The sequence below is a fragment of the Lactuca saligna genome, chromosome 9 (genome assembly GCF_052625555.1).
Source record: "Lactuca saligna cultivar CGN05327 chromosome 9, ASM5262555v1, whole genome shotgun sequence".
NCBI lineage: Eukaryota > Viridiplantae > Streptophyta > Magnoliopsida > Asterales > Asteraceae > Lactuca > Lactuca saligna.
Genome location: NC_136425.1, coordinates 147,497,424 through 147,565,681, shown reverse-complemented (window position 1 = coordinate 147,565,681; position 68,258 = coordinate 147,497,424). Strand labels below are relative to the sequence as shown.

The following is a 68,258-nucleotide window of genomic DNA, read 5'->3' as shown; positions in this document are numbered from 1 at the left end:
GTCACCGGGTGAGCTTCCTAGCAAAACCGAGAACAACCCACGAGGCGCACAAGTAAATATTATCACAACAAGAAGCGGGAAGATCATCACTCCCCTTGCCCCCATTCGAAATGAAGCAACCAAGGACTCACAGAAGGAAGGAACGGAAGAACAAGTAGAAAACCAAGATTCACAATCTGAGAGTCCTACTCGCCGAGTAGGGCCGATGGACTTGGCGAGTACCCCTGCTAAAACGAATGAACAACCTCCCTTGAAACCATACCAGCCTCCAATGCCATACCCAGCCCGAGCCAAGAAAGAGAAGCAGGAAGAGGAATATCAGAAGTTTCTAGACCATATTAAAACTCTTCAAATCAACATTCCTTTCATTGAAGCCATCATGCAAATGCCCAAGTATGCTAAGTTCCTTAAGGAACTCCTCACTAACAGAAGAAAGATAGAGGAAGTGCAGAAGGTAGTGCTTAATGAGAACTGCTCCGCCGCAATGCTAAACAAGTTACCAAAGAAGAAGGGTGATCCGGGGAGCTTAACTTTACCTTGCCAATTTGGCAACTTGGCTGCAATTCATGCCTTAGCTGATTCTGGAGCAAGTGTGAACCTTATGCCATACTCGTTCTTTAAGAAGCTAGACCTCCCGGAGCCAAGGCCAATTCGAATGGCAATTCATTTGGCAAACAAGACTGTTACTTTCCCAAGAGGCATTTGTGAAGATTTGCTAGTGAAAGTGGACAAATTTGTCTTCCCGGCTGATTTCATCATTCTCGACATGGAGGCGGATCCGCAAGTGCCAATTATCCTTGGAAGGCCCTTCCTCAACACAGCTAGCACTATCGTAGACATGAGAGATTCTAAGCTCACATTGCGAGTTGGGGACGATTCAGTGACATTCGGGGTAGACCAAGCCATGAAGTACTCAAGGAGTAGTGACGACACGACTTTCTCAATCGACATGCTTGACGAACTATTGGAAGAAGACATACCTGAAGATTCCAGTAAGTTTGCAGCTTTGGATGAAGCATTTGACCCAGAAAAGGACTTACTAGAGATTGAAAGACTGTTGGAAGAAGCGGAGTATGAAGAAATAAAGAAGCAATCTGAGAGCCCTACTTGCCGAGTAGACCCGATCTACTCGCCGAGTACATCTGAAGAAAAGCCAGAAGTCGTGAATGCAGTTACCAACTCGCCGAGTACCAAATCTGCACTCGGCGAGTCCGTCACTATGAACAACAAATTGGAGCTTAAAACACTACCTGACCATCTGGAGTATGCCTTTCTGGAAGAAGGAAATCAGAAGCCTGTGATCATAGCCTCGGACCTATCCAAGACGGAAAAGGAGGAGCTTGTACGCGTGTTGAAGAAAAGGAAAAGAGCCATCGCATGGAGCATCTCCGACATCAAGGGAATAAGCCCATCCTATTGCTCTCACAAAATCAATTTAGAAGAAGGAGCAAGGCCGGTGGTGCAACATCAAAGACGATTGAACCCGAACATGCAAGAAGTCGTCAAGAAGGAGGTGGTCATGTTTTTGGATGCAGGAATCATCTACTCCATTTCCGATAGTCCATGGGTGAGTCCGGTCCAAGTGGTTCCCAAGAAAGGAGGAATGACGGTCATCACCAACGAAAAGAACGAGTTAATTCCAACGCGAACGGTAACCGGTTGGCGAGTGTGCATCGATTATCGAAAGCTAAACGATGCCACTCGAAAAGACCATTTCCCCCTTCCTTTCATAGATCAAATGTTAGAGAGACTATCGGGCCATAGCTATTACTGCTTTCTAGATGGGTTTTCAGGGTATTTTCAAATACCCATAGACCCAATGGACCAAGAAAAGACCACCTTTACATGCCCAAGTGGGACTTTCGCCTATAGACGCATGCCATTTGGACTATGCAATGCACCTGCGACATTTCAAAGGTGCATGACCGCCATATTCCATGATATGGTGGAAAAGTTCATGGAGGTCTTTATGGATGACTTTTCTGTATTCGGATCTTCTTTCCATAACTGTCTCACAAATCTTGACTCAATGCTTGCTAGGTGTGAGAAAACCGACTTGGTCCTAAATTGGGAAAAGTGTCACTTCATTGTCAACGAGGGTATAGTATTGGGACACAAAGTGTCTAAAAAGGGAATTGAGGTGGATCGGGCAAAGATCGACACCATTGCCAAATTACCCCCACCAACTAATGTGAAGGGCATTAGAAGTTTTTTGGGACACGCAGGTTTTTACCGGCGATTTATAAAAGATTTTTCCAAAATCACGAAACCTCTAACACAATTATTACTAAAAGATGCACCCTTTAATTTTACTAAAGAGTTTTTAGAGGCATTTAACTTTCTAAAGGAAAATTTAACTAATGCCCCGATCATTATAGCACCAAATTGGAACTTACCCTTTGAGATCATGTGTGATGCTAGTGACTATGCACTAGGAGCGGTCCTTGGTCAAAGGGTTGATAAGCACTTTCAACCCATCTATTATGCAAGCAAGACCTTAAACCCCACCCAAGAGAATTATACTACTACTGAAAAAGAATTGTTAGCCGTGGTTTACGCTTTTGACAAGTTTCGCCCTTACTTGGTTTTATCTAAAACCACTGTTTTTACTGACCACTCGGCTATCAAGTATTTGTTTTCCAAACAGGATGCCAAGCCAAGACTAATACGATGGGTGCTGCTTCTTCAAGAATTTGATATAGAGATACGAGACAAGAAAGGAATGGAGAACATAGCGGCCGATCATTTATCTAGGCTCGAGAGCCCGCAATTGCAAGAAGATAAGGATGGAGATGACTTTCCGGATGAATACATTATGGTGTCCGTGGGAGAGGAGCCATGGTTCGCAGACATAGCTAACTATTTAGCTACAAATTACGTCCCGAAGGATTATAGTAGTCAACAAAAGAAGAAATTCTTTGCAGAGATCAAATATTACTTTTGGGACGATCCATACCTCTTTCGAAGTTGTGCGGATGGAATTATAAGAAGATGTGTGTTCGGGAAGGAAAGCCGAAGAATACTAGAACACTGCCATAGCGGGCCCACAGGAGGACATCATGGAGCACACTATACCGCAAAGAAGATCTTTGACATTGGGTTCTATTGGCCTACAATCTTCAAAGATGCAGCCCAATATGTCAAAGAATGTGATGCTTGTCAAAGGGTGGGAAACATTTCATCTCGAAATGAAATGCCACAACATAGCATTCAAGTGTGTGAGGTGTTCGACGTATGGGGCATTGACTTCATGGGACCTTTTCCCACATCCAAAGGAAACAAGTACATACTAGTAGCGGTAGATTATGTCTCGAAATGGGCGGAGGCGCAGGCTTTACCTACAAATGACGGACGGGTAGTGGTACGATTCTTAAAGAAACTATTCTCCCGGTTTGGTGTTCCAAAGGCCCTAATTAGTGACCGAGGCACACACTTTGCCAATGATCAATTGGAAAAAGTGCTCAAGAAATATGGGGTGACCCATAAGTTCTCCACGTCATACCATCCACAAACGAGTGGACAAACTGAAGTGACCAATCGAGCCTTGAAGCGTATTTTAGAGAAGTCGGTGGGAAGCAACCGCAAGGAATGGTCAGATAAATTGGATGACGTGCTATGGGCATTTCGTACCGCTTTCAAAACACCTACTGGTACTACACCATATAGGTTAGTTTATGGAAAGCAATTCCATTTACCGGTTGAGATCGAGCATAAGGCATATTGGGCGTTAAAGAGGTGCAACTTTGATATAGAAGAATTGAAGACCAACCGTTTAATGCAAATGAATGCCCTTGAAGAACTCCGAAATGAGGCTTATTCTAGTTCGTGGCTCTATAAAGAAAAGACCAAGAGATGGCATGACAAAAGAATCAAGAGCAAAGACATCCATGAAGGCCAAAAAGTACTACTTTTCAATTCCCGATTAAAACTTTTCTCGGGCAAACTTAAATCAAGGTGGGATGGTCCCTTTTTGGTCAAGACGGTGTTTCCTCATGGGGCTATAGAATTAATATCAAGAGACGGAACACCATTCAAAGTCAATGGTCATAGAGTGAAGAAATATGAAGAAGGTGTCCCCCGAAATGAAGGATTGGAGGAACTGCTACTGTGCGGAATTGCAAACACGTAGATGGGGCGGAGTCCAGCTAATGACTCCATCAAAAGAAGCGCTTCTCGGGAGGCAACCCGAGTTTCAAAGTTTGCATTTTCTTTCCTTCTCTTTATTTTGCATATTGTTTTTTTCATTCTTCTTCGTTTATTCTATGTCTCTAAGTGCTTGAGGTCAAGCTATGCTTTGAGTGTGGGGTGGAAGGGTTAAACAAATGAATTCATACAGTAAAATGGGCAAATTTAAAAAAAATTTCAACCTGTGACATCTACTCGGCGAGTATATCGACTATACTCGGCGAGTAAATGTCCACTTACAGCCAAAAGTCGATGACACGCGTGTCTACTCGGCGAGTAGACCCATTCTACTCGGCGAGTAGCCGGTTCAAACCCAGTAAAATAAAACCTGTAAAAATTTTTATTACTCACCAATTCATCCCAACACTCGCTGAGCACTTCCTCTCAGCCGCCTCTCTAAGCATTCTTCAAGATCTCTCCAACTTTCTTCTTCTTTCTCTTCATTCAAGCAACAAGGTAACATCTTTACCCTTTAATTTTATGAAAGGTTCAATCTTTATCACATATCTTCCCATATTTGTTATGATTTCGGATTTGGGGAGTTTTTCCCAATTTTTAGGGCTTTGATTTACTCATGAATTAGATGTTGTTAGGAGTAATTTCTTCAAGATCTATGGCTAGATAAGTAATTACAACAAAACCCTATGAACAATTTGGACTATTAAACAGATTACACAGATCCGATCTCGATCTGTCAAGAAGTTCATACTACTCGGCGAGTATGTTCGTGTACTCGGCGAGTAGGTCACAATAAGATCAAAAATTTTCCTGTTTTAATTATTGGGTGTTGTTTGTTGCTGTGTTTTTGGTATGTTTATGCAGATAGCATGGCAAGAAGAGGTCAATCATCACGTGGAGGAGGCCATGGTGATATGCTATGGTTAGCCTTTCAACAAATCACCTCTAAATCCTCCAAAACTCGAGCCCTAAACAGGTTGGAAGCACTGCGACAGAAAGAAATCCACTTACCAAATGCAGTAGATTGGGGATGGATGGGCAATGTTGGCTTGGAAGAGGAACTTACTCCATATTTGGTGAAAGATTGTAACTTGGGTTATGCCAACATCACTTGTGATGGTTGGTTGCAATTGTTCAAAATCCAAGAGCCAGTATACGCGGAGTTGTGCTGGGAATTCTTTGCTACCATTTCATTCCACGGTGGTAGTGAGTTTTACAATCCTAACACGATCTCGTTTTCTTTGGGTGGGGAGCTGCGACAATGCAGCATGGTTGAGTTCTCTTGGCGGTTGGGCATCTACGATCAAGACATGTCGATGACGGATTACTTTGAAGCCTTCTTGGAGAATACCTACAAAGAACTTCCCGAGGAGGTGGTGGCATCGACATGGTGGAGTACAATTGCTACCCGGGTCTACATACCTTCCACTGCTCAAGAAGGTCATATCCGTTCTCCAATCCACCGACTCATTCACCGGTTCGTTGCAAGCACGATCAACATGTGGAAGGATAGGGACAAGGTTCCCACCCTTGATATCTTTTACTTGTGGAGTATCATCACTCCCGACGTCTTCTGCAACCTCCCGTACTGCATTGCTAAATTTCTTGCGGAGGGGGAGGTCAAGGAGAAGATAAACTCGAAGATCAATGGGGGCATGTTCATTACTCGGCTTGCAAAATCATTTGGGATCTTGGATTTGCCGCAAGCTCAAGCGCTAACGATTATCCACCCTCCTCCGTTCAACACTGCACTTTATAGGAGGGCTCGGATAGTTGAAAATTTTGGTGATTCTTTTACTATCCCTAATGAGGATGAGCCGGCGGTCCCTGAGGAGTCGGGAAGGCGGGTTAGGCCAAGGAGCGAGCGGGTACAGGTAGACCCACCGGTTATTCCGGTGGAGGATAACGAGGGTTGGAACCAAGTGGAGTACCGACACTACTTGGATGATATTGGGCGAGGGGTTAATTACACCAATCAATCCTTCGAGTATCTTTTCCAACAAATGCATATTGCCCCACGACCTGGACCCGACTACCCTTATATTATGGATTGGGACGAGAGGATGCGAAGAAGGGGTGGAGAAGGAGGTAGTGGAGCTGGAGGAGCCGGAATGGAAGAGGAAGAATGAAGATTTTATTTTATTTTGTTTTGTTTTGGTTATGATGTTTGTTTTAAGACAATTGTGGACATGTTGAATTTGGCTATGTGGTTGACATATTAGTGTTACTTTTAGTTTTCTTTTCAGGTATTGAAGCTAGGAAGCATGCTAATTAGGAAGGGTCAAGAGAGGAATGAGAGTCTTTATGAGTGATTATGGAGTCTTGTTCCTAGGATTGAGTCCGTACGAATCGAGAGTTTTATGAAGTGTTGCTGCTTAGGAAGTTCACGGGAGAGTACATTTATATTTCCATGTCAACACCAACGTAAAGAGAGACAGCGGTTCATAGAATTCTGGAAATATAAGCTCTACTCGCCGAGTGCACTAACACTACTCGGCGAGTACATCTGCTTTTGCACGAACTGCTTTGCCATCGAGTTCTACTCGCTGAGTTTGCTCACCTACTCACCGAGTAGCCTGTTGCAGGAAGAGTTTCTGATTTGCTCTGGCTAGTTTTTCTGCACCATTCATATACTCTTTATGAATTACTACTGAAGATTGTGCAACAACCCTTTTCCTTGGAGTTTTTCAAGCTATCAACCACACAAGACGTATGACGCCCGTGCCATGGATGAGCTGTTCCCATGGTTAAAGTCACTAGAAGAAGGAGTTGAAGAAGAGAGTGTCAACCTAGCGACTGCTACCCCAGGGGAGTTTGTTCCAACTTTCTCTCTATTTGCATTTTTAGTTGGTATAATATGCAATGAGGGCATTGCATAAAATAAGTGTGGGATAGGGGGTTAGTCACATCTTAGAACACTTAGAATCTTAATTTAGGCTAATTTTTAAAAATTTGTTGCATACCAAAAATGCTTAGGTCTTAAATTAGAAAATTCTGGTAAAAAAATTAGGATTCCATATTAGAATTGTGTTAATAATTGCATGAAGACCCAAATGTTTAGTTGAGCCTATATACGTTCTAGTGCATTTGTGGCTTCCTTATTTCAGTGAAATCATGAGACAAAAACACGACCTTGCTCAGCCTGAGGGATGCAATATGTTTAGCAGCCTAAACCTGAAATGTATCCAGGAAAGTTTTTATCATTAGCCAATAAAGGTTGAGATTGAGCGCCCCTGCTTAAGCATGTAGGGATTTGAGTGAAAAAAATATATATATTGAGAAATACATGAAAAAAAAAGAGAAGAATTGCTAGAAAAAGTTATAGGAATTTTGGAGCAAATGAAGTGAAGATCTAAAGATCAAAATTCCAAGAAATCCAAAAAGTTGAAGATACCAAAGGTCAATACAAGTTGGTGAATTCAAAGATATCAAAGATCAAATGTCAAGAAAGTGGAGAATTCAAAGAGCTCCATAGTGGTATCGAAAAGCTGTAATTCTAGAATATGTGTGCTTGGGTTGCTCAATTAAAAATACCTTGAGGGTAAAGAGATTTTCTGAGGATGGATTCGGAGGGTTGAATAAAATGAGCATAGTTCGGGGTGAGTGGGCGAATGTTTATGAGGATTGTGAGTATTTGAAGTATGGGGGGTTTTTAGGAAATTTTAGACACAAATGCATGCGTTGCGGTCTTGGCATAATGGCTGGGTTGGATTGGAGTTATTACATGTGATTTTAATATGTTTAAAATTTAATTTTGCTTGGGGGCAAGCAAAAGTCAAGTGTGGGGTATTTTGATATGTGCATAATTAGTTAATTATTTATCATATATTCTTAGTTATTTTTGATTAATTATGTGTATAATGTGGACAAAAGGTACTTAAAATGTTGTGAATTGTGTTTTCAGTCCAAAAGATATGCTTGGAAGCAAAAAGGAGAAAAGGAAAGCAATTGAAGATTAAAGAGTGAAAGAAGGAGATATACTCGGCGAGTAGATCGACCCTACTCGGCTGTTGATTCAAGACGGATAAGTATGGATCTACTCGGCGAGTTGATTCTGCTACTCGCTGAGTACACCCTGTTTTGGGATATCTATAAAAGACGAATCCTTATCTCATGGGAAGGGACCCCTGGCGATTTTTGAACAATTAGCTGCGACTAAGAGATTCAGAAGGCGCTAAGGAACCCTAGGCTTCAAGAGTTGGAAGAATTCAAGCAATTAGGTTAATTCTACCACTTAGACTTAGGAATTGAACATGTTTGCTTTAGTAAACTTTGTTTTTATGTTTGCTTCTACTGAAATTATGAGCTAAATTCGTTTTTGTTTCTGTTTGGGGAATACCAAAGAACTCCTATGGTTTAATTATTGATTTTTGCTTGATTGTCTATTGGTGATTTATTAAATTAAGTTTGTTAAAGAACCTTATGTATTAATCACTACTATTTTCTGTTAATTGGAAGGCAATTAGGTTGCATGAACATCACTTAATTGTTAACCTCATATGTCTATGTGAATGCTAAACCATATGTTTAGAAGTAATGATTATGAAACTAAGATTAATAAGAAAATAGGAAGATTAATGTGTGAGCTTGTTTGAGAAACCATCAACAAGAGGTTAATTGAATTAATAACTTAATTAACCATTACAAATCTTATTTAATCCAAATAATTAATCTAGGGAATTAATTAGTTTAAACACTTGATCAACGCTTAAATTAGTTAATTGTCTAAAGGTTAGGAGTAGTGAATATGAACCTAACTATTATAATTGGTAACCAATAGCAATTAATCCACCTTAACTTAAATAACCATAGGAGTGAATTGGTTGAACCTAAATAGAAACATCTTTATCAAATTTGGTGAATAGTTGTTGCTTTAGTTAATTAGTTAATTTAGTTTGTCTAAGTTTCTAGTCTTGCAAAACTAGAGAAAAACCCTTTACTTTTATTATTTGTTTTAGTTAAAATTAGCTATTAGTTTAATTTTCCGTTCCCTGAGTTCGATACCTCACTTATCAATCTATACCACTTAAAGACAGGTTCACTGCCTTTGTGTGCTCAAATTATTAATAAAAAGTAGGGATAAAACTAGTTGAATTTACACACATCAGCCCCCAACTCCAAATCATGGGTAGGATAACTCGTCTCATGAGGCTTTCGCTGCCTCGATGTGTATGTTATCACATGCCCTCTCTGCATAACCACCGCACCCAACCCTGATATCGACACATCACAATATACCACGAAATCCTCCATTCCCTCTGGAAGGGCTAACACCAGGGCTTCGCATAATCTCTGGTGAAGAGTCTCAAACGAGTTTTGCTGCTCGGGACCCCAAATAAAAACAATGCCTTTTCGGGTCAACTAGGTGAGGGGAACGACAATCTTGGAGAAATCCCTGATCAATCTCCGATAGTAGCCGACCAATCCCAGAAAACTCCTGATCTCGGTGGGGGATCTCAGCACCTCCCAACTCATAACAGCCTCAATCTTGGCCGGATCGACCAATATCCCATTCTGATTAACGGGATGTCCCAAAAACCGGACCTCTCGTAACCAAAAATCACACTTGGAGAATTTGTCATAAAGCCTCTCTGATCTCAATACCCCAAGAATCTCTCTCAGGTACTCAGGAAACTCACCAAGTCCATGGAATGACTCGACGAGTTGGATCGGGTTGTGTGACATCCCCATTTTCACGGCCAGAAAAGGCCGATTTTGTTTATGCTTTATGAAAATCAGAGTACCTCTTTTAATAAAAATGTTGTGGAATTTATTCCCAGAAAAACACAATAAATACGTTATCAAAGAATTTCTGAAGAAACGTATTTTATTCATTTTAAAACATTTGGGATGTCATCATTAATACAGAAACATAAGCATAAACAAAACTTACATTCATTTACACTAGTGATATATATCTCCTTAATCTCTTAGTGAAATGTCACTTCATATCGACACATGTGATATAAATAAACTGAGTGGGTCAGGTTGGGAAACCTGGTGAGTACATAGGGTTTTCAACCTACAATAATATAATTATTATGTTTAAACAATCAAATAATCAACCCAATTACCCATCCCCATTATCTTCTTTAGTCTTAAGGATCTACCCTAAGAATCAGCTATTCCTCGTTCATTCATTCCTAAGGAATTGGCACGAAGTCCATCATTGACACGGTTTACACAATGGGCACTAAGTATGTATAGTCGCCAGGGCTTAGGCACTAAGTCTGCATAGTCGCCAGGGTTTAGGCACTAAGTCTGCATAGTCGCCAGGGTTTAGGCACCAAGTCTGCATGATCACCAAGGTTTAGGTATCAAGTCTGCATGATCACCAAGGTTTAGGCATCAAGTCTGCATGATCACCAAGGTTTAGAGTACACCGGGTGAACACATCATTCACAACACCTACAGGTTGCGAGCCTGCTAGTGTTCCACTGGACTGTCTAGAATAGTCTGTGGTTGTCATCCATACTCTGCTGAATGACGGAGCCATCATTTGGGAAAGACTTCTTACATCGTCCACCTCTCACCCTCACCTCGTGGTCTATAACACCTCTCAACTCATCATCCAACTCATATTCCATCTATTACATCTACCCATGTTTTACCCCAACATTATCGTAGATATAAAATACATATATAGTTTAAATCATTTAAAACATGTATAAAATCGTTCATCTAGCATAGGCAGCAAGTACACAGATAATATGCACACATAGCACGTAATTTATATAAAATATTTCATATCTATGCGTAAGATGAAAGTAACTATGCACTCACAACACGTAATTCATATTAAATACTTCATATCTATGTGTAAGATGAAAGTAACTATGCACTCACAACACGTCATCTATATTAAATACTTCATATCTATGTGTAAGATGAAAGTAACTATGCACTCACCTGAGAAGGTGGTGACTCGGTACTCAGACAACGCTTCGTTTACTTTAAAATAATTTCCTTTGATGAAACCTAGTATTATTACCACTAGATTTAAGTCTAATATTTACCGTGACTAATTATTAGTCTTATTATTATTATATAAGCGTTTAAACAATACTTTCCAACCACTATGTACAGACAGGAGCCAGACATAAAACACCAGAGGGCAGGACCATTTTGGCATATAGCACTTCAGAAATCCAACAACCCTATGTGACCCTTTAAACCAGATTCCCCGTACCGCGAGTAGTTAAAAAGATATTATAACGATACTTATATAATAATAGCTCAAATATTTATTATAAGTTCATAATAACAATACTAATTTTAAATATAAGTTATATTAAAATAGGGTAAGCATAACTTACGTAATGGGGGTTTTAGCTAGGAGTCGGGCTCTCCAGGAGCAGAACTTCGTCGTTGAATCTTTCTAAGAAAGATTTGTGTAGCGCTACGACGCTCACCTTACTATACTAAAACTACAGAAAGAGAAGTCGAATCACGAGGGACCGAAATGCTCGGGGGATAAGAAGAGAAAGACTCTTGAATCAAGAGAATGGTGCAAGAAATATGAGAGCTAGAGACCCTTATTTATACTAATTGAATTTTCAAAAACTACCCTCCATAGTTACTTAATGACCTTATAGTTATATAAACAACTAAACACCCCTTTATAATATTATTTTAAATAGATTTAATGATATTTGTAGTAACCTAATGTCGAAAGAACTCAACATTAGTCTTATAATGACCGCATCGTCGATACCTTTCTAATGATATATACATATGTATATATATGTGTATGTATATATGATTTATACTTTATATTAATACGAAATACGCTATTATAATTTTTAACTCGTTCATACGAACTCCGTTTTTGACGTTATTTATATCCACATGTAGGTGGAGACATACTCTACAACTTTCGTTTAGACTCCGTCGGCTAATTTTGATTTTATTTTTAAAGTTATATTTTTAACAGGCCGGGACATGATTGGTCCATTAAAATCTCATAACTTCTTCATCCGATATCCATTTTCTTCTGTCTTTTTATCGTTACACTCTTAATAACGAGATCTTCGATTCTTGTTTAGGTTGTGTCGACTAAAAACTGCTTGATCTAATACTAGAACTTCGGGTTGTACACCGCTAAGCCGAAACTTCGAAAAATCATATCTTCCTCATACGAAGTCAGATTTGGGTGTTCTTTTTATGGACGGTCTCAGGTTAACATATTCTATGACTTTCATTTAGATTACTAAGGCTAAAATTCGCTCTATCATAAATTCACTATTTACGTCTTCCTGGTGTCGTGTCGGTTCCGTCACGAAACTTCAATGGGTCATAACTTCTTCGTTATAACTCGGAGTTCGGTGCTCTTTATATGTACGGAAACCTTGAGACATATTCTACAACTTATTTAACATTATTTTGTTCTAAATAATCTTTTTTTGAAAAGTCGTTTTCGGCCCCTATTATCTCTAAATTGACTAGCCCGGATCTACGGACGTTAAAGGTTGCTCTGCGTTTCGTGATCAGTAGTAACCCGTCGAGTGAAAGGCCAACTTGACAAGTCGAGTGAGGCCTTAGGAGGATTCAGAGGACATGCATGGACTCGCCGAGTCACCCGAGTGCACTCGACAAGTTTGGTCAAAGTTGGGCCGTTGACTGGAGTTGACTTTCGTTAACTTTTAGGGTTTAGTCAACATTTGGACATTTGGACCATTAGAGGGGTAAAATGGTCTTTTCTCCTTCTGTGAGATTATAGTAAGGGTTTAGTCCAGCTTCTTGAGGGCTAATATTAATTAGGGATAATTATTATGTGTATGTAGGAGCTAGACCCGGGAGTAGAGATCACCATACTGATTTCGAGATTTTCATTCATTAGCTTACGAGGTGAGTCTTCTCACTATACTTACCTTGTGTGGTAAACCCTATATGTGACCAGAGGGTCTTATGTGCAGGAACTGTGTAATGAGATATCCTGCTATTTACTTGTGTTATGCTTTATGAGTATTATATTGTGATGCTGAGTTGAGGGACTAGAGGGTCCATATGAGTTGTGGGACCAGAGGGTCCCACTGAGACACATCGACCAGAGGTCTAACTGAGTTATAGTCTAGAGTGACTATTGTGCTGTGGGTGGTATTTTGGGGAACTCACTAAGCTTTTATCCTTACCGTGTTATGTGTTATGTGTTTCAGGTAGTTCCGAGGATCGCGCCAAGGCACCGACATGATTGTACACACTGGCAGAATATTGTTTTTATGATCCTGGGATTGTGTTTTCCTTTTGTTGACATTTGAGAAATAAGTGTTTTGAGAATTATGATACAACTTTTATTGTGTTAAAAATGAAAATTTTGGTTGCAAAAATTACGTTGTTAAAAGTTAGTCTCAGAGCCTTGGTTTGAGGGATTCGGATACACCCTCGGGTGTGTTTGGACTCAAACTAGGGATTTGAGAAGGATTTACAAAAAAAGAGATAAATTTTCTAAAAATGAGCAAGAGTCCAAGAGAAGTCGAGCCGGAGCAGTGTGTACAATCAGCCAGAGTCGAGCGGTGATTTCCCAAAATACCCTCACTTTGTGTTATCAGATATTTTATGTGATATGATGCATTCTAGATAGTAGGCTAGGTGATTCATATATTAGGACTAGGGTGGCCTGATTTGTGATGCCTTAGCCTAGGGATTTCTGCTGTTAGTGTTTAGCTTGAGTATGAGTACCTAGCAGGTACGAGCCAATGAGAGAACTTCTGTGAAAGTAGATTGTGAGGCATAGAGTACTTGTAAATTGGGATCCGAGGAGGAGGACTTGGGGTGAACACTAATGTGATGTGGAAGGAAGTATTGGGCCCATACTACTGGAAGCACCGGATCAGTGAGCAGCCCAAGTGAGAATCCTAGGGATGCTAAGGAACAAGTAGGGTCAGGTGATCGAGTGTAAGTATGCTCGAGCAAGTCTCTGATGATATTGTGTTGTGTTTCAGAGACATCATGGTGGGGACTCGCCACAACCCTGGGAGGAGTGGGAGTACCGATGAGGAGATACGGAGGATGATCCATGAGGAGGTGGTTGCAGCTGTCACACCCCAAAACCAGAATGGCGGAAACGTTTTGGGTTGGAGGACGTCATGTATAGCATCACAACCAATGTATAATAGCAATCATAGAAATGCAACCATTACATCGAATACTTAAATAAAAATGTTTACATCAATTTAGAAATTGTTTGAAACTTGTTTGGATTTCATCATACAGAATATATATATAGAATATAAACATTAAACTCTTATTGCTCCAACTCCTCAAAAACCCAGCAAGGGCCTGTCTACTGATTTCCTTAGAATACAAGCAGTTTAAAATATCAGCATAAAGCTGGTGAGTTCATAAGCAGTAGTTTGTAATGAAACTTGTTGATGAGCTAGCAGAAATGTTTGTATAGTTTTAAGAAAATCCGATATTTTCTTTAATGAAAATGTAGTGTTATCAGTTCTGTAGTAAACCATGAATATCTGTATGTTTCCACAAAAATCCGATATTTTCTGTAATGAAAATGTAGTGTTATCAGTTCTGTAGTAAATCATGAATATTTGTATGTTTTTAAGAAAATATGATATTTTCCTTAGTGAAAATGTAGCGTTATCGATTCCGTATAAAACCATGAATGTTCGTTACTGAAAACTGTAGTGATATGCGCAAATACTACCTCATGTGACTAGCTAAAGCTAATCATGAAATATAAGTATTTTGTATGTGAAGCCATTGCATAATTGGTTCTGTTTGAAAACCCTGGCTTTGGCCAGTATACGTAGTGTGTTTTAGTTCTATTTAGTATAAATAAAACCGTTGAAGAGTGTCAAATTGTAAACTAAAGGTGATTTATACATAATGTGAGTCGTATAACCATACTTGATATGACTAGAGACCTTTCCAACGTTCTTCAGGCGTCGAGTTAAATGACATTTGTCACCCTGGGCATGCCTGCCCAACTGTAGCTAGCAGTTCGGGTGTGGGATTGTCAGTCCCGAATAGATCTATTCAAAAATCTTACACTCTCCCTCCAGGAGACTATGGTTATACTATGATAGGATTTATCCCTGTACACCTAAGGGTATAGTAGTTAAGTAGCGCCTCACAGTATCGTACAATCTAGTTTACATGTAGTGTAGTAGCGTTCTACCATAGTGAAAATCCGAATGTATATCGTTCGTAGAGATAATTATAGTTATGAAAAACGTGATAGAGTAGTGATGCAAACTGTAAACTATTCATGTTGTTAGTGCATACGTTTAGTAGTGAAAGTTTTTTATGCTTGTTATGTTTAGAAAATCCCAAACTATACTGATTGTAGTTTGCATGAGTAACGTAGTGAATAGCGAATCCGGAAAACTATGAAATTTCAGTGAAAAACGACCTTTATGCTCAACACAGTACAAAAGGGTTAAAGTATGAGAATTTCATGAGTTTTGAAAACATTTATGTTTAGCTTGTATCCCCCCCCCTGAAAACATTAAAAATACGAAAAAATGTAGGGGTATGAACTCACCTCGGGTGATTTGAATGAAGGATCGATACGGAATGCGAGATGTTCAAGTGAAGCCTTGAACAAGATTTGATCGTTTTTGAAGCTTTGGAAGGTTCAAAGTTGGAGAAACTTGAGAGGAAATTATGTTGTGTGCTGCCAAGGTGTTAAAATAATGAAAGGAAGGGGGTTACCCTTTATATAGGGGTAAAGGTGCTGCCCAAAAGTGAGTGTGCTTCCAAGGGAGTGGGTGTGTGGCCGCACACCCATGTGTACGGCCGTACACTCCTCCAAGAGGTGTGTATGGCCCAATTTTTCACTATTCAACACTCCGACTCATTCCTAAACTCAACCTTGGTTATATATACAAGCTTAGAACACTTAAATGACCCCTTGAATAGCACTAGAAATCGAGGAAACAAGTTGAATATTGATTGATTTGATTAATTGTACAAGATTGAAATTTCGGGTTATCACATCATCCCCTCGTTAAAGGGAATTTCGTCCCGAAATTCAAGGATAAAGTACAATCATGAACTTGGAAAGAGATGGGGGTACTTATGCTTCATTGAATCCTCACGCTCCCAAGTAAATTTAGGACCCCGCTTGGCATTCCAGCGGACCTTTACTATCGGGATGCGACTCTGTTTTGTACGCTTGACTTCCCGATCCATGATTTCGACAGGTTCTTCCACAAAGTGTAGACCCTCGTCGAGAGGAATCACAAGTGTCTCATCAGACAGGCACTTCTTTAGGTTCGACACGTGGAAGACATGATGGATGTTGTTGAGCTCTCGAGGTAACTAGAGTTTGTATGCTACGGGACCGATCCTAGCAAGGATATCGAATGGTCCAACGTGCCTTGGGTTTAGCTTTCCACGTTTTCCAAAACGTATCATGCCTTTCTAGGGCGAGACCTTCAGAAGGACGCAGTCACCGACCTGGAATTCCAAGGGTTTTCGTCTCTTATCGGCGTAGCCCTTTTGTCTATCCCGAGATGCTTTCAGTCGCTCTCTGATTGATACAATCTTTTCTATTGTCTCTCGGATGATTTCAGGACCCATGAGAGTGTTGTCAGGGACTTGACCCTTGACTAACTGTGTGTCACCTACTTCAGCCCTGCACAGAGAGGATCTGCACTTGCGGTCGTAGAGGGATTCAAACGGCACAGTCTTGATGCTATTATGGTAGTTGTTGTTGTAGGAAAATTCGACCAAAGGAAGATGAGTGTCCCACGATGCGCCGAAGTAGATGATGCAGGCTCTCAACATATCTTCCAATGTCTGAATTGTTCTCTCACTTTGTCCATCAGTATGAGGATGATAAGCAGTGTTCATATCCAATTTAGTTCCAAGTGCCTTCTGAAGCGATTGTCAGAACCTTGAGGTGAAACTGCTATCTCGGTCAGAGATAATGGATACAGGTAACCCATGAAGACGAACTATTTCTTGCATGTAGATCCATTAAAGTCTCTCCATCTTGAAGTTTTCTTTGATTGGCAGGAAGTGGGCGGATTTAGTCAACCGATCGACAATCACCAAGATGGCGTCGTGCCCACTCGGGGATCTAGGTAACTTGGTGATAAAATCCATCGCTATCATTTCCCACTTCCACTCAGGTATTTCTGGCTACTGAAGTAAACCTGAGGGCTTCTGATATTCCACCTTCACCTTGGTGCAAGTCAAGCACTTGCCCACAAAGGTTGCAATCTATGCTTTCATGTTTGGCCACCAATAGAGCTGTTTGAGATCCAGATACATCTTATCTGAATTGGGGTGAACGGAGTATTTCGTCTTGTGAGCCTCATTCATGAAAACCTCTTTATACCCACCAAACTTTAGGGTCCAGATCCAATTCATGAAATAGTACACTCCGTCTCCCTTAACCTTTAAATTCTTGTGTATTCCCCTCAATGCTTCATCCATCACTTTTTATGGTTTCAAGGCTTCCTGTTGAGCCTCCTTGATTTGTGCGGATAGATGGGAATGAACGGTCATTGTCAATGCCTTCACCTTTCACCCGGAGTATTCCTTTCAGCTGAGGGCATCTGCTACCACATTGGCCTTGCCGGGATGGTAGCGAATTTCGCACTCATAGTCACTGAGTAGCTCTACCCATCGTCACTATCTCATGTTTAACTCTTTCTGATCAAGGATGTGTTGCAAGCTCTTATGGTCGGTGAAGATAGTGCACTTGGTTCCATAGAGATAGTGTCTCCAGATTTTCAATGCAAAGACAATTGCTCCCAACTCTAGATCATGAGTTGTGTAATTGACCTCGTGTGTCTTCAACTGCCTCGAGGCATAGGCGATGACCTTTCCTCGCTGCATGAGCACACAGCCTAGGCCCTGATTGGATGCATCGCAATAGACCACGAAGTCTTCCGTCCCTTTGGGCAGGGACAAGGTAGGTGTGATACACAGGGCCTGCTTCAATGTTTGAAATGCATTGTCTTTCTTGACTCCCCAACTAAAGGTTACACCTTTATGTGTCAGGGTAGTTAAGGGCTTAGAGATTCTGGAGAAGTTCTGGATAAACCTGCGATAATAGCCCGCGAAGCCCAAGAATTGTCGGATTTCTGTGGGTGTTTTAGGTGCAGACCAATTCTCTATCTTTTTTTATCTTAGAAGGGTCTACGTGAATACCTTCCTTGCTAACCACGTGCCCAAGGAAATTTACCTTCCTGATCCAAAACTCACACTTCGAAAACTTCGCGTATAGCTTTTCCGCCCTTAATGTTTCCAACACCTGTCTCAAAATGGTGTTTATGATCACTCTCACACCGTGAATAGACAAGTATGTCATCAATGAACACAATCACGAACTTGTCTAGGAAAGGGCGGAACACTCGATTCATCAGGTCCATGAATACGGTCGGTGCATTGGTCAGACCAAAGGGCATTACTACAAATTCGTAGTGTCCATAGCGAGTTCGGAATGTTGTCTTAGGCACATCATTCTCGTGGACTCACAACTGATGGTAACCTGATATTAGATCTATCTTTGATAAATAACTGGCTCCCTGAATTTGGTCAAAGAGATCGTCGATTATGGGTAAGGGATATCGGTTCTTGATGGTCAGCTTATTCAGCTCTCGGTAGTCAATGCACATCCGAAGGGATCCATCTTTCTTTTTCACAAATAAGATCGGAGCTCCCCAGGGTGAGGAACTCGGCCTTATGAATCCTTTGTTGATCAGCTCATTGAGTTGGCTGGATAATTCTTGCATCTCTGCTGGCACTAAACGGTAGGGATACTTAGCTACAGGAGTAGCTCCGGGGATTAAGTCGATACGAAACTCGACTTGACGTTCGGGAGGAATTCCTGGGAGATCTTCAGGAAAAACATCAGGAAAGTTGCAAACTTCGGGGATGCTCTCAAGGTTTTTAACTTTGTGCATCCCATCAATAACATGATCTAGAAACGCATAGCATTCCTTCCATAGGTACTTCTGAGATTTGATGCACGAGATGATACGAAGGTTCGAACTGAGTTTGTCACCATAAATCATGAGGGCTTCGCCAGAGGGAAGGTTGAGGCAAATAGCTTTTTCGAAACAAAGGATATCAGCATGATTGGGGATCAACCAATCCATAAGATCGATAGGGAAGGAATGATCACCTAAGGTAAGAGTACATCCTAGGAATATGTCATTCGCGCTCTTTTTCTCTCTATTAGCCATCTCGACAGTGAACGTTTCGGTTAAAGGTTGGGATTTACATTTGATTAAATGTTTGAATGCATGACTAACAAAACTCCTTTCCGCACCAGAATCGAAAAGAATGCATGCATGAGAGTTGTCAATGAGGAACATACCTGTAACAACGGTAGGATCAGTGGCCGCTTCATTCTGGCCCATTCCCAAAACTCTCCCTGTATTGCCACCAGTTTTTGCCTTGGGGCAATTTCTCCTGAAATGCCTAACCTCTCCACATCTATAACAAGCTTGACCAACACCTGCTCCCGCAGTCTGGTTGGTGGGTTGGGCTGGAACCTTGCAGTATCGAGCTGTGTGACCCTTCTTCCCACAGCTGTTGCAACTCAACTCACGGCAGGGTCCGTGATGATGGAAGTTGCACTTGTTGCACAAAGGTAATTTCCCAGCATAAACACCGGTAGGAGTTTGGGTGGTTGGAACAATAGCTGGGGCAACAGTAGGAGCAGTAACAGCATGAATTGCCACTGTTTGTTGTTTCTTGGAGGGATCCTGCGAAGACTGACCCTTGCGTTTGTTCCATGATTTCTTCTTCTTCCCACAACATTCCTTCTGTGGCTCAGAAACAGTTGCCACTTCATCTATATCAATCCCATTATCGATCAGAATTTGTGTCAGATCCTTGGAGCTCTCAAATGTAGTCGGTCTAGTAGCCAAGACATTTCCCTTGGTGGGTTGTGTCAGCCCCCAGATGTACCTCTCGATTTTCTTGCTTTCCAGGGTGACCATTCCCGGACAAAGAAGTGCCAGATCACAAAATCTAGCAGTGTAAGCAGCAATGTCAGAATCCTTCAGCTTCAAGTTCCAAAGTTCGTGCTCTAACTTTTGCACCTCGCCCCTCGGGCAGTATTCAGTCAGCATGAGATCCTTCAGTCTTTCCCAACCCATGACATTAGCTACTGGCAGGGTTAGGGTTTTGACTTGACCATTCCACCAGGTCAAAGCTCTGTCAGTGAAGGTATAGGCAGCGAACTTCACTTTGTTGGCTTTGGAACAAGCGCAAATTTCGAAGATAGATTCGATCTTCTCGAACCATCGAGTTAGAGTGATGACTCCTCCTTTTCCGTCGAAAGGACTTGGGTTTCACGGTCATGAAGTCCTTGTAGGAACATTCTTTTTGTTGTCCCTGACTTCCGTCTTGTCTTTGTGGGTCGGTTCCACCTCTAGCCCCACCAGAGTTCACTTGTGCCATTGCTGCCGTCACGGTGGCTGTAACTGCTGCCTAAAACATGACGACGTCGAATTGAGGGGGTGGTGGTGGTGGCAGAGTGTTGTCATTTCTTCTGATGGGTCATGGTCGAGGAGGCATCTTTATGTAGAAACAATCAGGAAGAAGAGGATGGTAAGTCCTCAAGATATATCAAAATAATATATATCTCATCCTGATAATGATAGTGTTCTACCCCGCGATAAGCACAAAAAGTTTACAAATGTAACTAGGTTATCGCTACAAAATAGATAGGTAGTAACACTAAGAATGACTCTCCTCACTGAATTTGGCTCTAGCGAAATACTCCTATAGTATTTTCTAGTGAATGTTATTGGTAAGTTTTAGGCATGCTGTAACACCACCGTCACTCCCAAGCACATGTTGGTCATGTTTTGACTGAATATAGTTGATCAGGATATATTCACCCGATACCTGATTACATAACTGCCCAGGTTTGACCGCAGTGTCCCAACATCCAAATACTTTTTGTGTTGTTCCACTAATGACACGAATTCTGTTAGGTATGCATGCTCGTATACTTTTATAAAAATACTTATATTTTTGAAAGTATATTTTTAGTGTAGAGCACTTAGGCCCCTTTAGTGTTTATAGTTGTATACCATGAAAGGTTCGATATACTAGTTCGCTATAAACAAGGGCTCAGATACCAATCTGTCACACCCCAAAACCAGAATGGTGGAAATGTTCTGGGGTGGAGGACGTCATGTATAGCATCACAACCACAGTATAATAACAATCATAGCAACACAACCATTACATTGAATACTTAAATAAAAATGTTTACATCAATTTGGAAATTGTCTGAAACTTGTTTGGATTTCATCATACATAATACATATAGAACATAAACATTAAACTCTTATTGCTCCAACTCCTCAAAAACCCAGCAGGGGCCTGTCTACTGATTTTCTTAGAATACAAGCAGTTTAAAATATCAGCATAAAGCTGGTGAGTTCATAAGCAGTAGTTTGCAATGAAACTTGTTGATGAGCTAGCAGAAATGTTTGTATAGTTTTAAGAAAATCCGATATTTTCTTTAATGAAAATGTAGTGTTATCAGTTCTGTAGTAAACCATGAATATCTGTATGTTTCCACAAAAATCCGATATTTTCTGTAGTGAAAATGTAGTGTTATCAGTTCTGTAGTAAACCATGAATATCTGTATGTTTCCAACAAAATCCGATATTTTCTTTAGTGAAAATGTAGCGTTATCGATTCCGTATAAAACCATGAATGTTCGTTACTGAAAACTGTAGTGATATGCGCAAATACTACCACATGTGACTAGCTAAAGCTAATCATGAAGTATAAGTATTTTGTATGTGAAGCCATTGCATAATTGGTTCTGTTTGAAAACCCTAGCTTTGGCCAGTATACGTAGTGTGTTTTAGTTCTATTTAGTATAAATAAAACCATTGAAGAGTGTCAGATTGTAAACTAAAGGTGATATATACATAATGTGAGTCGTATAACCATACTAGATATGGCTAGAGACTTTCCAACGTTCTTCAGGTGTCGAGTTAAATGACATTTGTCACCCTGGGCATGCCTTCCCAACTATAGCTAGCACTTCGGGTGTGGGATTATCAGTCCAAAATAGATCTATTCACAAATCTTATGCTCTCCCTCCAGGAGACTATGGTTATACTATGATACGATTTATCCATGTACACCTAAGGGTACAGTAGTGAAGTAGCACCTCACAGTATCTTACAATCTAGTTTACATGTAGTGTAGTAGCGTTCTACCATAGTGAAAATCCGAATGTATATCGTTCGTAGAGATAATTATAGTTATGAAAAACGTGATAGAGTAGTGGTGCAAACTGTAAACTATTCATGTTCTTAGTGCATACGTTTAGTAGTGAAAGTTTTTTATGCTTGTTATGTTTAGAAAATCCCAAACTATACCGATTATAGTTTGCATGAGTAACGTAGTGAATAGCGAATCCGGAAAACTATGAAATTTCAGTGAAAATCGACCTTTATGCTCAACACAGTACAAAAGGGTTAAAGTATGAGAATTTCATGAGTTTTGAAAACATTTATGTTTAGCTTGTATCCCCCCCCCCTAAAAACATTAAAAATACGGAAAAATGTAGGGGTATGAACTCACCTTGGGTGATTTGAATGAAGGATCGGTACGGAATGCGGGATGTTCAAGTGAAGCCTTGAACAAGATTTGATCGTTTTTGAAGCTTTGGAAGGTTCAAAGTTGGAGAAACTTGAGAGGAAATGATGTTGTGTGCTGCCAAGGTGTTAAAATAATGAAAGAAAGGGGGATACCCTTTATATAGGGGTAAAGGTGTTGCCCAAAAGTGAGTGTGCTGCCAAGGGAGTGGGTGTGCGGCCGCACACCCGTGTATACGACCGTACACTCCTCCAATAGGTGTGTATGGCCCAATTTTTCACTATTCAACACTCCGACTCATTCCTAAACTCAACCTTGGTTATATATACAAGCTTAGAACACTTAAATGACCCCTTGAATAGCACTAGAAATCGACGAAACAAGTTGAATATTGATTGATTTGATTAATTGTACAAGATTGAAATTCAGGGTTATCACATCATCCCCTCGTTAAAGGGAATTTCGTCTCGAAATTCCATGCGGGCTATTTATCAGTAGTTTGGTTACCAATGTTGAGCATCGATTTTGGAATCTCGAGTCATGAAGTTCATTGAAAATTTCTCGAGTGATTTTTCAGGTGGAGGTACACCTGAGTTGATAAGGGATTTGGATGCAATGTGAGAATTCTTGGAATGACGATCCTTATGCTCATGGGATAAATGGGTTTTGTTATGTGTAACATCCGGATTTCCAAGTATCATAATTCAAGTATTTCTTTTGAGTTAAGAAGAGGGACTCAACGAGTTGGCGCCTAAACTCGTCGAGTATGATCGTGACTGATGACTTGGATTAATGAATGGACTCGACGAGCCGGTGAGGCGACTCGATGAGTCCGCGCAGTTGGAAAAACCCTAAATCTTTGGGCCTGAGCCCTATTTGAAGGCATTTATGGCCTTCATTAACTTCCTAGAAGAGAGAATCCTAGCGAGCTTGAGTGTGTTGAGTGAGAGGAAGAGCAATCTTGAGCTTTTGGTGTCATTTTGCAAGGAAGGAGGAGAGTTCCAGCAAGAGGGATCAAGGAGGGTTGTTGATCTGAGTCATTCAAGCAAGGAGCTTCATTCTGAGGTACAAATCGACCCCCTTTCCTTCCTTATTGTGTAGGGGGTTAGGGCTTGAATCACTTCCTCTTTGGGGTTAGGGCTTGAATCACTTCCTCTTTGGGGTTTTGAATGCCTCAAACCCCTCTTGCTAGTTTGTGTTATAGATCTGGACCCTTCTAGGTCCAGAGAGCCAAGAATATGAAGCTTTAGTTGAGTAAACCTTTGCGTTTGAAGCCAAGAGGCATTTATGGGGATTTTATGGTATATTATGCAAAATACACCATGCATGAATGCCAAGTTCAAACCTTTACATGACTTTTGTGTGTTAGAAGGTTAGATCTATAAGTTAGAGAAACAGATTTGACCTCAGAAGGTCATTTGAGCATTTCCATGGAGGAAACTCACCGAGTCCATAGAAGGACTCGACGAGTCGGATCGGGTTGCTCCATGTTTCGTGATCAGTGGTAACCTGTCGAGTGAAAGGTCAACTCGACGAGTCGAGTGAGGCCTTAGGAGGATTCAGAGGACACACATGGACTCGCCGAGTCACCCAAGTGCACTCGACGAGTTTGGTCAAAGTTGGGTCGTTGACTAGAGTTGACTTTCGTTGACTTTTAGGGTTTGCTCAACATTTGGACATTTGGACCATTGGAGGGGTAAAATGGACTTCTTCCCTTCTGTGAGATTATAGTAAGGGTTTAGTCTAGCTTCTTGAGGGATAATTATTATGTGATAGGCCGGAGCTAGACCCGGGAGTAGAGATCACGATCCCGATTTCGAGATTTTCATTCATTACCTTACGAGGTGAGTCTTCTCACTATACTTACCTTGTGTGGTAAACCTTATGTGTGATCGAGTGTAAGTATGCTCGAGCAAGTCTCTGATGATATTGTGTTGTGTTTCAGAGACATCATGGTGGGGACTCGCCACAACCATGGGAGGAGTGGGAGTAGCGATGAGGAGATACGAAGGATGATCCACGAGGAGGTGGCTTTAGTTATCCGACCAGAGATTCTGGAGATGTTTGGGTCTATCAAGACCACCTTGATTAATACATTTGACGAGCGTTATGTCGCTATTACTGAGGCTGCTACTGCCGTGGCCACTGCAGCCGTCGTCGCTGCCAGGCCACAGGGAGGTGACTCGTTGCTATTCCGAGAGTTCTGCAACACGAAGCCACCAAATTTTGATGGGATACAAGATCTGATTGCAGCTATGAGGTGGATATCCGATATTGAGGGGTGTTTTTACATGTGCTCCTGTCCCGACCATTTGAGAATTTTGTTTGCGTTGAACCAGCTTCGCTTGGGAGCGAAGGACTGGGGGAAGTTCTCGACAGCTGGATTTACCACTGCAGATCATGTCGCAGTGACATGGGAGAGATTTGTTCAGCTGTTTCGAGATGAGTATTTTCCCCCGGTGGAGAGGGAACGTTTGGCGCAGGAGTTTGTCTCTCAGGCAGAAGACAGAGTCAGTGACTGAGATCTCGAGGATGTTCCATGAGAGGGCGATGTTTTGCCCTGAACACGTGTCCACTCAGCAGGCACGTGTGAGCCGATATCTTAGCATACTGAGGAGGGATATACGAGAGTTTGTGGAAAACTCGTCATAACGTACATTAGCCGAGCTTCAGGCCAATTCCAGGAGGAGGGAGATCGATCTTGAGTTACAGACCAGGGAGGATGAGGAGGAGTCCCGGGGGAGGGACCGGAGGCCAGTGCAGTCGCAGCCAGCGACGAAGTGGGCTAAGCCTGCTGATTCCAGAGTTGGGGGCCAGAAGGGCCGCACTTGTGGCAAGTGCGGCAAGAGTCACGAGGGTTCTTGACGTGCGGGGATCTGCTACACATGCGGCAAGGAGGGGCACATGGCGAAGGATTGCCCCAAGGGATTTTTGGTTTGCTTTCATTGCAACCAGACCGGCCACCAGAAGGATGAGTTTCCCCAGCTAGTGCAGGGACCAACGCAGGGATCTGCACCTACCTCTGTGCGTGCTTCTGAGAGCCGGGCAGTGAAGGCCGAGATGCCAAGGGCTCGCGGGAGAGCCTTTCAGTTGACAGCGGAGGAGGTCCGCGCAGCGCCCGATGTCGTGGCTGGTATGTATTCTTTTTTTTACGTATGCTGAGTTTTAAATGCTATGCTTATATTGTAACGTGTCTAGGTACTTTCCTTGTGAATTCTATACCTGCTTTGGTGTTATCTGACTCGGGTGCGAGTCGATCTTGTTGGATTAGTGTCTAAGTCCATAACTATTTTGGTATATACTTGACCCGATGGTGCATGGTCCTTTTAGGTTGCCTTCACCAAAGCAACTTGATAGGATGAATAATGAAGAGAAAGGATTAAATATGATTTGTTAATATATTATGTGAATAATATATTAAAGGATAAATCATATTGTTTAATTAATATTAGTCAAGAATTAATTGATAATTTATTTTGTGACTAAAAGAGATTAATTAAACTTAAGGACTGGAATTGTAATTATAAGATAATTGCAATTGGGCTATGGATTGCCTTATAATATAAGGTTGGACGAATTCTATGGGGAAATCCATAAGAAATCGTCCAAGGCCTTAAATAAAGGAGTCCATGGGTTGCTTAGGGCTTAAGCATCCAAATTAGGGTTTCCTTGTTAGATAACCCTAATAGCCTCACTATATATAGAACCCTTATGCCTCAAAAACGTGGACAAGCTTCCTTCTAGGGTTTCCACACGTTTTGGGCAACCTCCTTCTCTTCTCTTCTTCATCCTCTTGCTCTTGGTGTTTGTGAACCATTAGAGGACTCTAAGCTTTCTAAAGTCATTACGAGGAGGATTTGAGATTGTTATTGCTACATAACAATCAAGGTATGATCTAAACCCTATTCATATGTTATATTGATTATTAGATGCTAGATCTAGGGTTTATAGTCTTGGATAACTTGCATGTACAATAGAGAAACCTAGATCCAAGCATTAGGGTTTGTATGAGCACATAGGATGTTCTTATGACCAAAACCCATTAGTGGTATCAGAGCTTATATTGGTTTCTATTGTATTGATGCTTTATGTTGCTGAAAATCGTTTTCTGGCCTTCTGTTCGACCTGACTCGGCGAGTCACTACCTGGACTCGGCGAGTCAGCCCTACTCGGCGAGTTCCAGAGTGTGACTCGGTGAGTCGGTGCGTCAGACAGAGGAAATTTTAGATTTTGTTGCTGTTTTGCTTAAAGATTATTGCCATGTTCGTTTGAAATCTATAAAATACAAATTTTATTGTTTCTTAATGAATATCCTTGCCAAAACACAAGATAATTACCAATTGATTAGATAATAACTTCCTTATATGATAAAGATTGGATTATTTGTATTAGTTGGGTAACTTATTTTGCAAGAAATTGAAATTAGGTCAAATATAGATGATGATGAAATTAATTGTTTAATTTATATTATTTGTTATTTGATCCTTGTGTTATGAAAAGTTTCAAATTTTCCCTTTTAGGTTTTATAGTTTAAATTTGAACTCAAAAGTTTAGTTTTGAAATTTAAATAGTTGAAACCCTAATGTTTTGAAAAAGGTTTCAAAACTTGCCTTCAAGTTTTGAATTTAAATTTTGATTAAAAGTTTAATTTTGATATATATTTAAATTCTAAACCTAATGTTTTGAAATGTTTCAAAACTTGCCCTCAAGTTTTGGAATTTAAGGTTTAATTAGGAATGTTAAATTCTAAAACCCTAGTATTGTTTTTGAAAAGTTCAAATCACACCCTTATGGTTTTATTAATTAATTAAGGTGATTAATTAAAAGAGGTTTAATAAATCCATAAAAGTTTAGGTTTACAATTTAATTGAATTAAAAGTATAATTGTTAAATTTGACCACCTAGTATTTTAAAAGTGTAAAATACACCATATACTATATATAACATTAAAAGTCTAACATTATATGTATGAGTAAAAGTCAGTCTTACCGTTAGTAGGCCTCATTCACGAAGCTGGTCTATAAGGGTGTTTAAGGAAATCGCCTATAATATGGCGATTGAATGGGTATCCACTCTTACCCACCGCACTCTTGACTAGTGGAGGGTCGTTAGCCGAACGGTTAGGATAGGACGAAACCTTCCATTATAAGTATAATGAAGTAGAAAAGTAACTAAATGTTTTACAAATTCCCAATCTTAGTTACTTAGGCAAAAGTGAATTGATGCAATTCCATGAAATTACACTTTGTGCCCTTGCGAAGACGTTAGTGGAGCGTGTGTGGTTTACCGGCACACTAAATGGTTCTAAGCAAAGGTAGCAAAGGGTGACTTAATGTTTGTCATAGTTCGGTGGAGCGTGTGTGGTTTACCGGCACATCGAATAGGTGACTGTAACATGTGAGGGCACCATGTACATTTGCATGGTTATTCACACCTGCTTTGTGATCCTCGGCATCCCAGTCACAAACTAGAGGGGCATATCAAGATTTAAACATGCCATTGAAATGTTCAATGAATCTCAAAGGATCTAGGAGTTTTCATAGATTTAAAACTTAAATTTCTTTTTCGTTTTTCATGGTGGAAATTAGTGAATCGTCATTCACTTACCTTCAAATGTTCTGCAATTTGGGTTACGGCATCCCTCTCCCAAGTTGTGGAATATTGTGTTGGGTCCTAGCCTTAACATCTCATTTGGGTGATTTATTAAGGACTCAATCGATCAACTAACTTGAATTTGTTTTCTTCTGTTTTGTAGATGTCAAAGTACGACAACTGTGGTCTTCCGAAATCCCGTGGAACAAGTTTTCCACATGAAGATGATATTCCACGATTCGATCGAGGAACAAGAAATCATGCTTCACTTCCTCCACCTCCTCCAATTATTCTACCTAACCCACAAGTTCGAAGTCTTGAAAAGTTCAAGCTCACTCAAGCCCTTTTGGCAAGTAAACATGAAGAAGGAAAGTTGGTGTGTGGACACGTCTTAGGGATGAAGTCACACATTGATAGGTTAAGAATGTTGGGATCAGTTGTCTGTGAGGAGATGGCTGTTGATTGGGTTCTTCAGTCAGTTCCTAACTCGTATAGTGAGTTCGTAAGAGAGTACTATATGATGAACTGCGACGTGACCCTTATAGATCTCACCTATATGCTTATTGTTGTTGAATCAGCAATGGTTTGGCGCAATAGAAAAGCAAAGTTGATTGGTGAATCTGCCTTCAAGACCTCTATGGATATAGACAATGGCAACTAAAGACATGTTATGATCGAAAAGTTTGATCATAAGAGAAAGGCAATGTCTGAAGTAGTTCCATGTCATGTTCCAAAAGAGTCAATTTGCTTTTATTGCTAAGAGAAGGGGCATTGGAGACGAGTCTGCCCTATTTACCTAAGAGATCTACGAGATGGGAGAGTCAAAATGTATGGCTCTACTTTAGGTAAAATCCATTGACTAACTCTTTTAAGCTCCTATTCTAGATTCTTAATACATAATGTGATAAGATTACAATTGATGTTTTGTAGGATCGAAGAAAGGAGAGGAAGCTTAAGGGAAGAAGTGAGCAGAATCTAACCGTGAAGAAATGGATTTCGATCGCATTACTTGAAGATTAGATTCTTGAGCTACTACTTAGAGTTAGAATTAGATTGCTAAGAAATATGTATTAGCATAGTTTTTCAATAAATTGCATTGTAAGGACAAAAATTTTCCGCAATAAAATAAATTTTGACTTTATATTATTTATTTATCCTTGCAATAGCGTGTATGAAAAATTGATGTTTGAATGTTTCTATTATTAGCAATAATGGATTTGATTCTTAATTATGGAAATGTCGAAAATTTACCAAATAAGGAGAGTTTCGCATCGCCCAAGTTTCAATTGGACAGAAACTTGGAATCATGCAACTTGGTTACACGATGAATGAGAAATTTCATATTTGGAAATTAGACTAATTCATTGACAAAGTGTCAAGTGAAGGACTAGGAGATCAAGTACACAAAGTTGCGTATTGATCAGTCCACCATAAGAGTAACCAAGATATTCGTCATGATTTACTAAAAGTCTAGTAAATATGATTATACTTATAAGATTAAGTGTAATTCTGAATTGATTGAAAATGTTTAAATCAATAGCAGAACGAATAAGAATAATCAAGTAAGCAGAAAGATAAAAGTTTCTCTATTCTAAGAAGAAGGGAGAGTACCTTTTATGTTTTATGATAGGTCTTAATGATTAAGAACCATATCTCAATTGATTCTCTAAGTGAGTCTTAGTACAATTATATGTTTGAGAAAAGGAATCAAGAATTGAAGAAATGGTTAAATCACAAAGTCAATCATACTTCGTTCCAAAAACAAGTCTTAAAGTTAAGAGTGTGACATTGAGTGACAAGTCTTAAGAAGGTTTATGACATTCATCAAATGTGGAAAGTTGTGATGCCTTGGATAAGACAAAGACCAGCTAGGACCAATTTATGAAGTGTTTTGATAAAAACTACACTAACTCTTGAATATTTGTTTGTCAAGAAATGTTTATTGACAAGAGAATCTTATATGTCAAGGAGTCAGTAGGAGTCTTAATGGTCTTGAAAGGTTTCAAGAACAAATCAAAATAAACCTTATCGATCATCACTAGCACACAAGTTGAGGTTTACAACCTATCGTGTTGACACTATTTTGTTTCTATGCCATTCCAATTAAGTTAATTATGTATATGAGTTCTATGAGTTCTCATTTGAACGCATAAAAGGCAAGCACCTTGATCAATGAAAAGTACATTGATAGGAAAAGGTGAGCTGCTTAACTACTTGGAAGACATGGTGGGCAGCTGTGTTACCATAAGGCAAGAAATCAAGATTAAGAAAGTTCGGTCCATATGAGTTTGAATTTGTCGTAAACCTTGGTTTTGACAAATTCACATGGATAGGAACACATACACCATTAAAATTTAAGTATCATAAGATTTTTTCTTCATGAAAATGACTATGAGAAAATTCTTTCACTAAGAGAGATTTTAAGATAGCAATTGTAAAATTGCATTCTCAAATTTCATTATGGTTACGGTATCCCTCTCCATGATTCGAATTGTGAGATTTGGCAATTAGTCTTAATTGTTTAGGACACATATGAGCTATTTTGGATAAAGGTGTATGAGATTAAGAAGCCTTGATAAAGGATTATCAAAGCATTAAGTATTAGAAACATGAACTTAAGAAATTCAATAGGTATTGTTTTTCTGTAAGTTAAGTTGTTTTCTGAATACATGTCAAAGCTAGTGGGAGCATAAGTGTTATGTTTATAATAATCATCATGATAGTGGGAGCATAAATGTTATGATTGTATGATTATTAAGGCTAGTATTGCAGATTAGCAATATTAATTATAGTAAACAAGAGTTATACTTTGCGAAAAGTTAAGGGATGAGTAGTTTTGCTATAATTAAGGGAGAGAATATTATGCTTCATTTCAAATCTAAAGGCTTAGGTTGTGGAATGTTAATAAATTTAGTCAAGAGTACATAGTGCATTCTCAAAATTTCGATTATGATTACGGCATTCCTCTTCATATTTCGAATTATGAGAACGTAGCATGTAAAATATTATGGCAAAAGATTGATAAAGTATTAAATCTTCATGTAAGACATTGTGCATCGTGTCCCATACGCTTCGGGTATAGGATCGATGGCAAATGCTATAATATTTGATCATTCTAAAATTTTCCAAATGTCTAGCGCATTTAGAGGGAAAAAGGACAAGAATCGATTTTGACTAAGATAATTAAACAACTATCAAAGGACAATCCAAAGTTCGCTAAGGATTGGTCGCTTGTGAGTAGTTGGAAGTATGATATTGGATGGAGCATATCGAATTTATTATGAATAGATAAGATTCTATTAAGAATGAGTTGTCATATGGAAAATATGGAAACGTGTCCATATTGGGAATTGAATATTGAAAATCTATGTCTAGATTATAAACTTTTATGCAAAGGATGTTCAAAGGAATGTAATTTGAGTGAGAGACATCATATCTAAGGAATTGTATTGTAACAATCTCCGATAGAGGACTTTGTAATATCGTTGGCAATAGTCTTTGTGAATTTTTGTGCTATGAAATTACGAAAAGGATCATTGCATAAAATGTTAGAATCTAACATATTCTATAAGTGGCAAGAATTTGATATTCTTTAACTTATGAAAAAGGATTTTGAGTCGTGAAATGAGTATGATTGGAAATGTGTTCGTTTGATCTATTTCACAACGTAAGAACCATAAGTAAACATTGTGTGCATGATAAGATCATGGGACAAGTGTAATAATTCAAGTAAGAAGTTGATTACCTGAAACAACAAATAATGAGTAATCGATATGGTGATAAATAAAAGGTGTTTTATTTATACTCAAAGGTTTGAGGCCATATGGGATTAGTATTATCCTTGTGTTTCACTTTGCATGTTTTGACTTCCTGAATAATTTAATTGGTTTAGAACAGTCAAATTATTCAAACGGGCTACAGTCGTTCATATGTTGGAAGTAGGTATGAATGAAGACTGTCATGAATTGGTGTGTGGATTGATTAAAGAGCATTAGACATAAGCAAATGTTTGCTGCAACGTTCATGAGTGCTTATGAATATGATTTGAGCATTGGATTAAACCCACGCTCACTTGGATCACTTCATGGATTCTATCACGAGTGATTATGAGACAATAACATCTTATATTCTTGAAACCGAGATGTGTGAGTTGTATCTTGCAAATCGGTTGCACATTAATAATATGTAAACGCACCAGTAACTCGGTGTCATAAAACATATTGTTATGTGTAATTCGGTGAGTGAGTGCAAGCGAGCATTGAATCAAAGTTTATCCGTTCCTTTTATTCAAAGTAGGATAAAAGCAATATCTTTGGGCCCCTCGATGATTTAGTGATGACAAACGTAAATGCTCGGCCGGGTTAGGGCTAATTTGATTTGTTCAATTAGTCATTCATCATAAATCGGAAGTCGAGAAATAGTACAGAAAGAATGATTTGAAATCATGTCTTATACGATATCTAGAATGGAGGAATATATGATCCCTTATCTAAAGGACACGCGTATCTGATAGGATCAGAGTTGACAGCAGCTTTGGAAAGCTACGATTGCAGATCAGGATCTGAAGTCATCCGCAGAATATTTATTAGACTTATCCAAGTGGGAGACTGTTGGATTAGTGTCTAAGTCCATAACTATTTTGGTATGTACTTGACCCGATGGTGCATGGTCCTTTTGGGTTGCCTTCACCAAAGCAACTTGATAGGATGAATTATGAAGAGAAAGGATTAAATATGATTTGTTAATATATTATGTGAATAATATATTAAAGGAGAAATCATATTGTTTAATTAATATTAGTCAAGAATTAATTTATAATTAATTTTGTGACTAAAGGAGATTAATTAAACTTAAGGGATTGGAATTGTAATTATACGATAATTGCAATTGGGCTATGGATTGCCTTATTATATAGGGTTGGACGAATTCTATGGGGAAATCCATAAGAAATCGTCCAAGGCCTTAAATAAAGGAGTCCATGGGTTGCTTAGGGCTTAGGCATCCAAATTAGGGTTTCCTTATTAGATAACCCTAATAGCCTCACTATATATAGAACCCTTATGCCTCAAAAACGTGGACAAGCTTCCTTCTAGGGTTTCCACATGTTTTGGGCAGCCTCCTTCTCTTCTCTTCTTCATCCTCTTGCTCTTGGTGTTTGTGAACCATTAGAGGAGTGACACTTGTGACTTTAAGCTTTCTAAAGTCATTACAAGGAGGATTTGAGATTGTTATTGCTACATAACAATCAAGGTATGATCTAAACCCTATTCATATGTTATATTGATTATTATATGCTAGATCTAGGGTTTATAGTCTTGGATAACTTGCATGTACAATAGAGAAACCTAGATCCAAGCATTAGGGATTATATGAGCACATAGGATATTCTTATGACCAAAACCCATCAGATCTTTCGTGTCATTAGCCTTTAGTAAGCACATCAGTATCCGACGAGAGGCGTTGAGTCACCCTTTACGAGTTTCCATAGTTGACGAGCAAGCGGTTGATGCTACTAGTGTGATTCGAGGATGTGTACTCGAGATTTTCGGTGTTGATTTCCCGATAGATCTGGTACTGATTGCGATGGGGGATGTCTGTGTCATCATAGGCATGGACTGGTTTTCGGTGTTAGAAGGTCAGATCTACAAGTCAGCTCAGACCCTCTCTGATGTATCCACTGGACCTGAACTAGGGGCACCTGTTTGTTCCTCAGAACCTTGATCTTATAATCCAAGATCACGATCGACTTTCCAATGTAATTCAGGCTCGCATCCACCAGAATATCCTCTAGTGGTACCACTGCCGTCTCATCGGCCACACACTTCCTCAACTGGGATACATGGAAGGTGTTTTGGATCTAACGTAACTCCTCAGGTGGCTCCAAACGGTATGCTACCTTTCCCACTCTCGCGGTCACCCTGAATGGACCAATGTATCGGGGCCCCAGCTTGCACCTCTTCCTGAATCGGATCACTCCTTTCCAAGGAGATACTTTCAGGAGCACAAAGTCTCCAACCTGGAACTCGAGTTCGGACTGCCGCCTATCTGCGTAACTCTTATGGCGCCTCTGGGCTGTCAGTAACCTCTGTCTGACCTGTTGTATCTGCTCAGTTGTCTTCAGCACTATATCCGTGCTTCCCATCACTCAATGCTCTACCTCTCCCCAACAAATGGGGGTCCGACACCTCCTCCCATATAAAAGTTCAAAGGGAGGCATCCCAATATTCGAATGGTGGCTGTTGTTCTACGAAAATTCAGCCAAAGGTAGGTATGTGTCCCAACTTCCACCGAAGTCCATAACACATGCTCGAAGCATGTCCTCGAGTGTCTGAATCGTCCGCTCACTATGTCCATCTGTCTGGGGGTGGTATGCGGTGTTGAAGTGCACTCTCGTACCCAAATCCTCATGGAACTTCTTCCAGAACCTAGAAGTGAAACGTACATCTCGGTCTAACACAATCGAGATCAGCACTCCATGTCGCAACACCACCTTTCTCACATATACCTCTGCCAGTCTCTCCGTAGAAGAACTATCACTGATTGCAATGAAGTGATCGCTCTTCGTCAACCGATCCACAATCACCCAAATTGCATCGACACCCCTCACGGTCCTCGACAATTTGGTGATGAAATCCATAGAAATCTGTTCCCACTTCCACTGGGGAACCTCTAATGGCTTCAACTTGTCATACAGATGCTGGTGTTCGGCCTTGACCCAGCGGAAGGTCAAGGACCTTTCTACAACCCACGCAACATCCCTCTTCATACAGGGCCACCGGTAATCTCTCTTCAGATCCAAATACATCTTAGTGGCTCCGGGATGGATCGAGAATCTCAACATGTGCGCCTCCTCCATCAATATGCTAAGTGCCCCACCCATAAACGACACCTAAACCCGACCTTGAAAGGTCATAAGCCCTTGGTTATCAGTAACAAACTTGGACACCTGCCCAATCACCCGCTCTCTCTTGCGGTTCTACAGCCTCATAGCCTCTGCCTGGGCCTCTCAGATGGTATCCAATATCAGAGTCATCACCGTCATCCTCATGCATATATCCCAAATTAGGGCACTCTCCGCCCTGCAGCTCAGAGCATCGGCTCCCACGTTAGCCTTGCCCGGGTGGTATAGGATCTCACAGTTATAGTCCTTTACCAGATCCAACCATCTCCTCTGGCGTATATTCAGGTTGGGTTGATCCATCAGATACTTCAAACTCTTGTGGTATGATGTACACGAAAGTACCCACTAATTTTAATATTTATAACCTAACAAACTTAAACTAACTATGCACTTATAGGCAGTGTACCTAGTCGGATTACAATATAGCTTGGGTAAGTCGGGTGTCGATCATAGGTAACGTTGTTACTAATTAATCTACTTGCTATCAAATTAACCTAATTATTAACAAGTTTAGGAAGGGTTTTATCTGATTTTACAAGATCAGACGAACTTAACTCAAATTCAACCAATAAGTAAAAACACTATTGTCTACAATCCCTCGGGGCTGTGTCACTGAAGGGTTCGCCATGTGAATAGACATTCTTGTAGCCTTCATATTCTGAATTTCCAACTTCTGATAAAATGAATAAGGCATCAAATTAATGCTAGCCCCAGAATCGGCTAAAGCATTAACCTTCATTTTGTTACCAAATTCACATGGAAGAGTGAGGTGTCCAGGACCCCCCGTCTTCTCATGTATCTCTCCCAACACAGCTTTTGAGCTTTGCTCACTTAGAATCATCTTAGAATGCTTCTTTAATTGGTTACAGGTGTCTATTAAGGCTTGCAGTAATCTTTGATACTCGGGAATTTTGGATAAGGACTCGATAAAGGGAGTATTAATCGGGATTCCCTTCACGTGTTTAACAAAATCTAGATGCTCTCTTTCCAGTGGACTAAGGGCAACTCGGGATGGAAACGGAAAAGGCAGCTGATACATTGGAATGAGATTAAGCACTTTTTGTTCAGACAGGGGCGACATCGTGGCCAGATAAGCGCCACGTCATGGTGCAGTTGTTTCAGCAACCCCTTCACTTTCGGACTTTGGCTTCCTTGGTTTTGGATCGGGCTACTGTGGTTCTTCTTCTAATGCCTCCAGGAACTCAGAGATGGCCTCTTCTTCAGTATCTATGTCCATTACATGAGATTGGGTCTTCATTTCAGGATTCTTCAGGGATAGCTTCTCATGAACTAGAGTGGCTAGTTGACCAAGTTGTACTTTAAGGTTATTGATGGAGGCTTGCTGATTCTTTATTAAAGTTTGTTGTTCATTAATAGCAGAATCAGTAGCATCGTGTCTCTTTTCCGAAGCTTCCATAAACTTCATCAACATGGTCTCTAGATCGGGTTTCTTCTCAGCTGGTGGCTGCTCCTTTTGGTAGAAGCCTCGACCTGTCTGCCTATACTTCTCTTCTTTTTGCTTCTTATACTCTTCATATGGCAGCCACTCATTCTTTGGTTTCCTCCAGTCTTCATCAAACTTATCCCCACTCAAGTAGCACACTTGAGCTTTTCTGTTCCCAAACTCATCTAAATGGTAGTCCTTGGTCAAGTGTGGATCACTACACCTCTCGCAACCCACTCTTAAGGCATGAATTGAGTGGTCCATTTGTGTCAACCTACGGTCCATATTATTTAGCATAGCCATCATGGCTGCTATTTCTTTAGTTTGGGCCCCTCCACCGCCTTTGATTCCATCTTGCCTAGGGTTGTGGTATTCGCGAGAGTGCTTTGAGAATTCTTCAATCAGCTCCTTGACCTCCCTTGGTTTTTTCTTTGTTAAAGCTCCTTGAGAGTCAAGGAGTTGTCCTGTCATAACGTTGACCCCATCATAGAAGACTGACATATCTTGTTGCAGATTTAGATCATGCTGAGGGCAATTTCTGAGCAAGCCCTTGTACTGCTCCCATGCTTCGTATAATGACTCCCCCGGTTGTTGCTCAAAGTTGGCTATTGCCTTCTTGAGTTTAGCTATCTTGGATGGTGGGCAAAACTGGTCCAGGAATTGCTCATGCATTTGAGCCCAAGTGGTGATTGTACCCGGTTGAAGTGATTTTAACCACTCTTTAGCAGCTCCCTTGAAAGTAATGGGAAGCATCCTAAGCAAGACGGTGTTTTTGTTGACGTTTGGGACATTGAAGTAATCCGCAATGTCATTGACTTCATCTAGATGCTTAAAAGCATCCTCATGATCTTTCCCAAAAAGTGGGATATCCTTCAGTGAATTCAAGATGTGTCCCTTCAGCTCAAATGTGATAGTGGCAGGTATTGCGGGTTGGACTAAACCGGGACCCACATCTTCTCGGATCCACTACTTGTAGGCTCCCATGGACATCTCTTCAATTGCTGCCATCTTGTTCCTTGGCTCGTTCTCGGGTTCGCTTGTATGTTCTTCAAATTCGGGCTCGGTATCGTATTCGGATTTGGTTTGGACGGGTATTTGATCCAAGTTTTCAAAATTGCTCTTGTGCCTTGAGGATGAACTTGACTCTCCTGTCTTCTTTCCCGACGTTCTTGAAAATGTTGACTTTAATTCTTGCAGTGACGTCTTCTTATCTGTCTTCTTGTGAAGTGCAGCTTCGGGATCTTCAATTGGTGGCACCAAAGGTTTGGTAGATCCTCTGGTCATGAACTCCTGTAACTCGATAAAATAAAAACGTGAAACTGAACTAAAATAAGAAAATACTTAAAAACTAAAAATTACAGCTTTCACGTCGTGAGTTTATACAGCTCACATCGTGAATTCTGTGACAAAAACAAAAATCAAAAATTTTGCTAAAATAATATGCTACTAAGCTAATAAACAAAAATAAATAACTAATTAACTTTTTGCAGATTTTATCCCACAAAAAGGGTCGATTAATCTAATGCAACTAAATAAACTAATAAACGCGCCGCTCCCCGGCAACGGCGCCAAAAACTTGATGTGCACGAAAGTACCCACTAATTTTAATATTTATAACCTAACAAACTTAAACTAACTATGCACTTATAGGCAGTGTACCTAGTCAGATTACAGTATAGCTTAGGTAAGTCGGGTGTCGATCAGAGGGAACGGTGTTACTAATTAATCTATTTGCTATCAAATTAACCTAATTATTAACAAGTTTATAAAGGGTTTATCTGATTTTACAAGATCAGACGAACTTAACTCAAATTCAATCAATAAGTAAAAACACTCTTGTCTAGTTTGAATCCACTTCGTCCTTATGGCTAGCTAATGATTATGGATTATCAAGTTGGTGATATGTGCATAATTAGTTAATTATTTAGCATATATTCTTAATCATTTTTAATTAATTATGTGAATAATGTGGACAAAAGGTACTTAAAATGGTTTGAATTTTGTTTTCAGTCTAGAAGATATGCTTGGAAGTAAAAGGGAGCAAGGGGAAGCAATTGAAGACCAAAGAGTGAAAATAATAGACAAAAGACCATCTACTCGGCGAGTAGACGACTCTACTCGGCGAGTACACGAGGATGTTCCAGAAGATAGCTACGATTCCTGATTCAAGACGGATAACTATGCACCTACTCGGTGAGTTGGTCCTGCTACTCGCCGAGTACACCCTGTTTTGGGATATCTATAAAAACCGAATCCTTATCTAATGGGACAACATTCCTGGCGATTTTTGAAGGTCAAGCTGCGACTAAGAGCCCTAGAAGACGCTAAGGAACCCTAAGCTTCAATCTTTTGAAGAATTTAAGCGATTAGGTTAATCCTACCACTTAGATTTAGGAATTGAATATGTTTGATTTAGTAAACCTTGTTTTTATGTTTGTTTCTACTGCAACTATGAACTAAATTCGTTTTTGTTTTTGTTTGGGGAATACCAAGGAACTCCTATGGTTTAATTATTAGTTTTTGTTTGATTTTTTATTGGTGATTTATTAAATTAAGTTTGTTAAAGAACCTTATGCATTAATCACTACCATTTTCTGTTAATTGGAAGACAATTAGGTTGCATGAACATCTCTTAGTTGTTAACCTCATATGTCTATGTGAACACTAAACCATATGCTTAGAAATAATGATTATGAAACTAAGATTAATAAGACAATAGGAAGATTAATGTGTGAGCTTGTTTGAGAAACCATCAAACAAGAGGTTAATTGAATTAATAACTTAATTAACCATTACAAATCTTATTTAATCCAAATCATTAATCTAGGGAATTAATTAGTTTAAACATTTGATCAACGCTTAAATTAGTTAATTGTCTAAGGGTTAGGAGTAATGAACATGAACCTAACCATTATAATTGGTAACCAATAGCAATTAATCTACCATAAATACAAATAACCATAGGAGTGAATTGGTTGAACCTAAATAGAAACATCTTTATCAAATTTGGTGAATAGTTGTTGCTTTAGTTATTTAGTTAATTTAGTGTGCCTAAGTTTCTAGTCTTGCAAAACTAGAGAAACCCCTTTTACTTTTATTAGTTGTTTTAGTTAAAATTAGTTATTAGTTTAATTTTCCGTTCCCTGAGTTCGACACCTTACTTACTAATCTATACCACTAAAAGACAGGTTCACTGCCTTTGTGTGTTCAATTTATTAATTAAAAGTATGGATAAAACAAGTGCATTTTACACACATCAGTTGGTTTTAATTGTATTAGTAATTTAAGTCTAACTTTACCAATGATTAACAAACTCATGTCAAATTATGTATGGTCACACACAATTAAACACAGAACCAATTATGAATATGAATATGCTATGTAAGATTTATTATGTAAACGCAATTATAGTCACAATCCACGTTCTCTAGCACGGCTAAGTTTATTTACTCTAATTACTAACTAAGATTGGTCAATCCTAGCTCTAACAGTTTAATGTTCACTAAATCATTAGGTAAACAAGTTCATCCAGTTAATGGTCACTAAGCTACACAGAACATGAAATTAAGCAACTAAAGAAACAAACACAAGCATGCTAGGTAACTAAAAATCAAACACAAGCAATTTACCAACTAAATAAATCCATAAAAATTAAGCTATTCATAAGTTGGAAGCTTCATCTAGCTAAACAAGAGTAGCTAAATTCAGCTGCTCATAATAGCAACTAACACACTAACACAAATCAAAGTATAATGAAACATGTTCCTAAGTAATAAGTAAACTAAATTATGGACCTTCACTCTTTTGGTGTTGAAACCTCTTTCCAGGACTTTTCTTCTGCTAACAATCGCCTTATGGAGTCCCTTTTTCTAGCCAAAAGTCTCTCTAATTCGTAATGACCAAGAGTGCTTAAATATCCTTAAAAATCCCGCGCCACGTCATGGCTATCTCTACCACGGCGTGATCCTCAAGTTATCCGTATCGGGCAAGGACTCTTTCTTTACGCGATCTTTATCTTCTAGAATACTCATGCCACGTCGTGGGTATCCATGCCACGTCGTGGTTTTAGTAATTTCCGTGGATTTCTTCATCTCTTGTGTTTCAAGTCTCCCATGTTCTATAAATTGTCGCTTTTGGTCCCTCTCTTCGAAAATACTTCTAATTGACTGAAAATAATAATTTAAAGTCATAAGTATCATTATTATCAACTTATTAATAAAAATGTACTTAAATATTGCCTAAAAATAAGTATAAATATGGCAATATCATGGTCAATGTATATGGTACACCGAATCCCATACAAATAATGGCGCCACATCTTGAGGGCGAACACCACTACCCCCAACTCCAAATCATGGGTAGGATACCTCGTCTCATGAGGCTTTAGCTGCCTCAATGTGTATGTTATCACGTGCCCTCTCTGCATAACCACCGCACCCAACCCTGATATCGACACATCACAATATACCACGAAATCCTCCATTCCCTCTGGAAGGGCTAACACCAGGGCTTCACATAATCTCTTGCGAAGAGTCTCAAACGAGTTCTGCTGCTCGAGACCCCAAATAAAAACAACGCCTTTTCGGGTCAACCAGGTGAGTGGAACGACAATCTTGGAGAAATTCGTGATCAATCTCTGATAGTAGCTGACCAATCCCAGAAAACTCCTGATCTCGGTGGGGTATCTCAGCACCTCCCAACTCATAACAGCCTTAATCTTTGCCGGATCGACCAATATCCCATTCTGATTAACGAGATGTCCCAAAAACTGGACCTCTCGTAACCAGAAATCACACTTGGAGAATTTGGCATAAAGCCTCTCCGATCTCAATACCCCAAGAATCTCTCTCAGGTACTCAGGAAACTCACCAAGTCCATAGAAGGACTCGACGAGTCGGATCGATTTGCTCTGCGTTTCGTGATCAGTGGTAACCCATCGAGTGAAAGGCCAACTCAACAAGTCGAGTGAGGCATTAGGAGGATTCAGAGGACATGCATGGACTCACTGAGTCTGGTCAAAATTGGGCCATTGACTGGATTTGACTTTCGTTGACTTTTAGGGTTTGGTCAACATTTGGACATTTGGACCATTGGTGGGGTAAATTGGTATTTTCCCCTTCTGTGAGATTATAGTAAGGGTTTAAATTAGGGATAATTATTATGTGATATGCAGGAGCTAGACCTGGGAGTAGAGATCACGATCCCGATTTCGAGATTTCCATTCATTAGCTTACGAGGTGAGTCTTCTCATGATACTTACCTTATGTGGTAAACCTTAGGTGTGACCAGGGTCTTATGTGTATGAATTGTGTAATGAGATATCTTGCTATTTACTTGTGTTATGCTTTATGAGTAGTATATTTTGATGCTGAGTTGAGGGACTGGAGGGTCCATATGAGTTGTGGGACCAAAGGTTCCCACTGAGACACATCGACCAGAGGGTCTAACTGAGTTATAGTCTAAAGTGACTATTGTGCTCTGAGTGGTATTTTGGGGAACTCACTAAGCTTTTATGCTTACCGTGTTATGTGTTATGTTTTTCAGGTAGTTCCGAGGATCGCGACAAGGCACCGGCATGATTGTACACATCGGTAGAAGATTGTTTTTATGATTCTGGGATTGTGTTTTCCTTTTGTTGACATTTGAGAAATAAGTGTTTTGAGAATTATGATACATGTTTTATTGTGTTAAAAATGAAAATTTTGGTTGAAAAATTACGTTGTTACATTATGTTAGGAAGCTAAAGTTGGTGTTGGGCTCTATTAAGTCATGTTAGGTCATAAAGTCAGGAACTTTACGACTCTAGACGTCTATTAGGCTTGAACTTGAAGATTTAGACATTTGGTCTTAAAGGAATAAGACCTAAAAATGCAGTTTTGGGTTTTAGCACCGTACGTTGGGTGTATTGGGGTAGTATGCGGGGCGTACATACAAAAGTGCCATAATGGGCCATATTTGGGCCTTGGGTCTTTGGGGTTTTGGGTCATGAGTTGTTGGGTCAGATGTAGGAAGGGTAAAATAGAGTTTTACTCATTGATATGATAGAGTATGAAATGGACCTTGGACTATGGGAGATTGCCTTAATTATTGATTAGGAATAATTTGGATGTGTTCAATGTGAAGAGCCCGGTAGTAGCAGCGTGTGTGGTTTGGTTATCTCTAGACTAAGATGAGTTTGATCACTATACTGTAGGATACTAGGGTTGTATGTGCTTGTTGTCTGTGTGACTCTTGATGTATGCTTGTATACCTATATGATGTATGTATGTGGGGTGAAATAGACCCGTACAGATGAAATATACCGATTGAGTGGAAAATAGACTCGGGGGGTTAAATAGACTCAGTACAGCCTTGAGTTGTCATGTAAGTTGAAATAGACTCGGGGTGAAATAGACGCGAAGGTGAAACAGACCTGGTTCAGCCTTGAGATGACATATATGTATGGTATGCAATATTTTGGGGAACTCACTAAGCTTTGTGCTTACGGTTTCATAGTTATGGTTTCAGGTACTTCCAGTTCGAAATGTAAGGGCCCGACGTGACTTCACATCATCCTCCAAGTTTATTCTGCATTTGATTAATCTTGATTTTTACTTTGATGTTTAAATACTATTTTTCCACATCAAATGATTTTGGAATGGAATGTTATATGAATTAGTGTTATTAAAATGAAAGTTTTACTCTAAATTTTTGGGACATTACACCTTTATACCTGAAATCACCCATTTCTACAAGCTTATTGCAAGAAAGAACATGATTTAATGGCATATGTAATAAATTATAACTTTGATTACTTCCAACATTGAAAGAACCATTAGCACAAGAATGATTTCTTCTGGAAATCGATTAATACCACTTTCAACAACATGATTAACAACAAGCAATTATACTATGTTAGGATGCATACAATAACAAAACTAAGAAAATATTTGACATCACTATCATCAAGAATCTACATAATTATGTTTGATTTAAGACATTAAAAAGATAAACGTATTTGATTACTGTATAACTTGGACTTCGAATCAACTAACGTAATCTACCCACAAAAATTGATATCATAGATTATATCTACACCAAAACATATGTAGTTTGGAGCAATTATTGCATAAATCCCTCGATTCATTCCCGTTCTTTTCCATTAGAAACAGATACTCTAAAAATTCTTTATAAGTACTCATCTTTTTAGTATCCAAGGGCTTTATTAGTTTATGCAACAAAAATGGCAATACAAATGCCCTTATATAAACAGCCTCAAACATAACTGTGATCCATAGGTACTCCATGATATACTTTTTCAATGAAAAAAATACGAGTGTCAGATTTCGGATAAGATTTTTGCAAATCAAGATCAACTCCAAAATAATCATAAATATTTGAGAATGCGGGGTACTTTGAAAAGGATATTTATTATTAAAAAAAATTTAATATATATATATATATATATATATATATATATATATATATATATATATATATATATATTAAATATTTTATTTATAAAAAGGATATTTATTATTAAAAAAATTTAAATATATATATTAAATATTTTATTTATAATGGTTAGATTACTTGATTTTTATTATTTAATTTAAAAAGAAAATGAGAAAACCCATATTAAGTATTAACTATTAGTATCCTATCCATTGGGTGCCTATTGCTATCTTCAACAGAGCTTAAAATAACTAGGCAGCAATGGAGCTCTGCATTTCGGCTCCTCCAACGTTATCCTATGTGAAGTCTTGTGTTGTTTCTCCACCAATCTCTTCAATTTCTCTCTGCAACTTCTTGAGACCCACCAAACAATTCACTTCTCTTAGAATATCTCGTTCTTCTCCTCACTTCCTCCATTTCCCGAGAAAGATATCAATCTGCGCGAGGGCTGTCGCGCCACCGGCCGTTACCGACACCGTCAAAGACCCTCTGCCCGCTGATCTCATCGTTCAAGAAATCCAGGAACCGAATTGCAGGGTGAGCTCCTCTAGTTTCTTGTAATGTTCAATGTACTTACAATTTCCATTCTTAACTGCCTGGATCCTATTTTATCTTCTTTGTTTCCTTCCTTTAATCAAGTTAAGGTTTTTCTGTATTGCATAAGAATTTCTTTGTTTTATTAAATTGGATAAAACCCACCATTCTTTCGCTTTCATTAGCAACCCTATATATGCACTTAAAATGTTTGTTAAAAGTCCTCACCGACATTACATTATATTACTACTTCTGCTATTTTGAAACAAACGCTGCAACTATACTAATCTTCAAAATCTGCAGATTCTGTTGAAAGTAGAAGTTCCACCTATCGTATGTGATGATTGTTACAAAAGGGTGATAAATGAGTTTATGAAGAAGGCCAAGGTGCAATTAGATTTCATCATCTTGACCTCAACCATTCTTTCATTCAAATTTTATTTTGCATTCTAAAATTTTCTTGTTTTCTTCCCATTTTGTTCAGGTTCCTGGATTTCGCCCTGGAAAGAAAGTTCCAGAAAGCATTCTCATAAGTTATATTGGAAAAGATGGTGTCAGAAAAGCAACCGTTGAATCTATTCTCAAAAGAACTCTTCCACATGCCATGTCATCAGTATGTAATCTCTACCTAAAAATAGCAATATATTTTCATTAACTTAAAACCACAAAGCAGTCAACTTTGAAGTTTGACCATATTGATTCACACAGGTAGATGGACGAGCTTTGAAGGACTCAATCCGCATTACATCCACATTTCCTGAAATGGAAAAGACGTATTCTTCTTTAAACATCCTAAAGTATGTCAAAGATTTTACCTTTTTAAGTAAATTCATTATATATTTACATGGGTTTTTGATCTTGATATGTTTTCTGTGCATAGATACGATATTATTGTGGATATAGCACCTGAAGTGAAATGGGTTCCAGAAAATGGTTACAAGAATTTGAAGATAGTGGTTGAGCTTGACAATGAAATAGATGCTAAAACAGCTTGTGAAAGAGAATTAAAAAGGCGTTACAAATCTTTAAGTACAATGAGAATAGTCACAAATAGAGGACTACAGGTTATTTTGTAGTAATTTTCAACTAATCTTTTTCTAATTATCCAAGATTTTGTTATATAATAAATTGGGTATATACAAATGGCTTCCATAGATTGGTGATGTTGCTGTTTTGGATATATCTGCAACAACAGTGGAACAAGAAGGATCAGAAGTGAAAAATGTTCCAGCTGCAGAGAGTAAAGGTATGATGGAATGGAATCACAAGGGAATGGAATTAAATTGAATGGAATGGAATGGGTCATTACATTCCATTATAATGTTTGGTTGGATTTGCACTTTTGCAGGTTTCCAATTTGATACAGAAGATGGAGATAGAGTTATTCCAGGTTTTCTTGATGCAATAATTGGAGTTCAAGGAGGTGAAACAAAATCTTTCCCACTTACATTTCCAGATTCATGGAAACAAGAAGATCTACGTGGCCTTCCTTGTCAATTTACAGTAAGCCCCCTCCTGTTACAAATTTTGTTAATAATCTACACAAATATTAATTTTCTTGCAAATGTATCAATAGGTTGAATGTAAAGAACTCTTCTATAGAGAATTACCAGAGATGAATGACTCCATTGCTGATAAGCTTCTTCCTGGAAGCACTACTATCGATCAGGTTATTAACTTTGTCTATTCATCATGTTTTGACTTTTTACACAATTTGATTCGTGTTTTTGACTAAATGTTGTTTAATTATGTTTTTTTAGGTTAGGGAGTCATTGTTGGAGAGGTGTGTGGAACTTGAGCAAACAGCTAAAGATCAAGCAACAGATAATGCTATACTTGATCAGCTTCGAAAGGTACTTAGACAGGGGTAAAATGGTAATTTTCCATGGATTTAATGGATGCTCAGTTAAGCTATGCAATAAAGAATCGCTTTAGAGTTTAGAGACCGTTTTTGCAACAAATGAAACATCTAGATGAAAATCGTACCTTTTGACAAACCCCAGGGACTAAAGTTGTAATTTACTTTTTCTTTTTTCTTTTTTATTTAATCAGATTAAGTTATTGAAATTTGATTCCAGATGATTCAAGTTGAAATCCCACAATCTTTGTTTGAAGAGCAAGGAAGACAGCTTTATGGAGCTAGACTATTACAAATACAGGTTTTGTAACAAATATATGTTAATGTTACACATTTGATTAAATTTGAGATTTTTATTTTTTATAAAGTTTTTAATTAAATATTGAATTTTTTAGGCAAACATGAAATTAAATGAAGAACAGTTGGCAATGCTTTCAAGCCCAAAAGCTGTGAGAGAGTATTTGGAAAATCAAAGGGAGAATATAGAAAATGTAATCAAGCAGAATCTTGCTGTTGGAGACATTTTTAAACGCGAAAATCTAGAGGTACATTTAAAAAAAAAAAAAAAAAAAAAAAAAAAACAATTGTGAAATCATATTATTTTTACATTTACTAAAAAAATATTATTTTTTACAGTTTTCAACGGATGAGCTTGTGAAAGAGGTTGAGAACTCTGTTGCTGAGTTCAAAAAACACGCGCAAGAGTATGATGAAGAGAGCATTCAAGAGCAGGTATATTCAGAGGTTACCTCTGAATGGTTTCATTCAGAGGTTATCAAACAAGCTCTTAATATCTTCTATTTTACCTTTTTTTTGTTGATAAGTTATATCGGGTTTTGTTTCATTGAATGTTGTTAGGTGCAAGAGGTGCTAGAGGGAGCAAAAGTGCTTGAATGGTTGAGAGAAAATGCAGATATTCAATATATAATCAAATGATAAACATAGACACATTTTTGTTGAGTTTAAGCTTAGTTTAAGTTGAATTGATTGTTGCCTAGCCAATTAAAAAAAAAAAAAGTAATTACAAGAAAATCATGTACTTTGACCACTTTTTAAAAAAAAATTGTTTTTTTGCTTTAAAACCGTGTATACTTGTATACGTATACATTAATATAAACACTTATTACCAGTTACCAGATATGTATGCTAGAAAATTGATCGCTAGCCTAAGAGAATCTATCCCATTATCTAAAAGATGTTGCAGTTACAAAATGTCATGCAAGATTCTAGAACGTTTATGAAGCAAGCATCTCATGCAAGTTCGGATCATTCGGACCTGCTCCAAAGCCGCTCCCTCCCCTTCTAGTAGCCACCATATTGAAGACACAAACAAAAAAGTTACAAACATATAGATAGTGTTATCCTCCCATTATTTATCTATCTATCAGCAGTGTCAAGTCTAGAACGTAATTCACTATTTAAATGAAATCTACAGAAAGTGAACACAATAAAAAGTAAAAAATAAAAAAATACTAGTTGCGGGTCTGGATTAGGTAGAATCGTATAAGCAAAAAAAAAATGTTAAAGTTCTTACATTATTACTCAACGAGGTTTTATATTTTGATGTATTTTCGCAATTGTATCGTTACTAATAGTTTCTAAAATATTTTTGGAATATATGAAATCAAATTATCACCTAAAAATTGATCACCCATTTTATTGTATACATAATTCTTTAGCAACTTAATTGCTGAAAATATACGTTCAATTTATTTTTATTTTATTTTTTAATTTAACTTATATTTGGCTATTCGTATTGAATTATACCTTAAAAAAATTTGGCCTTTTAAAATATAGAATATAGGCTACATATTTATATTTTACCAAAAAATATGAAGTTCACTACAAATACTTAAGGTAGGTCACATATTTAATTCGATATAAGTTGTTACAAGAAGGAAAAAAAAAAAAAAAAGATGGGTCAAGTGACCCACATTGCTTAGATATAGTCTCGTCATTGTCTATCAGTTCCTTAGAATCCTTGTGACCCTTTCCAATCCATAGCTAATCGTACTTGTTTCAAGAATTGGCCCAAAGTTTCTAAGTTGCCCCTTACAGCCACTACCAAACATTCAATCATACATGTATATGCATACACACGTACCAATCTTCCTAGATTCTCTAGGATTCCGCTTTGATATCATGTCAGATGAAACTTTCTTCAATATGAACGAGTCACCTTATGAATCTACCGTTGTACATAGTTAAGAATAAGATAGACATTTAGATAATTGACCCTACCCTAAGGTAACAACGAAACAATGATCATGTAATAAGACCAAATCATAAACTCTAAAGATATTTGATTCTAACTGCATACAACCCTAAAGCATTCACTTAGCAACTTATCAATATTAACATAGATTTCAAGTAGCACATAACGATCAACACATAAGGCAAACAAGGCATCTCTCATAGACAGACAATCTAGCATGTAAATCTTGAGTACATCCTTAGCCTATTTTCTAACATGCATATCAATCAGTCGTATAAATAGCATACAAAACAAATATGGGTGTATTGGGAATCACTTTCCTTCTCGAGCTTCAGTTGACCGTACTTATCGCATCATTCCTTCTTTTATAAAAAAACTTTCCTAAAAAGCTTTTATAAAAAATCCCTCGAGCCTTAGTTTGAGTTTGGACACACACTCGTGTTCATCCAAATCCTTCAAACCGAGACTCTGATACCAACTTGTATCGTACCAAATTTTCAACCAATTTTTTTGGAATATAAATTAAACAACCCAAATCCATTTTCTTAAACATAAACATAATTATCCATTAAGTTTAAACATCATAAACAAATCATAGAGTCAAGCATAAGTCTTAAAAACATAATATAGATACGAGTATAGTTACATCGCGCCCTTTCCCTTTTCACCCGAACAACGTGGTTGTAAAAAATTAAATATGATGAGTAAGCACAAAACTTCATGAGTTACCCAATACATCACATATTCAATTACACATACAATGCATACAACAAAAGACTTACGATCTCGTTATAAAGCTCACATCATCTCATACATGTAAGCTCGTGGTCCAACATTGTACTGTCATCATCTTATTGGGCATGTAAGCTCTTGCCGCTTCCCATCAGACCTTTAGGCTTTCGCCATCATCCTATTAGATATGTAGGATCACGGTTTAATTTCCTTCCACCATCATCTCATAAGAAAACATATGATCCTATCATATGACCTTCCAGCTACCATACCAAATGATTACTTTAGTATAAATGGTCACATAAACCTTAATAACACATCCATACAATAATAATATACAAGCATTCTACCACAAAAAGGACATATACTGTTATGCATGTATAGTGAGAAAACTCACATGAAGCTAGAAATCCAGGTCTCACACTCAAGTCTCCACAAGTGAATAAACTAGAACAAACCACTAAAGTTCAATATTAGATGAATCTCAGTAACCATTACCAACAAAGATCAACCTCAGTCTAAAACTCCATGCACATCCAAGTTTTACCAAAAGTCAAATTGGTCAAATGATCTAGATGAATCTCAGTAACCATTACCAACAAAGATCAACCTCAGTCTAAAACTCCATGCACATCCAAGTTTTACCAAAAGTCAAATTGGTCAAATGATCAATGGTTAACACACCGCAACCAACTCATGGTCGTGTCATGACAACTACAATCCAAAATAGTTATGATACTTCCTATGCTTCTGTAACACCTCAAATATTAGACCAATATTTTCCAAAAATCATATTTCACAACAAAATTATCGAATACAGTATCATCTTAAAATAACAAGTATCATAATTATCAGAGTTCATAAACATGTCCTAGTAGTAAATTTCCAGTGCGTGTGTACAATCAGATATTCGCCTTCCCGCGGTCCTATGAAATATGTAACACTCGATGGTTCCAAGGTATTATTTATTTATTTAATCATTTATTTTATTGTCAAAGCATGTAAGTTATGTTGGGCTTAGAGGATTTGGGCCTCTATATGTGGTCTTAAATGAGGTCGTATGTTGGGCGTAAACCTGGTGTATGTGGGGCGTATAGGGATAACAAGGAAATGCGAAGGCATGCACGTACATGCAACGTACAAGGTTGTACGTGGCCAGCTCAAAACCCTAATTTCTAGGGTTTAATCCCTATATAATGTCATTAAGTCCCATGACTTAGATTTCTAGTATGTTGCTGTTATGAGTACTATGATTATGATGCTAGCTTATTTTGGCAAATCCATGATTAAATTTTATGAATTTGAAGGTGATGAGCAAAAAACCCTAATTAGGTGATTTGCTAGATAAGTGAAATCAAGCTCATATATTAATAGATTAAGATATATGGATGATATATTCGTGAAGCTGAATTAGTTTAAATGATGTTGAAGAATCAACAAAGTTATGAACAAGTGTGGTAAACCCTAGCTAAATGAAATGTTAAGATACTTGAAAGTAAGATTATGTCTTGATGGATTAAGATATATAGACGACTTATTCATGAAAACTAATTGATTTTAGCTATAAAAGTGGGATGGAAATATTTGTATGATAAATCGAATTATCATGCTAAATGTGGATTGAAAATCAAGCTCTTTATTGAATGGTGTTATTAAGAGCTTAATATATTATTTGAATAAGATTTAAAATAATATCGAACAAATGGCACCAAATTAAGGATAAGAGCCAAAGTGATATTTAATTTTCACTAACTAACAAGATGAGTTTTATGGAGCTTTATAAATACACATACATGACTTAATGAACTGAGAACTATGTTTTATGACACTCTATGCAAGAGTAAGTATTGATTACGTTTATATGATTTTCAAAAGATGAAACTATGATAAATGATATGTTAATGATCTAAACATTATGAGGATATATTCATATGAACTCTTTTTAAAAAGTATATCAGTGAGTGAATGCTAAGTATTTTGAAACGGATTAAAAGGGAAAAAGTATGTTACAAGCTTTATGATTATGTTTGAATAAATGAATAATAAGCTAGCCACAATTTTCTCGTGGGGGATGAGCAATAACAAGACTCTATTTCTATGGTACCTCTTGTTTCTAAGTGGATGTATAGAAAATAGATGATGTGATAAAATGATTTTTTCGTCTACCGTGATAAGTTATAAAGGGTCGTACAATGCGACTAAGTCTTACCGAACCCCATAGTCAACATATTGTTGTGAGTTTGGTTCTATTGGACCTCAAATTCAGCATGTAGTCGTGACTTAAAGAAATAATAAAAGACCCGAGATGGCCTGTAAGTTTGTATGGTGTGAGGACAGGTATTACATAGTCAATGAATTGTTTTAAGTTTTATGAAAGTTAAAAAAGCTTATGAAAGTTTTATAAAAGTTATGAAAGCTTATGAAAGTTTATAAAAGTTATGAAAGCTTATGAAAGTTTTAAGAATTATTTTGAAATCTTTTGAAAGTTTATGAAAACTTGTGAAAGGTTATGAAAGTGAAGTATATCAAGTGTTTTGAAGCTTACAAAAGTGTATGAGTGAAAAGTTTTATCGAAAGTTGAAAATGTTTTGGGTCTAAATCCATAGGACTCATGATATATTATTGTCTTACGTATATTTTTTTTAAATATCATGCATTCCAAGTTCATATAAGAAATGTTAGAACAATGTGATTATACCGATAACAATGAGCTTTTAAACGATAGAAACTATAAATAGTTTATGTAATGTATAAATATTAAGTGCTTTACTATGGTTTGTATCGATTATACACCCGATATATATTTTTTTCTTTTAACTAACAAGTAAATTGTTTTGGTTTTTATGAAACCATGTTCAGATGATTATGATTTAAACTATAAAAATGTTTTCAAAACTATTGTATTTTATTATGTAAAAAATGATGGGTATTAATCAAAATACACAAAAAAAAACATAAATATAATACTAAAACAAAATTGTAACGCCCCGTTTATTTAAATAAATTAATAAAATGTAATTTCTAGATTAGTTTGTAAAGAAATTTTGGAGATTAAGGGTGGTTTGGTAAATTCTGGATTCGATTTGAAATAAAATCTTGAGGGAAGGGGCTAAAGTGTAAGTTTCAGATGTAATTTGAAAACAATTTTAGAAATGGGGGCTGCTTGGTAATTTTTAGGACCTAAATTGAAAGGATTTGGGAGTGGTAGGGGCTGAAATGTGAATTACAGATTTGTTTTGAAGAATTATGAGAATGAGGGACTGGAAGTGTCATTTCCGGTTGAAGTTTGAATGAGCACGGGATTTGAACCCGGTGGTTTATCATTCCCATCTTAAGGTCATCACCCCCCAAACCCTAACCCTAACTCTTTACCAGCCGCCACCCTTATGGCCCCTCCAGCCGACGCCACCACACATCCGTCGTCGAGGTCGTGAGCCACCAGCGATGTCACCTCAATGATTTCCGACAATCGAAACATGCTGAAGACCGACGTCTGGGCAGTGTTACTGCCAATATCGGACGTTCCTCTCCCTTCTTCTTCTTCTGGTTCGCGTTCGGGTGGCTATCTCAGCCTACGACCGCCATTGTAGTGTTGTGGAGCTGCAGCGTTGCTGTCAAGCACCGCCATTCCCGTGACTCTTGGTTGTTGAGGTTTTCGCGAGCGAAGATCGAAAGAGGTCATCTTCAGTTGTTGTTGTTCCTGCCATTAGCGAAGTCTCAACCCTTCTTCTTGTAACGCCCGTAGATCCGAGCTAGTCAATTTAGAGACGATAAGCATCAAAAATGACTTTTTGATGGAAGATTATTTAGAGGGATTAATCTTAACCAAGTTGTAGTATATGTCACAGGGTTTCCGTGCATATAAAGAACGCCAAAATCCGAGTTATAACGCAGAAGTTATGACCTGTCGAAGTTTCGCGACAGAACCGGCACGACCCAGCGCGATGTAAATAGTGAATTTAAGGTAGATGGATACCTATCCTTAGTGATCTAAATGATAATTGAAGATCTCGTCGATAGTAGTGCGACGACGGAAAGACGGACGGAATCGGAGTTCAGATGAAGGAGTTATGAATTTCGAACGGAGTTTTCCTGTCCCGGCCTACTAAAAGTAATATATAAGTAATATACTTATAATATATTAAAAATAAACTCAAAATTAGCCAATGGAGTCTAAACGAGAGTTTTAGAGCATAATCTCACCTTCGCGGCGATATAAAGAACGTCGAAAACGGAGTTCGTATGAGAAAGTTATGAATTTCTGAAGTTCGGGGTGCGAAACCCCAAAACTGTCAGAGACCACGACGTGGCAAGCAGTGCCACGATGTGGCAAGTGTCCTGACACCTCCGGGAGGCCCCCAGATGCAACTTGGGATGATGCATGCAGTGACGACCAAGCCCACGACGTGGAAAAAGGTTGCCACGACGTGGCAAGGGCCAAAATTGCCCTATAAATAGATTTGAAGGGCCAGCCGTTTAGGGTTGCTATTTTCTCTCTTCTCTCTCCCGTTTTACCTCGATTTGCGTGCTAGAAGTACCCCGAAGCCCCCATAATATTCCTGAGTCCCGAAGCAAGTCCCGAGATCCCGAAGATCCCAAGAAGTGCGGTTTCCGAGCCGAAGCTCTGCCCGCGAGAAGTTCGATTTTTGTAGAGATCTTCCAAATCTGCTGCGGATTACTACTTTTGCAAGTCGTAGTGTTGTCTGATCATCTTCTGATCAAGTGAGTGTATACTACCTTTCATAAATGCAATAATAATAAAAGTATGGTTTGAGTGTATTAAGTATATTGTTGTTTATACGTGTGAGTGTGTGGTTACTTTCTTTTAACACATAATTATTAAGTATTTAATATAAAATACGTGTTATGTGTATATTTTGTTGTTATATGCGTAAATGTATATTCACTTTCTTCTATCTCATAGATCTGATTTATTCTCTATGAAATACGTGTTATGTGGGTGTGCCTCATCTGTTATGTGGAATAGGTATTGAATGAGAATGTTATACAGGTTTTAAACTATGTATCAAAATATATATTTTTATCTACTAATATGTTGGGTAGAACATGGGTAGATAGTTGATGTGTGATAAACAGATGAGAGGCCCCGATGTTGTTGTTGTTGATCTAGTTATTCAGCGAGTATGGATTAGACCAAGAGGTTAGTTTTAGATCCGAGAGTATGGATCAGGTAAAGAGATAAAACTTGTTATTAGTCCGGGAGTATGGATTAAGACTAAGTTAATTGTCCCTAGTCCGGGAGTATGGATTGGGTACAGTTATTGATCCGGGAGTATGGATCAGATCATGATTAGGGTATATGTAATTGTCCTTATTCCGGGAGTATGGATTGGGTACAATTATTGATCCGGGAGTATGGATCAGATCAGGAGGTTAGTTTTAGATCCGTGAGTATGGATCAGGTAGTTTTAGATCCGTGAGTATGGATCAGGTGAAAAAGGTTAGTTTTAGATCCATGAGTAGGGATCAGGTAAAGAGGAAAATTTTAGATACGAGAGTTTAGATCGTGTCGTTGTGAGGATCGATGGGGTGGGATAAGAGTTGCCTTTATATGGTGAAATTGTACAAGTTTGAATGTTCCATATTTATAAATATATGATATAACATTGTGGGATGAAAACCCTATATGCTCACCAGGCTCCCAAGCCTGACCTACTCAGTTTTCTTTGTATCACAGGTATTAATACGAAGACATATTTCACAGAGAGATTTAAAGGAGATATAAATCAATTGTGTAATTAAATGTAAGTTTTGTTTATGCTTATATGTCTGTATCGGAACATGACATCCCGAGGTTTTATTATTAAATGAAAATACATTCTCTTTGAGAAATGTTTTGATAAGTTATTATCTTATCTTGTTTTGGGAACAAATTCCGCAACCATTTTCTTTAAAAGATTACTCTGATTTTATAAAACAAAGCATAAACAAATCGGTCTTTTCTGGCCGTAAAAATGGGGATGTCACAGTTGGTATCAGAGCATTAGTTTAAGCGAACTAGGAATTTGTAGGAAATTTCTAGACTTAAACTTAGAATGTTAAGTAATGATTGTGAGGAGTGTTTCTAAAATATGTTAGGTAGTACACCTAAATTGACACAAGCACTAGTTTATTTTAGGAATGATGCCTAAAAAGCTTTTATGTGCTAAATGTTTTGTGTGATAGCTATATTGATGCTATTATTTGTTCGGATCTATGGTCTGTTGCCGATCGGATCTAGAAACCTTATGTGTTTAGGATTCTAAGCGTATGTCTACGATATTAGAACTAGCATGTAAACATTTCGGAGTGATAAGGATGATTTGAATATCTATCGTGAATAAGGATCTAATTTCACCTTATTCGGTGTATAGATCAAAAATGGTGAGAACAAGAAGTGGAGTTGGAAATGCTGATGAAAACAGGAATCAACCACCAGTGATTGAGCAAATACCTGTCATAGCAGCAGCACCTGAGCCGATAACAATGGCCGGTGTACAATTGATGATTTAGACGATGTTGGATCGTCAGATGGATGAGACGAGACGTCTGCTTCAACAGAATCGTGAAGAACTGTTAATTCAAGTGGAGGAGCCCGAAGTGAATGAAGGGCACTCAGAAGGTGGAAACTTTTGTGGATTTGTTGGTCAAGCCAACCCACCGATAGTTAGGCAAAACAACCAGAATGGAAGGAATGATGGAATGGGATGCAAGTATAAGGATTTTCTGACTTGCAAACCATCGACCTTCACTGGAAAGGAAGATCCGATCGCAGTTATGGATTGGATATCGGAAATGGAGCTAGCCTTCATGACTTATGGCTGCAGAGGCAGGTTGCAGACTATCTATGTAGTGCGTCAGTTCCGAGGTGGAGCCGTTCGATGGTGGAACACTCTAGGGAAGATCCTAAGCCCTAACGAGCCACTGCAACTGTCTTGGGCAGAGTTCTTGGTACAATTCAAGCGCAAATTCTGCTCGGCCCAAAACCTGCTAGAGTTGGAGAACAAATTTTTGATATTGAAGAAAGGCAGCATGTCAGTGGATGAATACACGAATGCCTTCACAGACAAGATGGAGTTTGCTTTGCACATCGTCCCAGACGAACTGACAAAATTCGACCGGTACGCAAAGGGACTCCCTTGGGAGTATGCGGTGCCAGTGCGTCAGGCACCTACTCTAGAGGCAGCTATTTGGGCTTCCAAGTCTGTTGAGAATATGATCAAGGGGAGGACTGATAGTAAGGTTGAAGTTGGCGAGAAGAGAAAGTTAGAAGGAACTTCAGGTTCTAATGAGAAAAGAAAATTTTCGAAGTCTGATTCGAAGAAGCTCAAAGAAGGAGCACAATGGTGTGACAAGTGCAAAAGGAAGCACATTGGGGAATGCTCTAAAGAAATGACCTGCTTCAAATGCGGGAAGACTGGTCATTACGCCAGCAAATTCCCAAACAAAAGAGAAGCACGCTTTAAGTGTGGTGAAGAAGGACACTTCAAGCAAAACTGCCCAAGAAGAGAAGAGGCTATAAAGCCAAACGCACCACCAAAGCCAAGAGCATTCCACATGATCCTCGACGAAGCAGAAAACAATGCGAGGATTCAAGGATGAAGACTTCATGTTAATATATAAAGTATGTATCAGGAAGTGTAGCCTATTAGAGGCGTAGTATAGGGTGAACTTGAACTTTTGTGTAATCGTTTCAAGGAATTAATATAAACCCTAGTTTTGCTAACTGATGTGTTGAATGATTGTCTGATTTTCTTGTATGGTGACTTGGTCGACTGCGGGACAATACTTGGGACGAGTATGAGTAGGTGTGAAAGGTAGTAGATGCATATACTACCGGAAGCACATGACTCGCACTTGGATCAGGGAAAGTCACAAGGTTACCAAGAAGCCGGTGATTGATTCCATTTTATTCTGGTATGTCATTACCATTGTTTCGGTAATAACTAGTAAGATGGTTCTTGTTCCGACCCTAGTGGTCATGTTTAAATTTGAGTTCGACTACGAGGAGTATGTTACGTGGTCTAGAGGACCAAGTTAGATGTAACATCTGACTTAAGTCAGAAGGTTGAAGTTAATGTGATTGATAGTGCCGCGCTCGTTGTTAAAAGAAGTTTGCAGGTAGAAATGCTACATGCTGAAATGTGATTATATCACATTAGAATATGAAGGAAGGTATATTCCATTCTGGAATTTAACTTCATTAAAGACCGAGTCTAAGCGTCGCATCGGGCGATGAGAGGTCAGTAGAGCACGATCCATCGGTTTGTTACAATAGATAAAGGAAAGTATTTATCTTGAGAAGAAGAAGAAGTCCATAATAAAGACTTATTTGGTAACTCGAGGGTTACGATTGAAAGTACAACGTAGTACGATAAGCAGATGCAAGATTGGGCATCGTCTGCGGTCAAGAAAGCCATAGAGTTAAAAACTCTTTCGAGGAAACATAGAATTTATGGTTATTACCTAGGATGAAGAGATGGTGTATGGAATCATTATACAAGTTCTATTTTCGTTGATGATTCCGGGACGTAATCATCCTAAGGGGGAGATAATTGTAACGCTCGTAGATCCGGGCTAGTCAATTTAGAGACGATAAGCATCAAAAATGACTTTTTGATGGAAGATTATTTAGAGGGATTAATCTTAACCAAGTTGTATTATATTTCACAAGGTTTCCGTGCATATAAAGAACGCCAAAATCCGAGTTATAACGAAGAAGTTATGACATGTCGAAGTTTCGCGACAGAACCGGCACGACCCAGCGCGACCCAGCGTGATTTAAATAGTGAATTTAAGGTAGATGGATACCTATCCTTATTGATCTAAATGAGAATTGAAGATCTCATCGATAGTAGTGCGACGACGGAAAGACGGACGGAATCGGAGTTCAGATGAAGGAGTTATGAATTTCGAACGGAGTTTTCCTGTCCCGGCCTACTAAAAGTAATATATAAGTAATATACTTATAATATATTAAAAATAAACTCAAAATTAGCCAATGGAGTCTAAACGAGAGTTTTAGAGCATAATCTCACCTTCGCGGCAATATAAAGAACGTCGAAAACGGAGTTCGTATGAGAAAGTTATGAATTTCTGAAGTTCGGGGCGCGAAACCCCAAAACTGTCAGAGACCACGACGTGGCAAGCAGTGCCACGACGTGGCAAGTGTCCTGACACCTCCGGGAGGCCCCCAGATGCAACTTGGGATGATGCATGCAGTGACGACCAAGCCCACGACGTGGAAAAAGGTTGCCACGACGTGGCAAGGGCCAAAATTGCCCTATAAATAGATTTGAAGGGCCAGCCGTTTAGGGTTGCTATTTTCTCTCTTCTCTCTCCCGTTTTACCTTGATTTGCGTGCTAGAAGTACCCCGAAGCCCCCATAATATTCCCGAGTCCCGAAGCAAGTCCCGAGATCCCGAAGATCCCGAGAAGTGCGGTTTCCAAGCCGAAGCTCTGCCCGCGAGAAGTTCGATTTTTGTAGAGATCTTCCAGATCTGCTACGGATTACTAAATTTTGCAAGCCGTAGTGTTGTCTGATCATCTTCTGACCAAGTGAGTGTATACTACCTTTCATAAACGCAATAATAATACAAGTATGGTTTGAGTGTATTAAGTATATTGTTGTTTATACGTGTGAGTGTGTGGTTACTTTCTTTTAACGCATAATTATTAAGTATTTAATATAAAATACGTGTTATGTGTATATTTTGTTGTTATATGCGTAAATGTATATTCACTTTCTTCTATCTCATAGATCTGATTTATTCTCTATGAAATACGTATTATGTGGGTGTGCCTCATCTGCTATGTGGAATAGGTATTGAATGAGAATGTTATACAGGTTTTAAACTATGTATCAAAATATATATTTTTATCTACTAATATGTTGGGTAGAACATGGGTAGATAGTTGATGTGTGATAAACAGATGAGAGGCCCCGATGTTGTTGTTGTTGATCTAGTTATTCAGTGAGTATGGATTAGACCAAGAGGTTAGTTTTAGATCCGAGAGTATGGATCAGGTAAAGAGATAAAACTTGTTATTAGTCCGGGAGTATGGATTAAGACTAAGTTAATTGTCCCTAGTCCGGGAGTATGGATTGGGTACAGTTATTGATCCGGGAGTATGGATCAGATCAGGATTAGGGTATATGTAATTGTCCTTATTTCGGGAGTATGGATTGGGTACAATTATTGATCCGGGAGTATGGATCAGATCAGGAGGTTAGTTTTAGATCCGTGAGTATGGATCAGGTAGTTTTAGATCCGTGAGTATGGATCAAGTGAAAAAGGTTAGTTTTAGATCCATGAGTAGGGATCAGGTAAAGAGGAAAATTTTAGATACGAGAGTTTAGATCGTGTCGTTGTGAGGATCGATGGGGTGAGATAAGAGTTGCCTTTATATGGTGAAATTGTACAAGTTTGAATGTTCCATATTTATAAATATATGATATAACATTGTGGGATGAAAACCCTATATGCTCACCAGGCTCCCAAGCCTGACCCACTCAGTTTTCTTTGTATCACAGGTATTAATACGAAGACATATTTCACAGAGAGATTTAAAGGAGATATAAATCAATTGTGTAATTAAATGTAAGTTTTGGTTATGCTTATATGTCTGTATTGGAACATGACATCCCGAGGTTTTATTATTAAATGAAAATACATTCTCTTTGAGAAATGTTTTGATAAGTTATTATCTTATCTTGTTTTGGGAACAAATTCCGCAACCATTTTCTTTAAAAGATTACTCTGATTTTATAAAACAAAGCATAAACAAATCGGTCTTTTCTGGCCGTAAAAATGGGGATGTCACACTTCTCCATTTCTCCGGTGTGGTGTCATAATCACGATAGTCGCCGCCCATAGGGCTTATTCTTGTTGCTCCGACCTACAACCACCGCCCCGAGGAAGGTTGCAGTGGACTCTTGAGTTTCTGGGTCGCATGTATGTGTGTAATCTGATGATGTTGTTCGTTTTGTTGGTGTTTTGCGTGGCTAGAAAAACTAGAGGGCCACTGCCACCACTGTGAGGTGGTGGCTACCGCTAAGCGCCACCTCCGGCCGCCATGACGTGGTTGTGTGTGTATAGTTAGTGTGTGTGTTGTTTTGGATAAAAGCCTTGTAAGTGTAATTAGCATTGAATAATGAAAATAATACAAATGACCACCACCGCGAGCTGCCATTGATCACCACTACCCGAGGTGGTAGTGGGTGGTGCCCCACAAGCAAAACCCCTAATGGGCTTAAGGATTAGTTTTGGGCCTATTGGGCCATGTGTAAGTGGAAAACCCTAATTGTGAGTATTTGGGCCTTGGACTTATTTGGACCCACTTTTGAGCCATTTGGATTGGATTGTGTAATAAGTCCAATTATCACACATCACTTATCTAGTAGAGTAAAGGACTTAATGGATTGAGTCCTTAATGGGTTAAGTGAGAAACATTTTGTAACGACCCAATTTTCAGGTCCATAAATTTCGTTTTTAAAACTTTACTTAGAAAACACTAATAATTAAAACATTGTTTAATTAAACCATTTCACATTGAAAACCCAAATTTGAAATCCACAACATGTAAACAACCAAAATATTAGAGTATCAATCCCAGAATAAACTCATAACTGCGGAAACAAGAGTGTGTGTGATATGCTGCTACCGCGCCGGCTCCTTTCCCTTAGCTGAAGAGGTACCTGAAACAAAATTTGAAAAATGTAAGGACGAAGCTTAGTGAGTTCCCCCACTGTACCACATACCATATAATCACATAACATACATAAATTGTCAGACATATCTGGGTGTCTGACCTACCCCTTCGGTCCTCTCGACCGGATACTGCCTAGCATATCTGGGTGCTGGCCTCCCCTTCGGTCCTCTCGACCGGATACCGCCTAGCATATATGGATGCTGGCCTCCCCTTCGGTTCTCTCGACCGGATTCTGCCTAGCATATCTGGGTGTTGGCCTCCCCTTCGGTCCTCTCGACCGGATACTGGGGAAACTATTTCTCCCCTCTACTACTACCACATAACATGTATCACAATATCATAGTCTATCTAACATGGTTGGGTATGACTACCCCTTCGGCCCTACCGACCGGATATCTTAGGGACTATCTCCCCCTACTGTCACTGGCACATAAATACAACACAGGTAGTAGTAATCCCTTAGATGAATATCACATAGACAATCATCTACATACAACTCCTACTGGTGGGCCGGCATTGTGGCCTTAGACCCACCGCTACTGGAAGGTAACTCACCTCAAAGTAGCTGCTGATCTGATCGGAAACTGACTGTCTATTGTTGTTGTTGCTGCTGCGGACGCCCTCCTGCTATAATTCCCACAAAACGATCAATCAAACACTGCTAGATGTACTTAGGGTAAAATGACCCTTTTACCCTTGACCAAGTCGAAATCCAAGTCAAAGTCAACTTCCAGTTCAGTGGACTCGCCGAGTCTGCGAGCAACTCGCCGAGTCCTTCCCTTACTAATCCGGTCCTACTCGCCAAGTCCCTCTCCCCACTCACTGAGTCACCCTTGACTCACCACTCGGGACTATGGGGCCGACTCGAGTACCGACTCGCCGAGTTCCTCAAGCGGATCCCCTACTTGCTTCCAATCCACACCAGAACACCCCATACGAGGGTTTGGGGTTTTGGGGACTTCGCTACACGGTTAATTCCGTGTGCGGTTACGAAGGGTTGACCTTCAACGCTTAAACCCCTCTTGCTCTGCGAAAGTTCATATGACTCGTCGAGTTTGAAGAACAACTCGGTGAGCTCCAGGCAATCTTCATAGGACTCGCCGAGTTGTTCATCCAACTTGCCGAGTCTAAGACCATCTTCATAGAACTCGCCGAGTTCCTCGACCCATTTCCCAAGTAGGCAAGATTTGAGACATGCAATGCTTCAAAACCACAGATCTAAGGTCCTAGGGCATGTTTACCACGTAAAGTTGCAAACTTTACGTGCATGCACGGCCCTATGAGCTCAAACATGCAATTCCAAGCTCTTTAAGAGGTCCTACACTTAATAGGGACCTCAATCACCTCAACCACAGAGACTTTATGCTACTAGGATGTCCTAAAGGTCCAAATCTAAAGTCCTTGCAGATCATTAACCATAAACACATAGAGATTTAGGTTCTTAGGGCTTAAAACCTCTTTTTAGGGACAAGAAGGGGGTTCAATGAACTACAGATCAAGGTAGGAACTTTTCTACCTGAATAGAAGCCCTTCACAGAGTAGATTCCGGATCTTCTTCCCTTCTTGCACTCTCCAACCTTCACCTTCTTCTCCCAAGCTCCAAACCACCTTCACAATGCTAAAAATCACCCACAAGGACACAAAGGGGGCTAGGGTTAGGGTTGTGCATGGGTCGGGTTGGTTTGGGTCGGTTTTGGACCCCAACCCAACCCAACCCGTAAATGATCGGTTTCTGGTTTTCAGAACCCAATAGATTCGGTTTCTGGTCGGTTCGGTTTTTCGGTTTCTGATATCGGTTTAGGCGGTTTCTCGGTTTATTGGGTTCAACCCATACACTTACGGTTTCTGGGTTTAAACCCATGGGTATTGGGTTTGAACCCATTTTCCAGAAATGTAACAATTAGTTAAACAATTAAAAAACACCTAAGCTTCTTTTATTTATTTTTATTTTTTTAATATACATATATATATATATATATATATATATATATAAACATAAAATAATCAGTAAAAAGCATCGGGTTTGCGGGTTTGCTAGGTCGGTTTCTCGGTTTTAAAGAGGGGTCGGTTTCTCGGGTTGTTGGGTCTGTTTCTAGGGGCAAAACTGAAACCGAACCCGGAAAGTCGGTTTTTACAAATTTAAAACCCACACCGTCGGTTTTGATTCGGTTTCGGTTTCGTCGGTTTTTGTCGGTTTCTCGGTTTCTTGGTTCGGGTTTGGTCACCCCTTGCTAGGGTTTCGTTCTACAGATCTCTGGGAGTGCTAGGGGAAATGGAGGCTGGGTTAGATCGTTTAAATAGGGTGCAAACACCCGAGTTAGGGTTTCAGTCCAGACAGGGTCTATTCACCGAGTCCCACGAGCCTACTCGCCGAGTAGACAGAGCTGATCTTGTGACTAGTCCTGATCCTACTCGGCGAGTTAGCCCTTCAACTCGTCGAGTCCAATATTAAAATGCAATACATAAGGAGAGTTAATAATCAAGAATACATACAAGGAACCAGGTACTACAAATCTCCCCCACTTATTTTAGACTTCGTCCTCGAAGTCTGTTGCTCGATCCTGAAACAGCTCGGGGTAATGCTCCATCATTTCTTCCACCGGCTCGCAAGTCCACTCAGACCCCTTTCGGTGCTGCCACTGCACCTTCACTAACTCCACCCTCTCGTTCCTCAGATCCTTCGACTTCCGGTCAAGGATTGCGACTGGGCGCTCAATGTAATTTAGGCTGTCATCAACCTGTATATCCTCTAATGGTACCACCGCTGAATCGTCCACGAGACATTTCCGCAGCTGGGAGACATGGAAGGTGTTGTGGATCTGGCTGAGCTCGGCTGGCAGATCCAGCCTATATGCCACCTTGCCCACCCGGGCTACAACCCTGAACGGACCAATGAATCTCGGGCCCAACTTGCCCCGCTTCCTGAATCGAATGACGCCCTTCCAAGGCAACACCTTCAGGAGAACCATATCCCCGACCTAGAACTCCAGTTCTGATCGACGCTTGTCGGCGTAACTTTTTTTTCCGACTCTGCGCAGTCTGCAACCTGCTCTGAACCTGCTGAATCCTCTCGGTAGTCTTGAGCACCACTTCGGTGCTCCCCATAACTCTCTGACCAACCTCTCCCCAGCCTATCGGGGTCCTGCACCTCCATCCATACAACATCTCGAATGGAGGGCGGTCAATACTCGCGTGGTAGCTGTTGTTGTACGAGAACTCAGCCAAGGGAAGATAAGTATCCCAGCTACCACCGAAGTCTAGCACGCACGCCCGCAACATATCCTCCAGAGTCTGGATGGTCTGCTCGCTCTGACCATCTGTTTGCGGGTGAAAGGTGGTGCTAAAATGCAAACGAGTACCCAACTCATCATGAAAACTCTTCCAAAACCTGGAAGTAAAACACACATCCCTGTCCAAGATAACAGATACTGGCACCCCGTGCCGCGCCACAATCTCCCTAATATAGATGTCGGCCAATTTCTCGGCCGAAATGCTCTCCTGAATCAGAATAAAATGAGCACTCTTGGTCAATTGATCCACAATGACCCAAATCGAATCTACTCCACGCGCGGTCCTGGGAAGCTTCGTGATCAAATCCATCATGATATCTTCCCATTTCCACAACGGGATGTCCAACGGTTGCATCTTTCCATGCGGTCTCGGATGTTCGGCCTTGACCTTCCTGCAGGTCAAGCACCGCTCGACGTACCAAGCCACATCCCGCTTCATGCAGGGCCACCAATAATCTAGACGAAGATCCCTATACATCTTCGTCGCCCCTGGATGAATAGATAATCAGGATTTATGTGCCTCCTCCATCAAGATCTGGTGCACGCCTCCGTGATACGGCACCCACAACCTTCGGTGTAGTGTCAATAGCCCTCGACTATCATAATCGAAGGAGGAAACCTGACCCACCACACGCTCGCTCTTCCGATGCTCCTCCTTGATAGCCTCCTGTTGAGCCTCCCGAATCTGCTCCAACAGAGGAGTCACCACAGTCATCCTCATGCAAACATCCCTGATCGGCGCCGCCTTGCGGCTAAGCGCATCGGCCACGACATTGGCCTTCCCCGGGTGGTAAAGGATCTCACAATCATAATCATTCACCACGTCCAACCACCGAAGCTGCCTCATCTTCAGATTCGGCTGATCCATGAGGTACCTCAAACTCTTGTGGTCTGTGTAGATGGTACACTGGACTCCATAGAGGTAATATCGCTAAATCTTGAGGGCGAAAACAACTGCCCCCAACTCCAAATCATGGGTCGGGTAGTTCGCCTCATGAGGCTTCAGCTGCCTCGAGGCATAACCAATAACATGCCCCCTCTGCATCAATACTGTGCCCAGGCCTGAGATCGATGCATCACAATAAACCACAAAATCCTCTACGCCCTCTGGTAGGGCTAAGATTGGCGCCTCGCAAAATCTCTGTCTCAGTGTCTCAAACGCAGCCTGCTGCTCGGGTACCCACCGAAAGACCACAACTTTCTTCGTCAGCCGCGTCAGGGGTACGACTATCTTGGAGAAATCCTGAATAAATCTCTGATAGTAGCTTGCTAATCCTAGAAAACTCCGAATCTCGGATGGAGACTTAGGAACCTCCCATCTCATCACGGCCTCGACCTTGGCTGGGTCGACTAGAATCCCGTTCTAGTTGACAAGGTGTCCGAGAAATTGCACCTCGTGCAACCAAAACTCGCACTTGGAGAACTTGGCATACAAGCTCTCCCTCCTTAGGGTCTCCAAAACCTCTCTCGAATGCCCCTCATGCTCCTCCTGTGTCTTGGAATAAACCAAGATGTCGTCAATGAAAACTATCACAGACCGATCCAGCATCGGTCTGCATACGCGGTTCATGAGGTCCATGAACGCGGCAGGAGCATTGGTGAGCCCAAACGACATCACCACGAACTCATAATGGCCATAGCGCGTCTAAAACGCGGTCTTCTGCGCATCCTCCTCTCTGACCCTCATCTGATGATAACCTGAACGCAAATCGATCTTGGAAAACCAAGATGCTCCCTGAATCTGGTCAAAGAGATCATCTATCCTCGGGAGTGGGTATCGGTTCTTCACCGTTACCTTGTTCAGCTCCCGGTAATCTATACATATCCGATGCGACCCGTCCTTCTTTTTCACGAACAGAATCGGGGCTCCCCAGGGTGAACTGCTCGGTCGAATGAATCCCTTGTCTAACAGCTCCTGTAGCTGCGTAGACAACTCCTGCATCTCAGGAGGAGCCAACCGATACGGTGCCTTGGCTATTGGAGCCGCACCAGGAACGAGGCCAATCCTGAACTCCACCTGTCGCTCCGGAGGTATCCCAGTAAGCTCCTCTGGAAAAACATCTGCGAAATCTCACACCACCGGAACCTTACTCACCGTCACCTTACCCGCCTCCCGGGTATCCATCACATACGCGACATACCCTGCGCACCCCTGCTGAAGGTATCGTCTAGCCCTCGCTGCTGAACAGACTGAGGGTCCACACTGTGGCCTCTCACCATGAATCACTAACTCTCCCCCACTTGGGGTCCTGACCCGCACTAGCTGTTGTGCGCAATCTATCACCGCCCCATTAGGGCTCAACCAATCCATGCCTATAATCACCTTGTTCCCACGCAACGGAATGGGAACCAGGTCCACCAGATAACGCTCCTCAAATAACCTCAAAACACAATCCCTGAACACTGTTGATGCTTGCACCGATCGATCATCGGTAATCTCTACCTCTAAAGGGTAATCCAACATGCCCGAAAACTCAGCGAATTTCTTGCTAAGCGCAAGGGAAACAAACGATCGGGTAGCACCTGAGTCGAACAACACCTGGACTGGGATACCGTTCACATGGAACGATCCTAACACATATAGATACATAAACCGAGCACATATCAATATCATAAAATCATATAAATAATGAGAAGGAAAGAATCATACCCGTCACCACATCGGGTGCAGCGCGTGCCTCCTCGGCAGTCGGCTGAAATGCCCGGCTCCTCACCACTGGAGCCTCTGCCTTGCCCTGCTGACCATCCGTGATCCGCAGGGTCGCTGGAGCTGGCGCCTTTACCGGCGCTCGAACTGTCAACTGGGGGCAATTGGCCTTCTTGTGGCCCCTTTGGTTGCAGTGGAAGCACAACAACTCAGACATCTGAATAACTGCTGCCGGAGCAGTGCAATCTCTGCTAAAGTGCCCAGGCTTGCCGCACTTATAGCAGCCTGATGATCCCGACCTGCACGCCCCCTCGTGCGTCTTTCCGCATTTCCTGCAGCGGCCCCGTCCCTGTTGGCCTTTCGGCCCCACATCTGATCCCTTGGGCTTCTTCCCCGAAGCCCCTCCTGACTGTCCCTCTTCCTCCTTCCGTTTCCGGATGTGCTCCAAATCTATCTCCCTCTCCCTCGCCCTGGAAATCATGGAGTCCAAGGTAGGGCAAGCTGAAAAACTAACGTGCTCCCGGATATCAGCCCGGAGCATATCATGATAGCGGGTCCTCCTCATGTCCTCGTCGCCCGCGTACTAGGGTACCATCAGTGCCCTCTCTCGGAACTTGGCGGTGATCTCCGCCATAGTCTCCGTCGTCTGTCTCATGTCCAAAAACTCCCTGGCCAGCTGCTGAAGCTCGACATTCGGTGCAAACTCTGCCCTGAATTTGGTCACAAAATCTGACTAGGTCATAGCCTCGATAGCTGAGGCTCCCAACAAGTCACCCACTGACTCCCACCAGTCTCGAGCTCGGTCTCGTAAGCACCCTGCCGCATACCTCACCTTCGACCCCTCGGGGCAGAAGCTAGTCAACTGTACAGACTCGATGTCTGCAATCCATCGTCTGGCAGCTATGGGCTCCTTCGCCCCATGAAAGTCTGGTGCACCACTGCCCCGAAAGACCTTGAAGGACAGTGTGTGATATCCCGACTGGCCAGATGCCATGTCACTCCTGAATGCCCGGAGGCGATCCTCCATCATCTCCAATATCCCCTCCTTGATCGACCCGAAGATAATGGGGGTCGAGTCAAGGATACCTCTAGTGATCTCAGACGCGATGAACTCGCGCATCCACTCATCTCCTAGCTCGGAACCTGATCCCGAACCCGATCCCTCTCCTGAACTGCCAACTGCTGGCCTCGGGCGTAGTACCA

General features: G+C 39.9%; 2 protein-coding genes and 1 non-coding gene across 3 annotated transcripts; 2 read left to right on the top strand and 1 right to left on the bottom strand.

The window, feature by feature from the left end:
• Positions 1 to 35,739: 35,739 nt before the first annotated feature.
• On the bottom strand, positions 35,740 to 36,270 carry LOC145016799 (uncharacterized). The gene has a single exon (XM_078975003.1). It carries the CDS (start codon positions 36,268 to 36,270, stop codon positions 35,740 to 35,742), a length of 531 nt encoding a protein of 176 aa, XP_078831129.1.
• An 880-nt stretch (positions 36,271 to 37,150) lies between these two features.
• LOC145019017 (small nucleolar RNA R71) lies at positions 37,151 to 37,257 on the top strand. The gene has a single exon (XR_013667336.1). It is a non-coding gene; the product is annotated as a small nucleolar RNA R71 (small nucleolar RNA).
• Positions 37,258 to 44,274: 7,017 nt separating this feature from the next.
• LOC145017523 (trigger factor-like protein TIG, Chloroplastic) lies at positions 44,275 to 47,592 on the top strand. The gene is made up of 13 exons (XM_078975543.1): positions 44,275 to 44,604; positions 44,905 to 44,988; positions 45,086 to 45,214; positions 45,310 to 45,398; positions 45,482 to 45,665; positions 45,757 to 45,847; positions 45,950 to 46,104; positions 46,178 to 46,270; positions 46,362 to 46,454; positions 46,680 to 46,760; positions 46,855 to 47,004; positions 47,096 to 47,191; positions 47,318 to 47,592. Exons 1-13 carry the CDS (start codon positions 44,329 to 44,331, stop codon positions 47,393 to 47,395), a joined length of 1,599 nt encoding a protein of 532 aa, XP_078831669.1. The 5' UTR covers positions 44,275 to 44,328; the 3' UTR covers positions 47,396 to 47,592.
• Positions 47,593 to 68,258: the final 20,666 nt, after the last annotated feature.

Excerpts from the sequence above, each read along its gene's own strand:
- LOC145016799 (XM_078975003.1), bottom strand. The coding sequence starts at position 36,270 with ATGTCGCCCCTGTCTGAACAAAAAGTGCTTAATCTCATTCCAATGTAT.
- LOC145017523 (XM_078975543.1), top strand. The coding sequence starts at position 44,329 with ATGGAGCTCTGCATTTCGGCTCCTCCAACGTTATCCTATGTGAAGTCT. Across the intron at positions 46,761-46,854 it reads CTAGACTATTACAAATACAG|GCAAACATGAAATTAAATGA; the intron begins GTTTTGTAACAA and ends TGAATTTTTTAG. Across the intron at positions 47,192-47,317 it reads AAGAGAGCATTCAAGAGCAG|GTGCAAGAGGTGCTAGAGGG; the intron begins GTATATTCAGAG and ends GAATGTTGTTAG.